This window comes from Ixodes scapularis, unplaced genomic scaffold (assembly GCF_016920785.2).
Source record: "Ixodes scapularis isolate PalLabHiFi unplaced genomic scaffold, ASM1692078v2 PGA_scaffold4__175_contigs__length_147842914, whole genome shotgun sequence".
Taxonomy (NCBI): domain Eukaryota; kingdom Metazoa; phylum Arthropoda; class Arachnida; order Ixodida; family Ixodidae; genus Ixodes; species Ixodes scapularis.
In genome coordinates this window covers 47,849,102-47,920,993 of record NW_024609879.1, presented here as the reverse complement: position 1 = coordinate 47,920,993, position 71,892 = coordinate 47,849,102, and the positions used below count along the sequence as shown (strand labels likewise).

Genomic DNA, 71,892 nt, shown 5'->3' with positions numbered 1-71,892 from the left:
GTACCCGAGGGAGCCCGGCCTCGGTTCTTCAAGCCGCGTCCGCTGCCGTTCGCCCTGAAGGACGGGGTCGCCCAGGAGCTGCAACGGCTGCAGCGAGAGGGATCCTGGTGCCCGTCAAGACTTCGGAGTGGGCTGCACCGATTGTTCCAGTCCTCAAGCGAGACGGCCGCGTCAGGATCTGCGGGGACTTCAAGGTCACCATCAACCTCGTCGCTACCGTCGAAAAGTACCCGCTGCCTCGTGTAGAAGATCTCTGGTCGGCTCTGTCCGGTGGACAGAAGTTCTCCAAGCTCGACCTTTGAGATGCCTACCAGCAGCTGGTGCTCCAGGATGCCGCCCGGAAGTATGTCACCATTTCAACAACCATGGGACTCTTCCAGTACACGCGCCTACCGTTCAGCGTAGCCTTAGCCCCAGTCATCGTCCACCCTCACAACCAGGCTGCGTGTCGTCTCTTCTCGGCGGGTGCTTCGGCCCCCTTCGTCCACGTTCTAGAAGGATCGTGACAAGCCGTCAATTTTATGTACGCGATCCCAGACTTCCTTCGCAGACACAGTGCTGTTAATTGAAGAAGCGTACCCTCTAAATCTTTTTTTCTTGGCTTGCCTTCGAATCCACCTCGCCTGGGCCTTTTTTCTTTTAAATTCAATAAGATTGTGTGTTGTAGGGTAGCGCCTAAATATAGCCCACGCTCGATTTTGTTCTTTTTTGGCCAATCGGCAATCTTGGTTCCACCAGGGCTTTGGTCTCCTGGGTTGATGCGACGACGTCATGGGGGTGAAGAGAATGGCAGCTTGTAAAATGTGCTGAGTGATATGTTCAGTGGCTCTATCGATATTTAGATCGTCGAGTGATGTGCATGCAAAAAGAGATGATTCTTTGAAAGTAGGCCAGTCGGCATTTTCGAATTTCCAACGAGGAGGACGTGTTGGGACTGTCATGGGAGGATGGTTAAATTCTAAGATGATGGGAAAGTGGTCACTTCCGTGAGGATTCGGGATGACCTTCCATGAAAGCAATGGGAATAATGATGGGTGACAAATAGATAGGTCAATGGAAGTGAAAGTGTGAGTTGCTGAGCTAAAATATGTAGGTTCATTTGTGTTTAGCAGGCACAATCCAGCAGAAAGCAAAAAACGTTCAACAAGGGCGCCTCTAGAATCCCGTCTGTCACTACACCACAGGGGATTGTGTGCATTAAAATCTCCTAAAAGTAAAAAAGGTAAAGGAAGTTGATTAACAAGGTCTTCTAGCTCCTCCATATGTAACTGATTATTGGGAGGTACATGCAAAGAACAGACTGTAATTATTCGATCTAACATAATGCGTGTAGCCACTGCCTCCAGTGAAGTCTGCAGGGTTACCTCGTTAGAAAGAACTGAATGTTGCACAACCACTGCAACACCTCCAGCTGCGTGAGCTGCATGTGTACGGTCCCTACGAAACACCTGAAAGTGTTTTAAAACATTAGTGTGGGTGGTCTTTAGGTGTGTTTCCTGTAGGTAACATGCAATGGGCCGGTGATCCTCTAAAAGATAGCTCACGTCATCGTAGTTAGGCAGGAGGCCTCTGCAGTTCTACTGAAGGAACAAAGACATTTATCTTCTATAAAGGAAACACCTCAATAAGTCTGTTATACAAAAATTGTAAAATGTAGTTTATGTGTCGTTTGGTGCCACAATCCATGGGATGGTTTTCTTTTTTACAGTGTCCTTAGGCCGTCCTCCAGCCTCGCAGGAGGCGGAGGAAACAGACCCTGATCTAGATAGAGGAAGGTCCTCATCGGAGAGCGGGATGCTCATATCCATTTTCTCATGCAACGAGACCTTGGGTCCTTTGTGTGGCAGAGGTGAATCTGACCGCCCGGGCTTTGAAGAGCTGCCAGAGGCACGGGGAGGCAGCCCCCGTCCCCGGCCAGAAGGGCCAGCTGGTGCCGGTGACGGCACGTCTGGCTCCTTGGAGGCAGAGCCGTATATGTAGAGAGTTTGGCCATTCGTTGGGAAGTATAGGAGACAAATGGAGAGGCGCCATTGGCCGAACGCGGGTTGGGCGTGTTCCAGGGCGTCTCTGATATCTACTTCCACAAGAAGTGCTCAGTGCCACATGCCCATGCCAAGCGGCACTATACACTGCTATAATGCATCAGTAACTTGTTTAATATTTTCGATTTTAGCTGCAGCTTCGGTTATTGCCAAGTCATTATAAAGATTCTGCTCCATTTATGGTTCCAAACAAAGATTGTTCTTTAGCGATTTGCGTTTCTGGTGAACATTGTGGATTGCTGAAATGTGCATGCCAGGGGAAGACTAGTTTATGACCCCAGGATTTTGGCATGGTTAAAAGTAATATTTTTAAGCTGCCAATTCCTTATATTCCAGGCATCCGTTTCGAGCCTGGGGTGTTGTAGGAAGTGTTCAAGCTTCTGGAAACAAAAGTGGCGCACCTGAAGCCTTAGGAGCGCAAATGCGTTCTCCTGCTCGATGAGATGGCCCTTGTTGAGAAGTTTGAGTACGATCCCAGTACCAGCTGCATCTGGGGTTACGTTAAAATGTCCGTGCGCCGAGCATTACCCTCGCAGCCACCACCTGCCAGCCAGCCCAGTCTCAGAACAGTGTCCGGGCCTGGAGCGCCATTCTTCAAGCCACCATCTGGCACCCACCCAAGCACCACTTCTGGACCAGGTCAGACAGCAGTGCCCGTGCCTCATGAACCACGCCCCGAGCCACCGTCTGCCACCCATGCTCTGGTGTTCATGATTGCTGGCATATCCTCCCGATGGAAGCAAGTCACCTGCTACCACTACACTGGTGAGTCATGCTTGCATGCCTTAATGAGTTGTGTTTAATTTTATACCGGGTGTTTCAGCGAAGGGTGAGAAAAATTCCTAAAATTTGTGTATTATAGGTAAAAGGATCATTTTCTCGGGACCAGATTACTCGTTGTGGCGGATGTCAGAAAATGTGCGACTCGTTAGTTCTGGGTGTACTGTATAACAGCGGTAGAACTGCTGCGCCAATTGTGCCAAGCTGCTCCAGAACGTATAACCTGCTACATGCTGCTCCAAAGGCTGCTTTCGTGCACTATTTGCGTCATGTCTGCACCGAAAGGGAGCTGTTCCCGAAAAGGAAACTGGAAGTGTCTGGCACGTGGCATTGTTGGCGATGCCATTGAAAATAAACAAAGTACAGTTTTCTTATGCCTAAGTATTATGTTTAAAGAGTAGGGTTGCACAAATATTTTACTCTACTAATAGTAGTTTCAAATAATATGTTATTTGATATTTGCTTCCAAATAAACTGCGATATTCATACTTTTCGAAGCGTTGATTGCGGGGTTAGCCCCCTTGAGTGGCTTCTCCTCAAGTGCAGGTGCACTGCGGAGAAGCAATGCAAAGAGCAAGTCGTCTGCTTCTTGCGCAAGGATCGCGGGGACGTCAGAATGACACCGAGCTCTGATTGGCTTTGATTGAAAGGATAGTGGGTAGACCTCAATGCTAGATGCCTTGACGTCTACCCACTATTTTTTTTTTCAATGAGCCAATAAGAGCTCGACATTCTGACATCATCGCGACCCCTGTGCAATAAGTAGACAAACTATCGCTCCGCATACCCGTGGAGTGGACACAGCGATCTCGCAACTCGCTTCTCTGCAGCGTAGCTCCACGCTTAGGTGAAAAACACACCTTCAAACTAGTATAAAGCATGTGCACACCTGGTGCAATAAAAAAAAAACACTTAAATTTGTGATTATTGATATTACATTGCAGTAAAATCTTCAAAATTTAACTGACTATTATGGAAGGGCATATATTAGGCAGCAATGTTCTAAAGACCTCCATTCATTATTTTTGCTTGTTTTCTTTTCTTTTTGAATCAGAATCAAAAGAAAATACTTCATATAACAAAGAGGATTTACAAATTTCCTCATTTAGGTATGGCTGGGCTCCTTTATAGGTTTAATTTTTTGTCAAATCTGTCGTTTACTTGCCATCCCAATGTAGGTACTGGACTTCCTGAGGCTGGTCTATAAATATAGCTAGATTAAATTTAACAGAGCTCATCATTGGGCTATTAGGAGCTTGGGAACAACCTTTGCGAGTTCAGCTGACTTCTCGTTTAAGCATGGTGTAACAGTAGTAAAAGGCAAGAAGAAAGGCGCAACACTTTAATATTCAATAAAACAATATTCAGCCAAAACCACTGTTCACTTTGAATTTGCTTCAAATGCAAAATTCATTATTTTCTTATGCATAACGAAGAGTTACCGGTTTTTGTGCGAACGGTGCTCACATCGATTGCAATGAATAGCTAGCGCTACTCGTGATCGGTTACAGTAGCTGTGTGCTCCGCTTACCTGCTTTGTGAACAGCAGCAGGTTGAATACGAGCAGGGCAGTGAACACAAAAGTGTCCGTTTGATGTCGAACTTTCAACAATTACGTCACCGTGATGCAAACCCTCTACAAAGCAGCAAAAACATTGGTACTCCTAATAGGTTAATTGAGACATCTACAAAATTGCTGGCATATGGTTATTCAATAAATAAATAAATAAATATCTGTACAGGCCAGGTCCCCTCTAGGTATAACACTTTAGTCTCCCAACATTCCAACAATTGCAATTTTTTTCCACGGGCTAACTCTCAAAGAAATTGTATAAAATTTTCTGACATGAAAGCTCAAAATTGTCTGCTCCAAAAGTGGGAATTTCTACTTTAAAACACGTTTTTCCCTGCTACAAGAGTTGCTCCAAATCACTGCTTGTCAGTTCCACCACTGGTATAACCAAGGGATTTCGCTAATCCTTTTTTAGGCGTGTTTGTGGATCGCCTTTAAAAAGCCTCTGTCAATAAGGAGACAAAAATGCATGTATTTACCCAGTTTATTCCAAAGCTAACTGTCCACGATACAAACTGCAGGGGTCCTAAACTGGACGGTGAAATGATGGGACCGTAACATTGACGACCGCCACAATTGGCCAGCGCCGTGTGTGACATCAGTGATGCTCTCGAGATCGGCGAGTGGTGATGTTCCAGTCCCTGTGTCCTGCCATCCAGCTTAGGGCCTCAGGTGTCTCTAATAATGAGACATAATTGTATGAGGATGGATCGGTCCCCAGAGAGTTTGTCTATAGGGTGCGGTGCCCATATTAATGAGGCATAAGTGGACATATGTGTTTGCATTTTCAAGAAACGATTGATCTAATAGGGGTTGGTTTGGTCTAAGCACCAGAAAGCATTGAGTTGTCACAACTATAGTCACTGACAGCTTGAGAAGTGCAGGGCGAGTCTCGAGGACCAGAGTATAGCTCTGCAGCTTAGTGCAGCCTTAGCCAATAGGCACGCCTAAGAATGAATCACAAGCATAATAGGCCACTCCCAGCATTTGTTACGTTCTCAGTAGCTATAGCTTGGAGTAAGTGAAATTTTTATTTGCCTTACAAACTTTCTCTGAGTGATTCTGCCTTTTGAGATATTTCAGTTTTTGTTCATGCTTTTGTTGCAGGCAACTCCTTCTGTGGAAAAGAAGCTGCCACCCAAGTCAAGATACTCATCGAGCGGTGCAACAGTGTTGGCTTGCAGGTTGTGGCTGTCACGAGTGACATGGGTAGTGGTAACCGCGCAATGTGGCTGCACTTCGACATCTACTCTGGCAGGTACAGCAAAACAACAAACAAGATCCCCCACTCGCAACAACCTAGGGAGAAAATTGTTTTTTTAGCTGATGTTCCCCACTTGATCAAGAACTTGAACGGGCACCTTGTGCGTGGGCAGACGATAGTCCTGCCAGCAGACGTTGTGACTGCCAACAACCTCACGTGCCCCACTGTGTCCCTTGACCCCATTCGCCAGCTGGTGGAGTTCCAGAAGGACCTGACATTCAAGCTGGTCTCTAAACTTCGCCCTGAGCTTCTGGACCCAAATCATTTTGAGAAAATGAAGGTGAGCATTTACAGCAAATATCAGGTCTTGTTTTTCTATTCTATAGGGGAACGAACACTTTGTTATGCTATGTTTGTGCTTTTACCAGAACCCATGGAGACCAATCCTGAAAACTTATGGAACGAGACGGCAAATGACGAAGCAGAGATAATGTTTGGAATAAAAAAAATGCGATCCACATAGATCTCATTTTTGCGTTCCGACGTTATCGGTGCCTCCTCATTCCCGGGCCTCTTCCGTATATCGCAATGATTGGCTCTTCTTGAGCATTGCAGATAAATACACGCGCAGAAATTGTTCGGAAATAGGTCGACCTATTTTTGAATAGATACGGTAAGTTACTGCACGTGATAAGGTTAAATGTGGTCAGGAAGAATACTATCTTCAGTATAAATTTCACGATTGGTTAGGCTTGTCGTTTCAACATGAGTACCTAAATGCATCAAAAACCTCAGATTATCGACAAGGTTGTACCATATTCAGTTTTAGTGGCACCATCTGCCCGAGGTGAAAAAAAAAACTATTCCTCCCTTGAGCCTCACCTCGTTGTGCCACTAAGTCAGTCGAACTTCCTTACGGGGAGGCAAGCTCTTCTCTCTCTCTCTCTCTTCCCCCCCTCGCTTATCTTTGCCCTTCCCCACATCACTTCTACTAACCTTAAAAGTCGGCATTTGAAATGCTAGCAGAGGTCATGTGCCTCATGTGCACTGGAGGCTCTGAAAGAGAATCCAACCAGATCCTTTCTATCCCCATTGTGCCTCACTGCGCACGTGACTCGGAAGACAGTGTACAAGTTGAGAGTGGTTTGGAGGTGTCCAAAACGTCAATTGTTTGACATTTTTTTTAACTTGCATGGTGGAAAATTTTTTTTTAGTTCTTTAATTTAGATGCGACAAGGAGCAACTGCCACAATCATTTGACTGAAGTCCAAACATTGTTGCATGGCCCCTTTAATAATAGAAGACTGTGACTGCTGTAGCATAGAGCTTTCTTGCAAGATAAGGCATGTTGGAAAACAGCTGGGGCACCACTCCCCTAAATGCCTTCAACAAAGTTAACGAGTGCTTCTTACATTGAAGTTGATATTTTCAGCACCTGTAGACTATCTAGGTGATAGTAAAGTCTGCTTTACTACTGTGCAGACGAAGTGCAGGTATTTATCAAAGAAAAGCACCGGTAAAGGAAAAATGTTTCTAAAATATTGGTCACATTGAGATGCCTCCCTCTATGTTCCATCTTTAGTTTTAGGGTAGATAAGACCCTAATAGATCACAATACATTTTGTTATGTCAAAACAACCAATGTAGCATGATTGTTTGTGAAATTGTTACTTCCCACAGCAGTTTATAGGAAGTGAGTGGTCAGTACCAGTAAAAACTGGTGTCTGCTGATTGCGGCAGGTGCATTTTTTTATCTATTTGTATTTTTTTTTATGTTTTTGCTTTAAGCAAAGCAACAGGAATTACCATATGGATGACTAAGTCTGCTGCTGCAATCAAAAAATGTTCACTGTCTGTTTCATTCCCACTAGAGAAAAAAAAATTGGCTCCATGCTTCTTTGCCAATAGATGTTTGTCATAAATTAGGAATTGTTATAACTTCCTAACTGTGCTTAAAATTGCAATCACGAAATGTGTTTTAGAACCTAAGACAAAATTTCACCAAGAAAAACTGTATGCAGAAAAATTACAATCATCTAGCTAAGAAAAGAATAATAAGAGGCCTAAGAAAAGCAATCCACTGGGCAACCTAAATGGAAGTTCAGTTAGTCTTCACATAGTACTTCTGCTGGGGAGGAGGTTACAACCTTTTTAGTTTTTCATAGCCTCAGTTGATTTTACAAAACGTTTTATGCACATGAGAAACTAAAGAAAAATTCATTCTGTTGTTTGTAGGGCAGCGCTGCCCTGCAGGTCCTGAGCCACTCCACGGCCACTGCCCTTCGTTTCCTGGGCCCGTTTGCTCGAACAGCTAACCGCGGCTAAAGTTAGCCGCAGTACCTAGGAGAGGGATTTTTTAGTCACGTGACTGGCTCGGTAGGGATACGGGGAGCTACGCATTGCCCCGTCGCGTCGTTCGACAAAATGGCTGCGGCGTACGCAGTTTCCGTGGTCGGGATCGCATTGGTGTTTGTCTTCAGAGCGATGATTTAGGTTCCGTGTTCTAAGTTAAGAGTGTACAAGTATCCTACGTGCGCCTTAAAGAAACTGACATTTCGAGGGGACTGCGACTGAAGTCGACGGCAGCAGCCCGTCGACAAACAGTGGCTCAGAGTCACCGATTTGTAGAAGTACAGTGGCCCGGAGTCGCCGACTGTCGAAGCTTCGCATCGGCTTCATTGAAGCACGGCAAGAATCATGCATCGCAGCGCCGAAATGTGGGATGCGTTCCAAGGAACACGATAGCCGAGTACGACAAGCGTTTTACGGTGAGCACCAAAACATTTCGCGATAGGGTTGTGATGAGGCCAGCCTCATACTCACGTTATGTTGAGCGCTGTGAAACTAACTTCAAGCAGGAGCAGGATCAGAATACGTTTATTGAAAGGAAGCATTACGGAGAGTTGCCTTTTGAGTAGCGATTGCGGTTTATTGAAAGTAGTCACGCCGGGAAAATTTCTGTTCAGGGTGTCCATTTTGTACAAAATCCTCGTATTCTGCTTACAGTGCGACTGCAGCTGCAGCATCAACCGTTCTGCAGATAAACGGCGGACAGAGGCTCAACGGTCCAATGGATTTTAGCAGTGATGAGTAGCAGAACTTTCTCTGGGTTTAGTGAAATGCTACGTTGTCCATAAAAGACCAGTGACCTGCCGATCGTTCAATTCACTCGCCCTCCAAGAAAGCCGGTACATGCAGTTTTTCCGAATCAACTCCGTTGTGCCGTCTGCGAAAGTTGTAGAACCGAGAAATAAACAATACTGAAGTTGTTGGAAATGCACTTGTTTGTTATTTCGCGTTGCTTCTGAAAAAATATTTTACGGTTAGCAGGAATAATGTTGCAATTGTGTAGATAAACAAACCAAGGTAGCAGACGATCATGCTCCTTCTGCAAACGAAAATGAACCGAGCGACTACCTCAAAGGGGACCGCGCCGCTGCGTCAAAAGAATTGGACCCTAGATGAAAAATTGGAATTAGTCCGGGAAGTTGAGGCTCGAAAATACCAAATCCTGGGAAAATTCGGCCCTACCGTGACTACTAAAACCAAAAGACGCGCCTGGGACCAAGTCGCCAATTCCATGACCCGCCGCCACCAAGTTCCGCGTTCAGTGAAACAGCTTCAAGAAGCATGGAGAAAATTACTTAAAAAGTGCCGAACTTTGTACAGATTGTACAAAGAACATGACCAACGGACAGGTAAGTTCCAATATTTGCGCTACAAAAACAGAAAAAAGGGCGATATTTGTAAAATCTTTATTGGAAACTTTGGGTGCACTGTACAAATTTATTAGAGAGTGATATATTAGCCCCTCAAATTTTTGGGGCAAATATCTCAACCGAAGACCCCATTCAATGCGCGACAACTAACATCTCGCTCAATATCATGAGAGGGCAAGCCCAAAGATTAATTAGCTCTTACTCGCACAAGTTTCAACACAGTGGCACTAACACAGAAATAGCCCCAAAGCACCTTGGATCCTGTTCCATGCAGTGGGCCTGCGTAATTTCTCAAAATTAATGTCCAAATTTTGCTTGCCAAAAACATTGTCTTTAGCACTGTAAACAATGTAGACACTATTGTTCAACTAAACACAGAAGAAAAATGTATGTAGGCAAGTAGCGTGGGAACAAGGGCAGGGGGGCTTCAGACCCCCTTCCCCCCCCCCCCCCCCTTGAAATTTCAGACAGCTGCGGTAAACAATGCTGCAAAAGGGGGCGGGGTTAAGCTCAGAGGCCCCGTCGCCCCTCCACGTTTCAAACACTTCCGACGCAACCGATTCAGGCGCAGAGTGGGCCAGGCTAGCCGGTAGCTGGCAACAGTGAGTTTGCTGTCAAACAAAAAAAAAAAAGAAATAAATTGCCCAACATCACATATTACCCGAGACCGGATAATAGGAACCTGAGGGTGAAAAAAAAACGAAGGTAAGAAAACAATCTTATCATTATTGGCAATTACATGTTTACGCGTTTTCTGTTCATTCGCACATTGATACTATGTTGAATAATGAACACCCTGTCTCCCCTCCCCCACCTTTAATTGTGCTTACATCCTAGAAAACAAAATAAGTATACTTCAATTCATAGGTGCTGGTCCCAACCCCCATCAGCTGACACCACTTGTCGAGACTGTTTTAAATGTGATCGGGGACGATTCCCCGACGATCTGTGGGATTGACGTCATCATCGGTGACACCGAAAAGTAGGTAACACTTTATAGGCCATGCTGTGTATGCTATGCTCCTGTTGATACTTTATACATTACAATACTAAAGTTGTAGGTATGAGCACGTGGCTTCGTCAATCACCTTACTTGTGCTAATTGAATGGCCCACCCTTACGCCTACAAGTTTGATATCGTTGCACACTGTATGTAGACTGTGACAATGGAGGCGATAGTACAGTGGAAGCTCTGCACCCAGTTACAGCTTACTAGCCCTGACAGCACAAGGATGCACAAGCAGCAGAAGAGAATGAGCACGCGCTGAAGGTGCATTCTTTTTCTGTTCTGCTCGTCACATTATGAGTACTTCCACAAGATGATAGTTATGAAACTGATGATAGGGATGTTCTGCTGTCACTGATGATAGGTATGAAACTGAGCACAGACACAAGGCATATCAAAAGTCACCAATTGTTGGCATGCTCCTAGAAAACATTGATGAGCATAGGGAACAGTTTGGATTGTCATAAAAGAATATATTGGTTTTCCATCTCAAAGTGGACATGTCAGTTGCATAACACTACTGCTGCGTGCCCTTACATAGAGACCAACTTCATGAAGCAAAACGACAATATTAGGAGCACGAGTCAAAACCTGTCCAGTAGAGAACAGAACACAGCACAAGGACACCACCTTCACATATTTAGCCATTTCTGCACTGCTGAAAAAGTGCCAATGAAACCATTTATTAGGGTAAATGCAGTAAAACTCACAGTTTGAAACTATTTGTACCACAAAATTACAAAGAAATATTTACATCATAATCAACAAAGCTATGGTAGTCTTTCTCTCAAGTTGAGATCACCTATTTTCTTCAAAGTCAGGTCACTCAATACCCAAATTTTTCCACTGTCAGTGGAAATGTTTTTGCATGATCTTCGTACATGCCTGCTAACGTAGCAAAAATCCATTCTTTTTTGGTAATGCTTATGAGATTAAGTTGAGAATGCACCAATGACTTATTCGATGCTGATCTGTGCCAACAAAATCTGAAAAAGTATCAATGTCCCAGTTAGCCGGACAGTGCTTGGGTACACAATAATCACATATGACGGCTGGTGTGAGTGTGCCACATCTACTTGTTTTAAATCTTGTACAAATGTCTATATGGCGACTCTACCAACCGCCAATGAAACGAAGTTGTGGGGTTAGGCACTCCAGTCTGTTGTACCACCAACATATGTGGTAAAATTATGACAAGTGTTACTGTCACATCTGGATTAATGTTGCCGCACGTTGCACTCAGTTCTCCCACACATATATGTACCCTGATCCAGGGTGACGTCAAAAATGTCATGCACTGCAGCCCTCATGCATCACTTGGAGAGATAGATGACGGAGAGAATCATGTCACGGAGGACGTACGTGCACGAGTATGGTGTCTAGTCACAATCCTTTGCTTCAATGCTCTGAGCAGCTCTCTGGAGCTGTAGCCCTTGCAGTTTGCTAAGTTATGCTGAAATTTACAAGTTCACTCCTGCCCAACAATAGCCGTCTGTGAGCTGCCATTTTTCTCACTGCGCATGCTCGGAACACGTCCCGAGCATTAGCTTTATGCAGGACAATATTGTACCTCGGGCTGCCATCCACAGCCAGTCAGTGACCTGGGTTTTTAAGTTTGCTGATAATCGTTGTAAAGGCTTATGCGTTAAAGGGATACCTCAACGAAATTAAAAATATACCCGTCGTGTTCAAAAATAGGTTGAATATGATCCACTGTATCCCTAAATGACAATCGCACGTTTGTATTTTGAACCTGGTGGCTATAGTTTTCGTTACAAACGGCCCACCCTGACAAGCGCTCGGAGAACAGCCAGCGGAGAGCATGTGACAACCAACGCAATCGTGACGTAGTTCGTCTCGGGACGAGCAAAGCTGCGACGAGGCTGACGTCGAGAGGATGGCCTAGTCGTTCCAGCCACCAAAGCGGCTGCTTTTGTACGAATTTTGAGTGAAGGGTTAATCTTTTATAATCTTGTAGGGGGGCAATAGCAACTTCTGGGACATACAAAAAGGATTCTTTGGAAGAGGAGAGTTCCTCCTTCCCCTCTTCTATTGTGGTAGCCGGAGGCGAGACAGTTACCGTCACTAGCTGTCAAGGTTCTTAGACTGGCATTACAAACGAGGCGTTAGCGACATCCACCTGGTGCTCTTTGCCAATCGCTTAATTCGTTTTAAAATTCCTTTTCGTGACTTTTTTAACAAGATATTGTTGTGTTCGATGTGATACTGCTCCTTCGAACACATATAGACCAAAAAATGAAACCCGAAATTTTGTTGTAGTATCCCTTTAACCTCAAACAATTTCCTGGTCATGCGTGTCACTACAGCAGCTGCACGGGAAGGGTGACGACGCCGCCACCCTCGTCATCTGGCAGCAGTACAGTTGAAGACGACGCAGCACAGAGAACACTGGCCTCTCCTGTTGTGCAGCACAACCAGCGCTGGACCCGTGAGGCTGCACAGCAGTACCAGAGAAGGGCCGAGCGACAGCAGGATCTGGAGCATGAGAATATACTCCTTGAGAGAAAGTACACAAATGGGGCCATACAGGCTGCAAACGCAACCCTCGCTGCAGCAGATGCTGCACGGAGTTTCTATGCTATAGGGGAGGAAGTGCTCAGGGAGCAAAGAGAACTCATTAGACTTGAAACCACCCGAGCACAGCTGCAAATTGAACTGATAAAAAGACAATTAGGACAAGATTAACTCATGTAATGAGCTACTTGCATTGTTTGTCGCTGTGTTGTATACATATTTTGCGTTTTTTCTGACCTACATACTTGTTTGCACGATTATAACGCTCACATTTTTTTTGCCAAAATGGGTGCCTAAAATTAGATGCACTTACAATTGAAACCAAAACTCAAAAGAAAAACGCAAGGCAGCTAGCCCAATCGCTTTTGTGACCGTTTGTTTACATTAGATATTTTGGTATCCGTATCGCGCGTTCTTTCGCCTTTATGTCATCACACTGACGGGAAACGATAACCACGGAGCGACACTGCGTAGCCTCGCAATCCCAGCGACCCAATGAGCTCGCGAAGTGTTGTATGAAAAAAAAAAGTGAAGGCCGTTTACAACTCTGTAACGCCGAATTAGAGCGCAGCTCTTGAGGAGGAGTAGGGAAGGGTACAAAGGGGGAGGGGGGTCACGTGACCCCCAGGTCACATGACCCCGCAGAGAAATTTTTCCGCTAGGTTTAGCGGACAAATTTTTCCGCTAGATTTAGGGGGGGATTTTTTCCGCTAGATTTAGCGGGGAAAATTTTCCGCTAGATTTAGCGGGGAAATTTTTTCACTAGATTTAGCGGAGAAGTTTTTCCGCTAGATTTAGCGGAGAAATTTACCCATCATGCACCGGCGGTTACGACGACGGCGACGGCGACGCCGCTCAAGCCGGAAACGAGTGCCTAAGAGCTGCACTTATGGGTGTTCAAAGTGCATTACTTTACCTGCGCGGTAGAATCGGCAGCAATTAAATTTTTCGATATCTGGGAGCTAAAATTGCCTGCATGTAAGTATCGGGGGCACGTTAGAATCGTGCAAACACGGTATGTTTGACACTTCATTTATTTTATGCATGCTATCTACAAGGGAAGCTTGCACACAATCTTTTCCATGTCGTTGACTATCCCTACACTAGACCAGCGTGGTTGTTCTGATCGCAATAATTTACGCTGTGGTTAAGTAAGCAACAGAATATCATACTGGCAGTATGGCACCCAGGCTTTCGACGCCCCAAAGGTGGCACATAATTTACATGGATACCTAAAATAAAAATATGGGTTAAGCTCAAAGGCAGATGTATAATTCCTTCTTTCCTATATCCCTTCACATGTTTCCCTTTCATAACGCGGCTCCCCGTCACAGCTCAAGAGAGGAGGTCGCCAGGACGATTAGCCTCCCGGCAGAAGACCAAGGTCGAGTTTCTGTGTTTTAAGAAAATGTTCGAGTAATCGATGAGTGGACCACAGACACTTTCTGACTTGCATCTGCAAATATTCCTTCTGCTTTTAAGATAAAGGCTTTTTCTGCCTGGATATGCTCCTGCGACCTATGGACTGTGTGCTGCTTATGTACGAAAAAGTTCATACTAAGAATATCCCGAAACTCAGGAACAGAAAAAGGGATCAAACACAACACTACATCATTTTGTTGCGTGTGTCACCTTTTGGGGCCCCGGGTCTTCAACTCTTATTACTTTGAATCGTCACCACTTACCTTGTTCTTTAAGTATTTATTTATTTATTTATTTATTTATTTATTTATTTATTTATTTATTTTATTTAAAGAGTACCCTCATCGCCTCGAGGGCATTATTGTAGGAGGGGTGGGAAATAACACACATACATAAAAACACAAAGTGATCACTTGTCCGCACAGAATAGATATACAACCGAGAAAAAAATACACTGTTATCCAACACAACAGTTTTTTGGAGCTGAAATCTACTTGCTGCTTGTACGTAGGCTCGCGATAATTCGAACTCGGATATTTCGCACTTCCAGTTAATTCAAACCGGTTTAAAAATTTTGGTTGTCCCGCTAAGCTTTTTTATGTATTTATAAGCCACTTCATTCGAATGGCGTTTTCGCTTAATTCATAGTTTTTTGCTCTCGCGGCCCTGTTGAGTGCGCTTCTTTCCGAGCACCGGTGCACCGCAGAGAAGCAATACCTGCGGAGCTTGCTTTTGCGAGTGTTGCTTCTCCGCAGTGCACCAGTGCTCGGAAAGAAGCGCAGTCAACGGGGCCGCGAGAACAAAAAACTATGAATTAGCGAAAACGGCACACATGAACGGAAAACGGCGTTCAAATTATGTGCTTCAAGACTAGCAATGATGACCAAGACGACAACGAGGACGAGGCACAGCTCACTGGCATCATGATTTCTGGCCTTGAAACACGTAATGTGAACGCCGTGCAGGCGAACTATATTAGTCTTGACGACGATGTGTGTGTTTGTCATGATGACTCATTAGAGGACATAGTACGGAAAGTAATGCCAGCACAGTGCAGCAGTGACAGTGAAGATGACGATGAAGAAATGGATGACCCACTACGAACTGTCACAGCCGCAGAGGCCTTTGAGCACATCGCTCAGCTCCGGAAGTTTCTGTCTGCAAAGGAAAAGTCCCGTAAAGAGCTACTTGCATTGGCTGGCATTGAAAATTTTGTTTTGAGATCTCATGTGCTGACTAAACAGTCCACAATTGACGACTTTTTTGCCGGATGAATAAACTTAGTCACAGTTCTTTCACAAATGTGTTATGCCTGTACTTGCTTATAGTTATGCATTAACTATAAGCAAGCTACTGTGCTATGTAGAGGAAACTGGCCAAAATCTGCTTTGTATATATCGCTATCCATGTAACAAATCATAATGTTCTCTAGTATCATATATATCCAACTAAAATATGTGACTTTCTGGAGTTTGAATTAATGAGAGTGTAGTATGTACAATAAAGCTCCTCTCTGGACAATGCCCTACTAAAAATAAATGTTTTGCAAATGATGTTATCATGCCAGCCAGGATGAAGAAAATATGAACTAACCCTAGGAGGTTTGTGAAAAATAAGAGAAAAGCTTTGCAGGTTGGAAAAACCTGTGAAAGGTGTTATGACTCAACACTCAGAAGCGTACACTATGTAAATCCTATGAGCTAGTAACCATGAGTATGCACTGAAAAATGAACATTCTATGGGGTACTATATATAATTTGTACTGATAGCTTTGAAATTGGTATAAATGAACATTGTTTCACTATACTCTCCTATTCATGCTCCTGTACCCATTAAATAGTATCAGTTTGTAGATATTGAATGGGAAAATAACTGTCTTCTTCAGTTGCCTCATTATAAACTGTGCACACATAGTCTGTTATAGGGCTGACTTCAGCACTTCCCATAAAGCATCCGTCGGTGTGGGAAATGTATTACAAAAAATAATGACAGTATAAAAAGAGAGCTCCAGAGAGTGCGAAGAAGTGCACAAATTTGAAGAAGCATCCCTCGTGTCATTAGTTAGAAGTTTGAAAAGTGCATTGTTATGAACTCCGGAAATCAAATTCAAAATCTATTAGTTTAAGAGAGCCCGTGTGTGCCTATGCTTGTAGCTCTGCGAGAGTGCAGGAGTTGATGGGGAGGAGACCAAAGCAGTAACAAGCAGTTGAGCTGCAGCGTGCGATTGCAGGAGTGTTGGACATTGCACTGCACTCCCGTTTGACCAATAGCTTCGGCAGGGATTTTTTTCGAGCACACTCTTTCCAACGAGCTAATTATAAGTGCCTCAAATGACACATTTCGAGCTTTGTAATAATAATGCGGGAAGTAAGAAAATTTTTTTTCATTACTTATTTCGTCGCTCATGCTGCAATTTACACGTACTGCTATGGAAGCAACAGGTATAAGGGGATGTCCATCAATCATTTTTTTACATTTCTATCATCCAAATTTCGAAACTCTATGTGGGATATCTGCAAGCACTACTAAAATTGATCTGTGCAAGAGTGATATATGCATTGCTGGAATGTCATTGTCATGTTGATAACACACTTTCAGCTTTGTCACATGTGTCACACTCCTTTATGGGTTATTTTGGGTAGAACTTATGATAATCTTACATCCAGTTAGATCATACAAAAAAAGCTTAAAATAAAATTAATCAATATCTCAAAGCTGTTGGCTTCTTCTAACTGTGCAGCACGGTTGAGCCCCTAACTGTTGCAGTTTCCAAAAATACAATTGATGTTTAAGTAGCAAAACAATAAATATTATTTCAAGCAATTATTTGATCTAGTTAGACAACTGTCTGACATAATTTTCTTATAATTATCTGCAAAGCCTGATAAACAAAAGGTGAAAGCAATAGCCACGATCATAACAAAGCATCTTGCATTAGAAATGGACAGCCAGAAGATACCTATCCAGACACTTACACTTAGCCGAAGAAATGGTTGACAATAAAGTCTCGGGCCTCGTTGCTCTCAGCACGGTTGGCTGCTACGGGCTCAACGGGAACCTCAGCGGGGATGGCGGCCACGGGTGTCCTGCAGGGGTACCTCTTGGCCAGGTTGTGGAGGGCACAGCACGCGACAATGATGTCGCAGCACCGTTCTGGAGCCATTCGGAGCTCAGCGTGAAGGCAATGGAACCTCCGCTTGAGTTGGCCGATTGTCCTGTACAGACCGCATGGATCAAAACCACATGTTATTCCTTCCCAGAAACCCAATAGCAAAATCGGACAACAGCGTGGAACGCAAATACTCAAGAGGATGACACGCAACAAGGACAAATTTACAGCTGAATTTGAATCGCAAATTGGCTGCCGTGGCCGATATCACACCTCCTAATTTTTCCAGCCCAAGCTCCAGCCCATTGCTCCAGGATATTGAAAGCTGGGCATTATGCATACCATTTTATTTTCCTTCCGAATTATTTTTACACTGCGTTCACATCCGGGGTCACCTGAGGTTGGCCTGTGCAATGTATTTTATAGAAAGCAACAAGCAAAGTGCAGCTTTATTCAAGCGCTATCCTCAAAGGGTTTCGTGGATATGCTTCCAACCAAACACCTGCATATGCACAGGCCAATATGTTAGAATGTTTTGCTACCTGATTGCTGCCAACGCTGTAAGAATTAACTTGTAACCAAGCTTTATACTGCAACAAATACAGTACCATCAAAATTTCATTCTACATGTTAATTGTGAGACAGAGTGAAAAGAGAAAGAGAGCCAGACTCTTGTCTTGTTGAGCCTTTCCCCTTCCACTCTCCAGGAATAGATGTTCGTGGTAGCGCAACCCATCTACTTTTGTCATTGATCAATAAGAATCCGTCTTGTAAGTCTGGGAGATGTAAGACGTAAAGCACTTGATATAACGCCTTATCCAAGTACTCCTACCCTTTGATTGTGCCGCTAGTGTTCCTATTAGTTAGTGGTCCACGCACCGCCATTTCTGACTCAAGTGGAAGCTCCTGGACGCATGCAGCAAAAGGTTTGGTAGAGGGTCTTATGGCACTTTCACAACGGAATCCCAAGCAAGATTTGCCTGAACATTTGAGATTGCAGCGACTCATCATCAGTCGTGAATGACGTGTAAGATGGTGTCTAGAGACTATTTGTGGAAACTTGTTATTGCATGCTCAACTTCAACATTGTCCAAAATGATGCCTTGGCACTACTCTTAAATCCATCGATGAGAGCAGAATAGGTCATGCTAGGCATGTACTCTTGGCCAATCGGTCAAGACGGTCAGCAACACACAATTGTTTGCGACTTACACCGATGTGCCGCTATTTTTGGATCACACGCATCTTAGCACGCACGAGCTTAGCTGTACTTGTACACTCAATATGAGTACATACATATCTAGCACGTTTAGTTAGTTTCCATTAAACAGCCCGAAACTGACATTTCAAAAAGTAGACATATGAAAGTGCCAAGGCACAGTGTTACTTCCACTGCTGTGTCTAGGAAAAAAAATCCATTGTCATTAATGCTTCTTTTTGTCCAATTAACAAAATATCAACTTCTGTCCGGGTCTTGCGTAGCACTGGCACCTGAGGTGAGTTTAGTGCTTTTCCCCATTATTGCCAGTCCTGGGGACCTAAGACATAACTGAGTTTCTGCATTTTCAGTCTCAAGCGATAAAACCCAATAAAGTGTGGTGAGGTAAGTTTCGAAAGTTTGATTTTAAACCTAAATGGTCAGTACTTTAGACCATTACAGGTGCATGTGACCGAGTAAACAGAGTATAGAAGCATGTGACCGAGTAGTCAACTATCTTATCTCCGTGCTTTCAAACTATTCTGTTGGAAGCACACTTTAGGAAGTATTTGGGTTTGTCATCGATGCAATTCGCGTTCCTTTGTCCATCAAGTTTGCTGTGGTCGTCTAGAGGGCGGATTTGGAGCGTTTTCATTGTTTGTCAAGCCATTTGGTCTTACTTTTGTTCTGGGAGGAATGGAATGTCATTCTGTTCCTATTGTAGGGAGCATAAGAAAAAAACCGAAGCTGTTTAAACAGCCTCTCTCAAGGTGCTATCTGGTTATAGGAAAGCAGCTTTAATAGTCCTCCACATGTGAAGAACAAAGAAGCGTGCCAAGAATTACGTTTGCAAATTTTGCGATTAAGAATTTGTCGTCACAGCACATGTATAACCAAGGTTACGTTTGCCATGTCCGCAAGTGTTTCCGCTTGACGAATAACTCAGATATGAACCTAATCTACTGCATTCTCGACAAACCTGCTTGAAAAAAAACGTAACTGGTCAATAGATATCGACCGGAAAAAGGCAGTAAGCTTTCGACTAAAAATATTCATCGATAAAAACTGAAAATTTCATACTCACAATAACAACCGAAAAAAGTATGCCGATTCCAGAAAAATAAAAACTGAAACCGCAGAACCCTAGGCAGCTATTATAAGTTGTATTGATTCGTAATCTCAGGATACTACTTTCATCTTGCTTACATAAAACCACGGTATCTTATGCTTCGTTAGATTAATATAAAAATTTGTATGAATATTTTTATGCCATAAAGAATAGCAATAGACGTAAGGAGCATGCACGTGTTGCACATATTACGTCAAGACAGCTAGTCGTCTTGAAATGTCTTGCATGAATATCTCTGTGCCCTTCACAATATATGGCCTAGATTTACCGTTCAACAATGCTTCTTGTCGTCGTGTGTGCCGTATTGTATGCGACCTCGGCTGCTGATGACGGCGACAGGAATGGCGTCATCAGCCATGGTTGACAGGAGTAGCCGCTGTCACCAAGCAGCAGGCCGTCGTACTCTCCACTGGCCAGCTTGACTGCCAAGGCGCTCTCCGTGAAGATCCGAGAGTCGTGGGTGCTTCCAGGCCACCTTGCAACCACGTTGCGAATCCGAGAAGAGGCGTCAACGACCACCTGTACGTTGATGGAATGGTATCCATGGCGGTTGACGTACGCCTCCTCGTGCACATGGGGTGCCTGGATCCGGACATGGGTACCGTCAACAGCACCCACGACCAAAGGAAAGCCGGCCATGTCGTAGAACTTGTGCTGCAAGGCTGCCCCCTCCGCAGCGTCAGGCCATCTGCGTCGTTGATCCCCTCAGCAATTAAACCACATATAGTAAACTTACAGCTACAATGCTTATGAATACCTTTTTAATGAGGAATGCTAAGGACTTTGGCTGTGCCCTTCAAGTTTGTGGTAGCAGTAAAGTGCCTCAGTAGCACCTGTTCAATAGTGAAGTTTGCATGTTTTCATAGGATCCCTTTTTATTTTTGTTCAGTTACCAAGACCTATAAAGTGACTGTGATTCGGTGCAAGTCCTTACCAAAAGTGCAAACGGGTCGCTTTCTGAGGTTTCTCAGAAAAATGGCGTGCCCGGGCCCTTTCCAATAGGGCAAGTAGGACGCTTACGGCCGTAATCAATTTTTTTTCTATTGAAAAGGGGGGGGGGGGGAGGGCTAGTTACTAGTAGGTAGAATATTACTGCCATAAAAAGGCAACCTACAAAACATCCCTATCACCAGCAATTCAGATATATTTTTAGTGTATTTACTTTACTTCAATACGGCTGGCAAACTACAATTAAAAGGAAAAAAAAAGGACCCTTACCGTATGAAGTCTTGTGCTCGACGAGCCAGCGCTACGGTGACTTGCCTCACAGCCCGTGAAGCACTTGACACATGCACGCGGATGTAGTCGCCTGCAGTGATCAGAAAGTTCCCAGTTGCGTAGAACTGCAAGGCGATGATCACTTGCTGCTCCGCAGAGAGGGCGCGGCTACGACGTGTACGGCGCTCCAAGTCCGGACGCAGTGTGTCGGCGAGAAACATTATGCCCGCTCTTCCAAATCGGAACCGTTGCTGCAGCCCATCCTCGTCGAAATCCTCAAAGGGGTTCAGGCGGTCCCGCAGCACACGCTGTCGCCTCATCATTGCCGCTGCGTACTGCGCGTCCGTGCGGTCTCTTCTGTGTCGGCGATTCCTTGCGTTGGACATTCTGCCCGGTAGCAAAGTCGGAAATCGGTCCGCAAATCTTATCAGTCAGTCCGTGGCCGGTCGGAGGGTTTGTCGGTGGGTCGGTCGGTCGAAGGGCAGAATACAGACAGGAAAACTCAGATGATAACCGAAAACGAGAAACGCGCGTTGCGTGCAACGAGGCGAAACTGGTTGTATAAACAAACGCCGTGCACGCGACACGGCACACACGGCGTTGCCAGACTTGGAAGCGACGGTCGACGCACTTGCTTTTTGCAAAACACGACAACAGAAAACTGCAAAGCACTTTGACTAGGTGTCTTGTCTACGCTTCCACACTTCGAAAGAAAGAATTTCGATGCAAAAAAGAAACTATCCTTTTTCTTTTCAACTGAGCAAACGTTTCTTGCAAGTTACAACTAGATTTAGCCGAAAACGGTTCCCATAAAGCAAACGTTGTATCATAAAAAAATAACGATTTATTTTTTTCAGCACAAGGTGGCGCAGGCTCCAGCCCAATAATAAAGGACGGATTTGTTTTATGTCCAGCCATTAAAGTTTCGTAGTAGGTACAACGTAGGTACAACTAGGTACTTTCGGTACCTACTAGGGACTTTGGCCAACGCTAACCGCGGTTAGCTCTTCGAGCAAACGGGCCCTGGTGGAGAACCACGGCTGGAGCCAGGACTTCCTCACCACAGCCTGGTTTTTCGAGCAGGTGAACAAATGGTTCGACCTCATGAGCAGCAGGCACCCAGTCCTTGCTATCAGCAAGCAAAACCTGGCGAGCTACAGAAGCGCAATCGAGTTTCTGACCAAGTTTCAGCAGCTTTTTCGCCAGCTGAAAATTGGGGATGGGGCATACAAGCCCGTACAGGCAGGGGTAGTGCTCTCAACGAAGTCAGTTCTAGACCTGCAGGAGATGCTCATCGAGAAGCAATCATTTTCTTTTGTTTTGACATCCCGGCTCACGCAAGACTGCCTGGAAAACTTGTTTTCGGTAGTGCGACAGGGCAATCCAATACCAACTCCCTTGGAGTTTAAGATGGCCCTAAAGTTGATAACCCTGTCGCAGTACCTCAAGGCTTCCAAAGCAGGCTCGTACGAACTGGACGACGCCTCGTTTTACCTGACTGACCTGGCAGACCTCACTGCAGTGCCAACTGCATGCAGTGATGTTTTGCCTGAGGAAATTGAGCTACAGATGTCTGATCCCGAGAACAATAGCTTTGTCTATTACTGTGGGTACATTGTGCACACAGGGATCAAGAACAATGTGACGTGCGACATCTGTGCTGCACCAGTTCAGGTGACCACAACGCCTGCACATAGCCTCCTTAGGCTCAAGAACTATGTCCCTAATGCGCTGACATGCCCCTCTGAGGCTGCAGGCACACTGTTTGCAAGGTGCGAAAGCGTGTTTCGCAGTCTCATGCACAATTTAGTAGGTGCACAAGGTATCCTGGACAGCCTGTCAGCAAGGATGTCTGCAGAGTGCCAGTCTGCTGTGCTGCCCGAGTGCCATGACATCAAAACTAAACTGATCAGGCGCTTCTGCCATGCACGGCTGCAACTTTTCCTTCGTGAAAAAAGTCGCAAGGCTGCAGCTAGGGCAACTGAGAACAGAGAATTTGGCAGCAAGTCAATGGCAGCACCTTGCAGGAGGAATTAGTGTTTTAGTGTCTCAGTGACATCAGTAGCCATTTTCTCCCTGTTGTCATTCATATCTTCTTTGCTTTCTTTCTTGCGTTTGGGATGGCGCTCATTCTAGCATTGTTCTTGTATTGAAATTGTTTTTATTATTTCGTGCCTGCTAAGCATGTTTGCAGCTCACACTGCTTTTTTTACATTCTGCATGTAAGCCTATGTGCAACTTCTCCTCTAATGTGAGATTGTCCTTTTACCCTGCTGTTATCATATTTGCTTCCTTGCTGGACACTTCCTTCAATCTGTGCACTGTTTCTGTGTGTGTCTTTTTTTTCTATTTATTGTGGACATTTTAGCCACCCCTTTGTTTATTGTGCCTGTGTATGTAAGCTTATGCCAAGACTGCCTTCTTATGTGCACGAGCTTGTTTCTTCCCCTTGTGTTCTTCTGTTTGCTTTTCCTTTTAGCACATCTTGAGTTCTGTACACTCCTTCTGTGTTTACGTTTTCTTTTTTTTGTTCCTGGCTAGTGATGCTTCCGGTCATTTTTTGTTTTGTTCCTTTCTCGCATGTAAGCTTTCAACATGCAAAACTTCTACGCTTCTGCGTGCCTGTCCTTTTGCTGCCAGTCCTTTCTGTTTAGCTGTTGACTTAATTTAACCCTCCAGTTTTGGTGTTTGTTTCAGAGGTGCGAGATGCGCCTCTCCTCCAATGGTCATCGCTCGAGGCTTTTAGGTTTGTCTCTTGTTCCTTTCATTGTACAGTATAACCTCGTTACAACTTATCTGGTTACAGCAGACACTTGGTTATAACATACCGATTTTGTTTGGTCTTCCTGCCTATGTCATTGGGCCAACTTCGCTTATTACAGTTTTTGTTATAACCAGTGATGGAAGTGCTGCGCCAATTGCGCCAAGGACGCAATCCTGCTACATGTAGCGCCAAATTGTCATTTTACCGAATTATTGCGCCATGCCTGCGCCGAGATGACATGTAACAATAAAAAATAAAAATTGAAGTCTTATCAGAGCGTGTGGCGGTACCGCGGTGTTTTCCGCGCCGCAACTGTTACACAAACCGAAACTGCGAGGGCGCATTATCATCATCATCATTGAAAGGAACAACGTTAGCAACATCTGAGACCAAAGCCGCAGAGGCTAAGCGAAGAACTATCCCACTGAACAGCCTATTTAAAAAAAAAAAAAAAGGCCGATCTTGTGGATGTTTTTAGTGTTGGACCGCCCTGTTCCTGTGCGCTAGCTACCAGCGAAGTCAAAGCTAGCGCGAGCCCAATGCTCAGTGCATTCCGGACTCGAGCGTGGGCTCGTGCAGTGTGGGCACCGTTACGGGCTCCATGCGCGCGCTTGTAGCTTCGGCTGCGCTAGCACCGAAGCTGAAACGAAGTATAGTTGAGTTGCATCAAACTCTGGATGTAGTGCTGGTAAAGCCTCACCGTCCTTTTCGGAGCACAAAGCACTGCGCGACTCGCGTGACTGCGGTGTCTGCTCCGCGAGTGTCGCTTCTCTGCAGCGCGTCGGTGCATGCCAAGGAGCGCACTCAACGGGTTAACTCGCCGTGATACGATCATGACTTCGCCAGCACATCGAAAATGAATCGGAATTTTTGAAGCGAATATCGAATACCGCAATATTTGAGCTGCTGCCCGAAAGACAACTCTAATCTGAACTAAAACATTCCACAACAGTGAGGGTCGTTAGATGCTGCTGCAGATACCTTAAAAGAAGTGCAGGCTGATAAAACTAAATATCCTGTACCATCAGAACTCAGTGTGACATATTTAATTTTATTTTTTTTTATCTGACGGGCAGATAAACTTTATTTAAAAAAATGTTTCTTTTTGTGTTTACCTTGTTGAATTTTATATATCCTGTCTTTAAAAGGCGACAGGCGCGTGTTCCAATAATAGAGATGGGCTTTATATAGCAACGCAGCAGTATTTCATTTTCAAGCAAAATGCCAACATATACCGGACCCTGCTCCAAAAGGGCCACTACCTGCTCCAAAACAACATTTTGCCTGCTACAAGGCCTGCTCCAAAAGGTCAAATGGCACTTCCATCACTGTATAACATGCATTCGGATATAACAGACCCTTCAACAGCAGTCAATATTTCGGACATTTCGCAGCTTTGGTTTAGTAGTGGTGGCATCTATTTTGTGAATTTTTGTCATTGTGCTCTGCATCTTGTGAGTGTAGTATGACCCATAGCGCACGATGATGATGATCACCAATATAGCTCAATGTAAAATTACTACCTCTCAAAGGTCAGAAGTGTCCAGAAGCCAGTTGTTTTCTAATATTCATTCCCATTTAGTCAGTCTCAGTGGTTAGAACAGACTCTAGTCATAATCCACCTCCGAGTCTGTAGTAACAGTATCTGGATTCTGCATACTCCTTTTGCATTGACTTTAGCTTTAATGTACCAGCGTTCCTCAATATCAGCATGTACCAGCTCACCAAGGGAAACATTTAAATCTGGCTTGTTGTATTGTGATGTGCAAGGCGGTGATGCATGCTTGGAGAGGCATAGACACTTGAGGCGTCTTACTTTCTTGCAGGTGTTAAACTTATTGTTTCTCGCGGTGTGCTGAGTTTTTGTGGGTTTATGCCAGGTGCTGCACCATTGGCATTTGATATTGCAATGTGTTCCCTTGATATTGCAATGCCCTTGATATTGCAATGTGTTCTGGACCTGTGGGTCCCTTCACTTGCTGTTCGCTGTAGAGTATGCTTTTCTGAACTCCTCAATTTCCCTGGACTCTTTCTTACTGCTTAACTGCTCCATCTGTTGGTGCTTAATTGTTTCTTAGGGTCGGACTACAGCCATCGTGCTTTGAAAAGCGAGCTTAGCGTTGAGGTGGAGTTTCTCGCTCCGCTTTCTGTCTAGAAGGTGCACAATGAAATGATCGCAGCAGGTGAGCTCCTCGCGAAGTGGTGTGTAGTCTCAGGAATCTGCCAGTCTGTGTAAGGCTGTAATGAGAGCCTTTGCTGTCTCATTTGGTTCTTGCTTTCTTATGTTGAGTTTCACTTTCCAAGACGACATTTACGCTCCAAGTAAAGTGGGCATTGAACTTCCTTCTCACTATGCAGTAGTCGTTGAATTCTGCTTCTGACAGGTTGAGCGACGTGAGAACATCTTTCGCTTCTTTACCCACGGCGTACAGGAATGTCTTTACCTTCGTCAAAGCATTTTTGAAATGGAGTCTAGAGGTGATCTGGTAGCATTCCCACTGGGTAATCCATCGCTTCGAGTCGTTTGGCTTCCAAAAATCCAACTTTGTAGTTTGACAGTGAATGGGTTGAAGAAGGAAGGCTCGCTGCTGGCCTGGGAGGCTGAAGGGCCGGAGCCATCGCTGATCCCATTCAAAGAGCAGGCTTAGTGGAAGGTTCTGCTTTTTTATATGAGGTTTCTTTGAACTGGAGTACTTTCGTCTTGGCCTCGGAGACGATAGAATCCTGTTGCAGAGCACAGTAGCTGCCTTCATGTCGCATTATCAAGAGGTGTGTGAAAAAGACTTGAAGCCTAGAGGAACTTGAAACACTTGTCTTTATGGCACTCATGCTCTGAACTTTTTTTTGTCTTCCTTTACATACATGTTCCCAATCGCATGCTTCTTTAAACAACAGATCCCAACCTCATCGCCAGTGTTGCATCCGTGGGTTCAAAGAACTTAGTATGTTACTATAACATGACTTTGTCATTACATCAGTTATATGGTTTACAACTACGCAGCAAATTTACATCGTGGCAATTGAGATAAAACTTGAGGCAGCCATTTCACAGGAAATCCGTCGGAGCTAGCTGTACCCAACAATGGCTGTGTCGTATGGATTGCTATGAAGAATAGCCACATTCATCTTGTTGGTCTTTATTTTCTCTGCATAATGAGATACCCTTGGAGACGGTTTCCATCTTTTTCCTGGATATCCTTCGTCAGAGAGTAATACTGAATGTGATATGTTACCCACATAACAGAGTGGCTTGTTTGATCGGTTTTTGGCTCAGCGCATTTTGAGGTTCATCTCCACTCTTTGTTACCACTTGGTTAAAGATCTAGTTTCATCAGTGACTTCCCAGTCATTACGGTAAAGGATCTTATTAACACTAATGAATAAGCCTGAAATCACCGTGCAAAGAAATTCCAGCTAAGGCTTGCGCTTCAATGTTTAAGTACCTCCATCACAGTCGAGGATCTGTTCCCAGAACACTAGCAGTACTTCCATAACACAGTTGTAGACCCTTAAGGAAAATGTAAATCAAGGGGTCTTTTCTGGATTTGACAATACTATGCATGATAGCCACAGGAGGGTAAATTTGAAAGTGTCACCTTTGTCACCAGCAAAAAAGTGTGATGGAAGCAGACCTCACAAAAAACAAAAAAAGGCTGGCATTGATGGGATGGAGAAACCTGCACAACCTAATGCGGTGCCATAATTTACCGGACAAATGGTGCTCATACAAGAAAGAAAAGACAGAAGCAAGAAAAAGCTATAAGCACAAGCAAAAAACGGAAAGGACCCAGTACTGCTTCCACCACTTTTCATGTCATTACTTGCTTCTGCTAATTTAAATCCCCGAGAGTAGCAAACCATTGTTCGTGATGATAAAGTTCTTACTCGACTATACTCTTCATGTTACATTTAATCGCAGCATTGTTTGTCTCACCTATGTGTTATCAAGAATGTCCACTAAGCAATATTTTAACATTTGTCTAATACACCAGATATTGGTAATCGGAGCTCTGTTGGTAATGAACCTATGTGAAGAGCTATACTGAATTTAAAAATGTATAAGCTTTTGCAACTGAAACACCTTTCTAGGCTCTGGATACCAATGATTTTTCTGTGGTTCCTTCCCATGCCCTTTAAAATAAGGTATGAGGTCACGAATTCAAAAAAATATTTTGCATTTTAAGGACATCATTCTAAAGTCAGGCCAAGCAGCTAAAAAATTGTTTGATCTAGCTTAGCAACTTGAGGGATACAATTTTATGCACCTCTACTTTGGTGGTTATATTCCAGCCCATTTTTATGCAAAACAGATATGTACTAGAAAGATTCTTGATTTTTAATGGTTTTAGAGCAGTTGGTTCTTATAAAGCACATGTTACGTATTACACTGGAAGAACAGTGAGTTACCACAAAAAACTTCAGTTTGTGAAGATTGAAGGAGGCTTCAGGTCAATTGATGGCCTTGAGTTAGGCATTGTCTGGACTAGTTTCATCATGTTCAGTGATGTGGCTTAGGAACTTTTTTTTTGAACGTTGAATTCACACTTCTCTGTCTTAAGAGTCATTCCTTTTGCTTGAATCTATTTCAGAGGTCGCCGCAGTCTGTCATAATGCTCTTGTTGAGTGCTGGCATTGATAAGAACATTGTCCATGTTCCATATATAACACCTTCAAGAGTGCCCAAAAACTTCAAAACCATCTTTTGCAAAAATTCTGAAGCGAGTAATATTTCCAAAGTGATTGTTTTAAAGTTGAACCTTCCAAAGGGTGTGATAAAAGTCGTTAAAGCTGGAGACTTCACCAAACTTGAATTACCAATATATGCAGGGGTGGAAGTGCTGCGCCAATTGCGCCACCCTGCGCCAATTTACTTCCCTGCGCCAGCCTGCTCCAAAACGCCAGTTTCAACTTTTTTTTTGTTTTTAGTGTTTTCTCTAAATTTAGCGGAAAACGGTTGGCCACGGGCCACCATGTGGTGTGTACTTTTGCTTAGGTGTCACTGCGGGTGACTCGTACCAACTCGACTGGGGCTCCGAACCATGTCTAACCTCAGGGCGAGGCGCCGATTTTAGTTCATCGAGATTCGAGAGTGCGATGTCGTTTTTTACTACAAAGAGCTTGATATACGAACACATCGGTTTGGTTTCGGGCATAGTTGGTTGGCGCGGTTGGAGCGCGCATGCAGTTGCCCGTGGTCCCGATTTGCCGTGATCGTGGGAGTTGGTGCCTCGGCACCGGTGGGCTACCTTGGCCACTAACATGAGCAGGAGTAAGTGGTCTTTACTAGCTTTACCTGTTATTTGGTAGCCTACCATATTTGGACGCTTATCCGTGAAGAATCGCGAGCACAGGCACATCCGTTCTCGAGCTCAATTTGTCTTATAAAAACGAAACCAAAACCATCATTGTGTGCGCGAATGTGCACGCTGTCGTGTGTTGTCTCCCGCCGTCAGACCACTAGCGAAAACAATACCCGCGATCTTAAGCGAGTTGGTTAATTGGCAGTGCTACACACTTTTTTGTTTCTTTCCTTTAGCGTGGAGGAGTGGGGGTGACATCAGAAATGCCGAACAACACTCCCGCGCTGCCGATTCCTGTCAAGAACGTACCTTAACTTGCTATAGCCACCCTACTCGTATAAGTTTCGGGTATAGGTGTATCTGGTTGGGGGGGGGTGGTAGGGTAGAGAGAAGTTGGTGGGCTTTTTGTCACGTAAGAAGGCAGCCTGCCCCGCAGGGATCGGCGCCTGATCAGTTACATCTCATTTTCAGTCTCGTTCAAACTGTCTTCTCTAAAGCACTTCTACTGAGTGCACAAGAACTCATAAGCAAGGGTGAGGCAGTTAAGGACACGCACAAGGTGGGGAGTGGACACCTCCTGCTAAGAGATGTGAACTCTAAACTGCCCAAAGTACTCGAGCGCATAAAAGAAATTGACTCTGCTCTTCAAACTGTGAAAAAAAAAAGTGAACTTCAGTTGTTTCTAAATTACACAGATTCAGCTTAGTCACAACCCCCTTTTTTTTAACATGGAGCCTGTGGGCTCTTCTAGTCAGTGTTTATGCTGCATATGTATTAGTGGCTGTGATATCTTAAAGACAATATATTTTTCCATCCAAAGTAATATAGATATAGCTTTGTATGTTAACTTGGGTGTAGGGATTACTGTGTTTTATGAACAGGGATTAAGAACATTTGTATTTAATGAAAACAGGTCAGCAAGGACTGCTTTATTCTGAGACATGTTGTGGTACCTTAATTTTTTTATGGAGACACGCAATGCACAGCATTTTATGGAGTACATAAGGTTGCGTTGCTCTTCTAGTCGATGCTTAAAGCTGCATATGTACGAGTGACTGTGGTAGTCTAAAGACATGAAATACACATTTTATTTTGCATCTGAATTTTTGTCAAATGTCAGTAGCCTTGTATTTTGTTACTAAACTTGATGTAGGGCTTTTTAAGTAGTGATTGAACATGTGTATTCTTTATTACAGCGAAGGTAGTTTATCTGACACCTTGCAGTGGTTTAGTTTTCTGGATACATGTTTACAATTGGTCTATTAAGTAGACGGTTTTGTACTGGCGTGGCTCAAGCTAGGCTTTTATTGTCGGGGCCTCCCATATAAAGTCTATCATGACTCTGCCTGCTGCCGGAATGGTTCTCAAAGCCTTTCCTTTGCATAAATTGCCAATATTCCATATTTCAATGCAATAGAAATAGAAAGGTGTGTATGTGTGTTGCTTGAAAATTATTCTGGGATGTGCATGCATATATTTTTGCTACATTTTCACATTTAGAAACAACAAATCATTTTTAGACATTTGTTTGACCTCCGTGACCTGCTGCAAAACCTACTTCGACGGCTACAAAACTTTGTTTTGCTGCTCTAAAGCGAGCGTTTTACTGCTCCAAAACTGCTCCAAAGTGGGACTTTTGCTGCTCCCAGCCCTGATACAAAAGGCTCTAGCCCGCTTCCACCCCTGTATATGGGATTTACATCATCTTCATAAAATACATTGTTTCAGCAAGCTGTCCAAGAATGCATTTTCCTTTTGGTAGAGGATGAACTTGTTCAGTTTGGTCAAGTCCACACAATCTCACACTTCTCCGTTAGGCTTGTTCACAATCACCATCTTGGAGCTTTTCAAGGAGCTCAACGGTTCCCATATTGGCCATCTCAAATTTCATCTTGGTTTTATCAAGAAGTGGAAGAGCCACTCTTCGAGGCTTCATCAGTGACTAGAGCTTAGGGTCAGGCCCTAGTTTGATTGTGTGCCAGGTTGCTTGGTTCAGAAAATAACTTTGGGTATCTTCTTTCTTGGTCGACTGCACTGCTGCGTAAGGCGTCAACTTGATAAAGACACTGAATGGTGCCTAGTTATACACTTGCATCTCTCAATAGAACGGGCTCTTCCAGTCCTACAATGTAAATATCAGTCCTGAAGTTGTTGTGCCTATAGCAAAGGGTCTCAATCATGATGCCATGAACAGTTAAGACCTTGTGACTTGAAGCCTGCAGGACCTTGGAATTTTGTAGTGGAACACTCTTGAAAAAGTTCTCGCATCCTGTCAGGAGTTTAGGAGATGCCAGCACCCGTGTCGGTTTTGGGTGTTCTAGGGACATCTCAGACGTTGATGATCTTGACTCTCCATTGCTGTCCTTGGATGCAATAGAGCACCGACTACGCCACTGTGCCAAGAAATGCAAATGCAGCCTCCGCCTCTGGAAATGCATATAGTAGCTTACTGTTTCTTTACAGCTTCTGACTGTTTGACCAGGCACATAGTTTTCTCCGGAGTGAGTTCCGGGTCTAGTTGCACACTTTCTGATAGCTGGTAGTTTTTGGACTCTGACTACAACATGGTCTCTAATCATCTCTTCGTGTAACACTCCAAGTTAGCAAGGCTTCACAAGGCTATGAAGTTCCATGATGAACTCTTGGATGCCTTCTGCTTCTCGCTGGATTCTTTCGTGAAAGTTAGCTTTTTTTTATAGGTAATGCAACAACAAGCTATAAAGTGTCGTTCGAATGTTGAAAGGTTTTTTATATATACTTTGCCACCTTGACTGAAGTTAAATTCAACTATAGGAAGATGTTGTCTGCTGTGTCCACCGTAAAGTAGATTAAGGCATTCACCTTTTCTGACTTAGGTTTAATGGAGAGGTCACTAAGGACACGGAACAGTTTGATTCTCCACTTCCATTGAGGCCATTCATCCAGACTTGTCAAGTCAAATTCCTCGGACGGTTGCCACTGAAAGGATTTGGCGCTTGCCATCGCTTATCACTCACCATTCTCAATTCAGGTCAGCTAGTTGAACTTCTGACACTGTGTTGTTTGCCATCACTGTCTCCGCTCCCGGCAGCTTCTTGTGAGTATATGCCATGTTTATTTACAAATGCATCATCCGAGTGCAAATGCCACATAAATTCACTCACCATCTTTGCTTTAAATAGTGACCTCATACCTTAGGCTGGTTTGTGCTTGGTTTCTGCGTATGTTCTCCAGTTAATAGGTGAGCTTCCCTCTGGAGTATGAAATACTTACCACTATGTATTACATGTTTTATATTTCTCAGATGGCAAATTATTGTTGTAATATATTGACGCATACAATCATGGACAATATGAGCTGAAACAGTACTTCATGCTTCTTTGGCATACCTTCCAGTTTTTCAGAGAGCTATTGTCTGATCTAGGACTCCAATGCGAAGCTCAGGTCCCATACTTCGGACTATTTGAAAAATTGAGAGATAATAGCCTTTGCAAGGACCACAGACGCAGGAAAAGGTTGGATCTGGTGTTTCAGCTCATTGTCTGTGGGGGTGTATTTGCTTATGCAGTAGACTTTGTGACATGACTGGAGTAATTAATATCTGCCTATTTTCTACCTCAGAAATGAAGAAAGATGTTTTTTTCAATTGATTGATTAGTACTTTAGGAAAAATTTTAAGTGTTGGAAATGTTCTGTAACAATGAAAATTTTGTCTGAATGGTAGAGGGCACATTAATGAAGTTATGCTGAAATGTCATATTGTTTCATAACCTTTAGAAACTACCTCTGCTAAATTACATAGGTAATAACTACTAGCTATATATCTTTATTTTTTTAATGAAGGCAGTAGCTGACTATTCCAGTTTCTTCTTAGGGTTTAAAACAATATATGAATTAGCATCTCAAAAGCTCCCGAAAACTTGTAGGCAAGCTCAGGATTAAGAACAATATAACCTGCATAAGATAAAAAAATCACATTAAAATTGTGACTTTTTTTTGGAAACCATTTTTAACCACTTTAAAATGTTTTATTGTGCCCGTCTTGTCATTTGCTGTGGAATTAACAGGAAACCCGAGCCTCATGGCGAGCAAGCACATAGTGTAGCAATGGTAAGTGATACTGATGAGTCAGCTTTTTTTTTTCCTTTTGTTTTTTTTTGGGATGTTGAGTAAGGCAGTCCTGCTCAGACAAAAACAGATCAAGGCTTAAAATTTGACAAATTTTACCTATTGTTGGACCATATAGTATGGCTACTATTGCAAACAGTATCAGTGTGAACAACCATCTATGCTTATTTGGTGCACCTTTAAAGGGACACTGACAGGGTATTTATGCTCGCCAAGGTTTTTATCTGTACATGACATATGAGAGGCCCTACCCAAAACACAATTTGCGGCGTAAACTCGTTTTCTTTCCGCCCAAAAACTGCCGATTAAGAAGTGGCCGCTTTAAGTCGCGCTCACTCTCTTTTTTGTGGTCTTGAGCTGTTTCTGGGGTTCAGACACAACCACTAAGGATAATCTAAGTCGTGGGTCATTGAAGGCACACACTCAATACTAAAAATAGACTGAAAATGTGACATTCATTTTTTGCGGCTTCTAAAAAATTGGCAAATACGTTGATTGAAAAAAAAGAAAAAAGTTGCACGGTCACATTATTTTTGGTATCTTTCTCCTCCTCTATATTTCTTATTCCTCCCCACTCCAGTTTCGGTTTCTAGCAGTTGCGTTTTTTCACGTTATAAAAATATATGTGACACTAACAAAATATTGATCAGGCGGTCTTCTGACACCATAATAAATTGCCTGGCAAAAAAATGAAAAAAAAAAAAAATTTGGGGGGTGTCAGGGTCCCTTTGAAGGCGTTCTGGTCTGCACTAGGGTTTGGAGTCAAGGTTCAGGTTTCTCTTTTAAATATTTTTCAAATTTAGAGAAAATGGGGAGTGTGAAGACTACATTCATAGCGGAAGACCACATTGAGTGTTGCCATTCATATAGTCTGGGGGTGCATAGTAAAAGGAATTTACGCAGGACCACTGCATTCTCACTGTGTGCAGTGACTATGCATACTCATTCATTCTTTTGGCAAGCATACATCCTTGTTTGCAATGCAACAGGAGAGCTGTAATGTAGGTTGAAATGGGAATGGCAGAAACTTCCAAACACATCATGGTAAGATGCTATGCTTTTCTTCTAACATCTGTTAACTTTTTAGGTGTTTGTGTTTTACCCTAATGTGTGGTGCATGCTTTGATAATTGCTGTAACTTTAAGAGGACGTCTGGGTTTCCACGCGGACAAAGGTGAGGTACCTATAAGCATGCAAAGATATGATAACGGTTTACTTGTTTAATTACCATTTATTTGCATTGTCAAAATGTGTGATTCCTTTAACCAGAAAAGACTGGACAACTACAACCACAGGGAGTCAAGCAGTTTAAATGTAGTGGCCAGGTCAGACATACATTTCACTATGTACACCACCGCATTGTGCACCAGTCTGTGGTTCTTGTTGGTCACAGCGCCGCTTATATAACTTCGATGCAGTCGTACTATGGATCCCCAATTGGCAAGCTCATATCCCAGCCAAACTGTCCTTGTTAGTGTTAGACGTAAACTCCCAAAATTTTGTCTAATTTCGGTTAGATGTGTACCCCTTGTTGAAATAAGCATTGTATACAGCCTCATTGTGTGGCTTTATGTCTAGTGTGAGAGCTAAATATGTATTCTTGAGGAAACAGTTTAAAAAAGGAAATTATCCTTTAGACCAACCTTCTATTCAGCGGTGTGTAGCCATTTAAAAAAAAACACTTGATTGTTTGTATTTTGCAATGAACTTGATACTTTCAGAGGAGTTGCACCTTCATGGCCACATTCCAACTCCTATAGTCACTGGCAAGGAAGACGGCGTCTCTTTCAAATGCCTCCAGCATGTGCTCATTACCTTCCGTCGTGCTCCAACTGCCCGTGCACGCTCGAGTCTCATGAGACGTCGAGGCATTATTGAAGGTAGGAAGCTTGTGCTGGAGACAGGACAACTGAGACTCCTCCTTGCTGTTCTCATCCTGTCATTAACTATAGTCTATCTCAGGTTTTGTCAGTTTGAAAATGCCCATTTTCATCCTAGCATTTGATCTATAGAAGGTATTCAAGCAACATCCTACATACTTGGAGTCTGCAGAGTAGAAACAACCACGACAAACCAAAGCTATGGCAGCTGTTGGTGGCACTTTAATGAGTAGCTAATATCAAGATAGTTCTTGTTTTATTTTTTTTTTATTTCAATACACTTCTATCCCTCGTTTTCTGCAGCACTTTCTCCTTTTTGTGAGTGACTTGTCAAATAAAACTGTGTATTACCACTTCTGTGTGTTTATTTTTGAACAGCACATTCTTCTTCGTTGAGAGAGGTTTGTTTTTGTGAAACTCAGATTCTTGACTCTCAACATTCCAGCTATAAACTTAATTGCAAATAATTAAGGGAGAGGAAGTTTAGAAATAAGACCTCAATCAAAATCAGACCTCTGATCTTTGATCAGTTTTCCAATAGCCAGAAGCACAATTTTCTTTCAAAACGTGGCAATGAAGACTTCTTTGCCATTATGAATGATGTCTTAGAAATTTGCCAGCCCATGTTTGTTTAAATGAGGAGGCCATACAACTTTCTGCGAGGAGCCAATTGAGAAGGTAATAATGGAAGGCTGGTGCAAGGAGGTGTACCGAATATGGATAACAGGAAAGGAAAGTGCAGATGCAATGGCAAGCACCATTGGACTGAGACTTGTTCACTCAGTGAGGACACAGCTGATCACCGCCAGGGATATGTCCCACCTGTGCCTCGCACTTGGCCCTCTTTAGTTGACACCGGAAAAATCATCAACACGGCTTTATCTACGGGCCTCCAGCACTAAAGCTTCAAGACTCATCTACTGTAAAATCCCAAGAGATGCCCCACCCTCAAAAGGTAACCCACTCTTATTCTTGGCTTGATCCGCTACTTTTTTTTTAACACCGAAAGACAGCCCATCTCTTGTAATCGTGGTGTTCGGAGTAATGAGGACCTCGCGTAAATTCGGCTAGTTGGCTATGGCGGGATATAAGCGGACATTGCTGACCGGTAAGTACAGTCATCTTTGCTGTATTTCCCCACCGCAATAAAAAGTTTGTCAGGGACACATAATCTTAAAATAGCATTTTTTAGGACTTATGGCACACTGAAAGTTGGCCCACTCCTTATTTTTATCCAATTTTCTCTCAATTTTAGGTTGGCTATCTCTCAAAATATTGTGGTAGTGAAATTTTTGTCTGCCATGTAATGACATAGGCTGAGTTCATGTAAAAGCTTTCATAGTCTAATGATATTTATTTAATTGTGCAAGCATTTCCGATTGAGGTTCAAAATAAACCTGTTGTGACCTGACGGACAACGGGAAATTGTTGAATACTGTTTTTATTGAAACAGCAAATAAAAAAAATTGCAGGAGGACACTTAAGCCTCGCCTTTAAGAGTGGAATGCGATAGCTAAACATAAACTCCCGTTCATTCCCAAGCCAAGCAAGCGTGTTTGTGACCTAGTCGGTAGCGTGTCTAGCTCGCAACTGAAGGTTCGTGGGTTTGAATCCCACCTAAAATTCTCCAAATGTTTTCTTTAAGTCAAGTGAAATTGCTTTATAAGGTGCTTTAAACTCGTTTTCTCTTTTGGTAGATACTTTATGAATTACGAAGTATAGGCATGGATTCGATAAGAGATCTCCTTACCACTTCCACAGAGCCGTCTTTCTCTGTCACAGATAGCACTGCCATCTGACTTTTATCATGGTAAATGTTCTTTTCCACTTCTCTCCCATCCACCTGAGAGACAAAGATAGAAATTAAGGGACTAAAATACCAGACGAAAAGATCGATGAACCGTCATTTGTTTCTGTTATTTTATGAATGAAGACCGGTCGTATGGCTTGGAGTTTGCTAATGTCATGCAGCCGTCATGAGCCTATTTTGTGAAAACGTTTGTACAATTTTAATGATAAATAAATTGTTCATGACAAGAAAGAGGACGGAAAAGAATATAAGTAGGTATCGAAGGTGAAAATTCAGTTGGAAAAGACTGTAAAGTCAGTAATATGGGTAATTGACCGGTGTTCAAAATAAAATTTAATATCAGCCAAAATAAAATATATTTAAGAGTTACTTATATCTCAATGCTCAATCCTAAAAAATGCACAAGGATGCAACAAGCATGAGCCTAAAATAGTTAAAATTAAATGTGGAGCTGTTTTCAGAGCTGTGCGATGTTTCCCATACGCTACAAAGCCCACACCTTATTCGCTTCCTGTGTCTGCAAATTTTGAAATTTAAGTATGACATATATGTTTTTTGCTCTGAAGTAGAATATCAAGGCAACGCCTTTCGGTATGGCATCAATACCGTGTCTCTTTTACATTTTAGTAGATGCATATGTAAGGATCACAAATGAACTAAAAAGTTGAACAAAGAAAACAACGACAGGCCCAGGTAACAATTTATGTTGTGGAGACAGTCGGCGCAACAAAGTTTCGCACCAGAAAACAGTTTTACTGCAGTCGCGCAACAATGTTGTAGCAGCAGTCATAACACTGCAGAAGTGTCCGCTGCTAAAGCACTGCGGCAACTGTGTCAGTCAACTGTTGATTGTTTCATGCTCGCAACAGTTACCGAAGCATTGCTTTTACCCAGCAAAATGTTGCTGTCCTGATGTCGCTAAACTGTTCCCGTGGCAGATTCAAAAACAGTTTGCGTTTACACTGCCAGAATGCAGTCGCCTAACATTGTTTTCCAAAAGTGTTCCAACCGTACGAGACAACCGTTTCGCGCTAGGTTGGATAGATGTGTCGAGGAATTGTTGCGGAAACACTGGACACCATTGTTGGTCGACTATAGCTCCAACCTATTCGGCAGACGTCGCGTGCCACAACGGGACTGCAGCTGTACATCAGTCTTTGCCAACTGTTGCCGCATGCATCTTCTCAACATTTGCACTGCATGACCAGGCAGCGCTCCTCGCGACAGTGCTTCCCCATGATAGGGGCAACAATGTCTTGCTTTGTTGCTAGAGCCTGTCATGCCACAGCTGCGTGGCATAGTTTTGCGGGCATTCCTCACTTGTCTCGCAACAATTAAAAAACAGTTGGGCAGCGTTTCGGCAACATTGCGGGCACCTTACAGTGGAACAGTAGTACAGCCAACGTTACTACAACGCAGTATACTTCCATGGAACATTCCGCAAAGAAGTTGCACCGATCCGTACAATGAAACCTATCCGAGGCGATCGCAACGCCGCCATTTCTCCCGCCTCGGCACTGTGCACAGCTGTTTGAACTGGCTCAGAGTATCGCATTCGATAGCGTCAACTATTAGGCCTGGTTCACACTCGCACCTAATCCGCTGCCGCCGAAGCGGAATCGGCCGCGGCAATGCACAGTGGACGCTACACCCGGCGGCCGAATTCTTACACATTCGCCCACCGATTCGCAAGTGTCTACTTCTATTTTGGCTTCAATCGGCAATATCGTAGCCGAAACAGATTGGGTAGAAGGGATATCAAGGTTGCCAACACCTGTCTCCCATTCTGACGTACCGTGAGTAAATACTGAAGTCAGCACGCACCCAGCATGGGACGCGCTACCTGAAATCTCTGGTGACTCGTGGTTGTATAAAAACAATAGTAATTATGCCGCGAAACCTTGTAAACTAATTTTTAAAAACCATCTTGTGCCTGCTATTTTGTATCAATCTCCAATAAAGGTTCCTACAAAAAAGGTCTATTTCCGTTTCTTTTTATGCAAAGAACTAGCTTTCTTAGGCTCATGGTGACCAGAGTCCAGATGCCCGCCTGTGAATGCTAGTAGAGGGCGCCACCGCCGCGTTGTTTTGGAGTTCTCCGGCCCCGCCAGCAGCGCTCGAGGGGGTGTAAATTTGGGTGAGCGATCGCTGTCCGGAGTTGGCCCACGGCGGGCAATTACGAGCGTGCCCGGCTCGGACCGCCCGCCTTTGTGCTCTGCGTGCCACACAAGGTCGTGGGTGTCACTGGTCTCGTCCATGTTTTGCGCTTGCTGTTTGAATTTCTTTTATCATTTTATCTTTGTATTCTATGTATTTTCTGCTCTTTTGTTTTTCTTGCTTCTGAGGTATTTCGCTCGATTTTTGAGGTCTCCACTTTTCAAGTCCTGCTTGAGGAAGAAGGTTCCCCTTCGAAACGTCGCGGTTTCTCCACAACTTATACACGTTGAATTAAACCTTCCAAGTCCGTTTGACCCTCGGTGGCTTCTACTTCTATAAAAATACGCCTACAGCCTACTTAGCCCCAAGATGTAATATATATACAGCATTTATATATATATATATATATATATATATATATATATGATGCGTGTGATCAGGGATCGAGACGGGCTCCGCTCAAGCGTCTCTGTTTATTAGAGAGTTTTAGTAGACCGTTTCATCTTCCGCTCCGCTCTGAGGGTGCCAAACTGCGCATGCGCGGCCCGCTTCGCCGGAATGGAAAGCGGAGGTCAAAAAGCGCGTTTTAGTAGAGCGTTTTTCTTTAGCGTAAGAGCGTTTTGAGCGGGTTCGAAAAATTTGCTTGCGTAGCCCCACAAGTGGATGTTTATAGTACTAGTAAGACAAAAAAACCTAAGCGTTAACACCAAGAGAGTAAAAGGGAGCGTGAATGTAGAGGTAGTAAAAACGAAGGCGACAATAATAAACACAAAAGAGTAGGCACACACCCGAAAAAAATATTAAGCTATAAAATATAAATATAATCGTTCCACCTTGTGTGCGAGTGAAGCCGAAGGTATAAGCATGATCATGTTGCACTAAACGGTACCTGCACTGCACGAGCGCGCGTGCTGGTCAAGGACGCTGAAAGGCCGTCAGTCGCTCTTGTAGCTTCTGCTCCACTCGAATTAAAAATGAAGCAGAGTTACTTATTCGAAGTAGAAAAATGAAAGAAAAGGACGAAGTTTGCGCATTGCGAGTACATTCTTTTGCGAAGTACGAGTACAGTGTTGCTCAAGGCTAGCAAGGCATCAGCACGTCCCCGCTGTTCTCAAGGAAGGAGACTTCTAACTAGATTAAGCTGGCGAGACATCGAATCTATGATTCGTATCCCTCGTGCCATCAAGCGCCGAAGCTTCCTTTACGAACGCGGTTTGCTGGATCTTTCCAACGTAGAAGAGAAACCCTTTCGGAGGCTATCCCGCTTAAAGAATGACCTGGCTGCTCTGCAAGCGGGCCTCCAAATACCAGCACAAGACAGCGAGACGCTTTCCATGGTTCTTCCTTGACTGGCCTATCCCAACCGTCTGTTCGTACTTGGGTGAGCGTTTGGACGGAACTTGTCGGTGTTCTGCATATTTGTGAACCTCATCGTCGGTCACATCAACGAGAGGTTCGGCCACCTGCTCAATGACATAAACAAACGTAGGTGGTTGACCCTGGCAAAACTGGAACTGTGCTCACAGGTAAGACCCTGCATGGTTTGTGTAAATTTCGCATTTCCATTGTTTCTAGCACAGCTGCTCTGGCTGGTGAAAAGTTAATTTTTTCTATACACCAAAGGTGTACATGGGCAGTGTCAGGACAAGTCACGACGTGCGCGTTCGTAATCTGTGAGTATTAGTAGGCCACCTTTATGAGCCCTCTGCTCTACTTTACGCTCTGCGAGAAGCATCGTCCCCACCGCGCATGCGTGGCCCGCTCTGAGTTGGAGCGTATAGTTAGCGGAGTGAGCGTGCGCTCCGCTTCACAAGTTGTAGAGCGGACTGCGCTCAGCGTCCTTAGCGTGATCGCTTAGATCTCAAGATGGCTGCACTTTCTCAATACGCGTCGATGTTTTTCACCGTGACCCGAGCTTGAAAGAGGTCGAATCAAGAAGTAAAGCGTACGCCCCGCGCGTGAAAAGTAAACCATTCGATTCGAGTTAACACGAAACAGCATAATCAAACGAAGTGAGCGAGTATCACTTTGCAACCAGCACGGCGTCGGTAAAGTCGTCGCGTTTTTGTGGACGTTCTATGGCTACGCAGTCAGATGTACGGGTGCGCGTGCTTGAACGCCTATTATACCTGTGCACGCGCCCTCCTGTCGAAAATGCCACTGAAAGCTGACAACGAGTACAGCGCTCGCAAGCTGCACCAAAGAAACCATTCCCTCTCAGCTTTATTTATTCACACTCGCTCGCAACTTTTGAATTGTTTAACTTTCCTCAGGAAATGTTCGCCTTGGATTTCCTTGGTAGATTTAGAAAATAATAGAAACTTGAATGCAGCCTTTCTAAAAGTGCAACCCATGTTGCCGCTAGTCTTCGAGGCCGCCTTATTTTGGCCAAGTGTCTAGGGAGCAAGAGGGCTACGTCATTGTTTGTCGCGGATGCGAGTCTAAATGTATTAGACACGAATGCTGCGTCAATACTGAATATGAGATCGGTTCTAGTCACACGTCTCGCACTAAAAGCGATGCCCAAAATATGGCGGCCGAATGCTACCCGGTGGTGTTTTGAAAAGAGTTACCAATAACGGTCGAAACAATATTCCACGTCAATTTATTGTCTGGTGAATACCAGACAGGCATAAACAATGCAAAATTCAGCCAACACAACCCTGGACTTCTAAGCAATAGTGGTAGATTAGAACAGTTTTCAGAAGTTTCGTTTTGAATTCCGGCTTAGCGGGCCTCGCATGCACAGTTTGACGGCCTCAAAGCTTAGCAGAATTTAGGAACAACGATACATATATATTAATTTACGATACCAAGTTTTTTACAACCCTACAATGGAAATACGCTTTATCTTAGATGAGTAATAACAAGTCCCATATCACATGTTTTGGTAGTGTTTAAATACTGCCGTGTTGTAAGAGTGTTTTTCTTTGTATTTTTTATTAGGCCGTCCAGGACAAGGGAACACCCCTGAACAACTGTTGGGATTCTGTTGACCGCACAGCATGCCCATATGCCGTCCATCAAAAAAATCAGAAGAAGACCACAAGAGGGTGCTCGTCGTGAAGCACCAGGCAGTGATGTGCGCAGACGGCATAATTTGACGGCTGGACAAAACCTACAAAGACCATGGGCATTTTTTTGTTTGTTTAATATTAGAATGCATAAAATTATCACAGTAAATCATATTTAAGCTTTTGTACTGAGCGAAATACCTGTCCAACTGGGCTGAAAGGCATCTAGAAATATTTTCATAAAAAACGTTTACTAACGACTCCCATTTTACTTCTCATATGTGCGTGTGAATATTGCGTCTAACCAAATTACAGTGTTACTGTTGAATTCAGCATTGTAAGAGTAGCCTATGTTGTGTGGCCTTCTATTGCAAGAAAAGACCGTAGCACAAGTGAGGCAGAAACTAGGCAGGAGCTCAAGCTGAAAAACGCACTTTCATAAACACACAAAAGAAATAAAAAAGTGTATAGTCAAGCAAAATGGTTTCATGTCACCCCCCCCCCCCCCCCCCCAAGGCGGATACATACACTGCGCTCCACTGTTAATACGAACACGAAAAAAATCGCTTTTATTTGCAGTTTATTTCTTTGACAGCTATTGAAAAAGCTGGAAATTTGTCGCTCAGATTAGTGCCCTAAACGAGCGCTTTATTCCACACCAATAGGCCAATGTCAGCCCCTCGAATTTAAGGTGAAAAATGAAAACAGGATATTGAATGCTCCCGCAAATAGCGTCGCGCAGTGTACATAAACACCAAGGCACCATATCACAGACCGAAGCATACGAAGAAGAAAAGACTCATTTCATTGGGAAAAAAAGTAGAGATATAAATGGAGCACTCGCTTTCGCTAATTTTCACTGTCTTGCTACCTAAAGTAACAAAACAAAATATCTGTCCGTTTGCCGACTGCTTTAGTCTTTGGTTTTTAACCTTTAATTTTTGGCTCTGGAGAGCCGCGGCACCGCGGAAAGCAGCAGGCCGTACCACCGAGGCCCGCGGTGCCGCGTCTAGGGAACATGGTAATGTGATGAGTATATACGTGCAAGATGACGACGACATGGGTTGTTGGTATTGGGGAGGGTGGCAGTCCGATTCGCAGAAGTCCAGACTTCGTGGAGGCGGGTTGGGCGGGTGAGCAGCGAGCTATGAGGATCTTGCACGCCGTTCGATCAGTGCATGAAGGAGCACCAGGAACATAATGGCGCTATTGCTCCCTGGGGTCCTTTGGGGTCAAAGAATCATGCTCCAAGGAGGTAGTCCAGCCGAAGTAGAAGCTGCCGCCTCCGAGGAACCGAGGCCTAGGGCTCAGATTGAAGCACCGCCGTCGTCCGGTGTGTCATCCTCTCAACGTCGTCGTCGTCATCTCGCATAGAAAAATCGAGCCCACCGGCTTAGACAAGGCAGCACCTGTTCCCACCGTTCAGGGGCCGTGAAAGGATTGCGGCCAGCGATTTCTCGAAGCAGCCAGAGGTTCTTGACCACCGTGAAACGTTTTCTGGGGGACGCCTTTTCAAACAAAGTCTGCGCAGCTTCTTAGTGCAGCGACATTCATAACGGTCAAGCGCGCTCCCAAGCATGATTTCAAATAGCGAGCACCCACCTTTCCAGAAAAGCACCATCTACTGAACCTTTACTGAGAGTGGAACGTGATTCTGAAAATGGCGACGATAGCGGAGCTGACGCTACACGCTCAAATCCCAGAGCGGGTCGCGCATGCGCGATGGCGACTCCGCTTTCCATAGAGCGGAGCGGGAAACCGAAAACGGTCTACTAAAACTCTATTGTCTGAGCGAACATCTCCGACAATGACAGTGACTTTTGACAGTAGGGACAAAAAAAAAAAAAAGTCGCTTCATAACTTGCTCAGGTATTCTTTTACTGGGCGTGTAATACTATTACTGTATTGTAAAAGAACTTGTTGTTGAACTAGTTGGTGTTGACTGTATTGAACCATGGTTAAAAGAGCCCGTGTTTGTCTTGTATCTTGTGTACGTCTTTTTTTAGCGCTTTTAACAGTGGTTCAATATTACTGTATTCTTTGAGCATAATAGCAAACACATGAACGCCACGCTTAAACGTGATCAGAAACTATTGATGTTTAAACTCTAAACGTTTTTAGTGACGAGCAGCTTAAATGTGGTCCATCGTGCACTGAGAAATGCCATGAAGTTAAAACCAGTACTTCAGAGCACGTTTTGTTCGTGGTCAAAACAATCTGTCCTCAAAACATGCTCACTTCAGCTCGTTCTTCAGAGTTTTATTCGGAAGCCTTCTATTCTAATTAGAACCCAAGTACAACTTGCTCACCTGGTCACACGAAAATAGTTTTACTTTTTCACTACCTTCGGACAAAATAAGAATCTATACCATACAAGTAGAGTATCGCAGAGTTACTTGGTGATTAATCGATAGAATCAAATAAAATATAAAATTTTAGACATTTAACAGGATGCAGGTGGTAAAGCAAAGCAAGATTGGGTTTGACAAAAAAAGAAAAGAAATTAGGCTTCTGTGCTGCGGTGCGTAAAGGCTGAGCTGCTGCTTTGTATCCTGGCTTCACAACTGCAGCATCTTTTTATATAACACAAATTTGAGTGCGAGACGCGCTCAGATATTGCAGCTTGAACCAACCATGTCCCATGTTTTATTTTAAAAGAATCATTGCTCGCTTATTTCGAATGACGTGATCTTGAATTTCTTTACTGTGAACGATTGCACTCTAAGTGATAGGAAACCGTTCAATTGAAGTTTATGCGAATCACATCTAAACATTAAGAAAACCCCGAAAAAACACAAGCTCTAGCGCTATAGCGTAAGCGAAAAGGATAAAAGTAGAAAAATTCAAACGTAGTCATTCCTGAATAATCAGTCCCAGACATGGTTGTTTTGTAAATATTTTGTGGTCCTCAATCATAGCTCAAATGCAGAGGTGTAGACTGGTCTCTGTTCTAGGCGGAAAGGGGCGGGGGGGGGGGGGGGAGGGGTGTAACCTTATCGGCTCCCTACCTCCCCCCCCCCCTTCTTGGCTACGCCTCTGCTCATTGGTGTGCGTTATACGCTAATATAAAATACGTTCTAATCTTTACACCACTTCGTCTCAATGTGAACCTGCGATACGAGGCTATTACGAGCCCAAGAATTACATTTGTCCTGGTCAATGTTATGACACTAAAAGGGGTAATTATATTTTCATCTGTGCCTCATATAATCGCTGTCTTTTTTATTGCGTTGTTGAAAAGACCATTATGCAAAATCATATCTTCCTCCAGGGAGACTCTTTTACGAAAACCATAGAGGCAGCAGATACCTTGAGGCCAAATCGCAATAAAAGATACATGCTGGCTCGAAATACCCTTGAAAATCTTGCGTATGCTATTAAAACCAAAAAGGTCAATGTTGTAGCAGACCTGATCGTCTTGATTACATCGTAAGTGCAATCAATTTACACATCGTTTATTTAAAGCAAGGGCTAATCTGAAGTGATTAGGCCAATCAAAGTTCACTTGACCTATGAGAAGAAATAGGGCTTGTTGCAATGCCTTGCTATGTTCTTTCACAAACGCTTTTTTTTTCATTGTGCCTTAAATGAATCAATCAAGCTATTAATAACGTACTTGACTGCCCTCCGCACTGTTCGGCCTTAAGATGGGTGCACGTAAGGGAAGCGAAACAAAAACTAGGGACGAAGTATCAACAATAGACTTTTCTTGGACGTTTTTTTAAATATTGAAGTCCACGTTAAAGTGTAACCTACATAAGCGGCATTCATGTGACTGGAAGGCTAAATTTATCCCGGATTCAGTGTTCTTAAGCGTGCCTCCTTATGCATTTGTTGGTTTATTTAACTACTACGCCGTATTCTTAAACGCTACTCGACTCGAAACTCGACTCGAAACTCGACTTGAGGGTGGTTTTGCTATTCATAAACAGATCTCCACTCGAAACTCCACTCGACTCCGAAATCTCCACTCGAAACTCCAAAATTTACTCGAGATCTCGAGTCTGCGCTGGAGCTACCTTGAACGGCCACTCGAGCCACTCGAGTGCGTTCAGTGTCATGGCGGCCGACGCATCGTTCGCCGACTTCGTCGACTTCGTGTTGAGAACGGACGAAGTCCTTCACGACAGCCGAGACCCCGACCAGGACGTCGATGTGCCGAGACGGCGTTGCCGGGACCGGCTCAACCCGTTGGAGCATTTCAACGACTGGGAGTTTCTGGTGCGATATCGTTTTACGAAATCGACAGTAGTAAGCCTTCTCCAGTGCCTGCCGCTGGAAGCAAACGAGAGCAGTCGCGGCCTGCCACTGTCCCCGATGCTCCAGCTCCTCGTTGCGCTGAGATTTTATGGCGCCGGGACTTTTCAAGTAGTTACGGGCGACCTCGTTAACGTGTCGCAGCCGGCGGTGTGCCGCGTAATCGAGCGTGTCTCCCGGGTCCTCGCCGAGACTCTCTTCCCCCGCCTCGTGGATTTCCCGGAGGGCGACTGCGACGAGGTCATGGGGGATTTCTACAACTTCGGGAAGTTCCCCAGTGTGACTGGGTGCATCGACTGCACCCACGTCAAAATAAAGGGACCTGGCGGTCCCAATGGGGAAGTCTTCAGGAACAGGAAGGGGTTCTTCTCCCTCAACGTGCAGGTAAGTTCACTTCTGTCTGTGCTGTTAGCGACAGCGAAGTAAGTTGAAAACAACGGCACGCCAAGACCCGGTGTGGCGCGTGAAAGCTCGGCGATATTGTGACTGATATAGACTAGAACTTGTAGAGAGATCTGCACTCTGCGACAGTGCAGAGTGGTGGTGGGCCAGCTAGAGAGGGTTCAAAACCAAGAATTATGTATTGTGTTTGGAAACATACATTTAATTGGGTGCCGAGGTGGCTTTTGTTATTTTATAGCAAACGCTCATGTTTTATAGCATTTTCCCCTTGAATTATACTTTTCGAACAAAATATTAGGGAGATTTTATCCCGTGCTCAAATTCTCTTCTATTATACCGCGTGAAAAACCTAGGAATTAAGCCACATTGAAGCTTACGTCACATAAAACTGCGAGAACTCAAATGCTAGTTAATTTCCAAAGCTTGCAGATGCACTTTGTCAAAAATATACTAATCATAGTAGAAATATCAGCTTGAGCACTTGTGTTCATATCATGGCAACCTGCTCATCCCTGTACTGCTCCTTCCTATCCAGAGGCCATCACAGGACCCCAGCTGCAGTTTTTTGACCTTGTTGCTAGATGGCCAGGCTCCGTGCATGACAGCAGGATATTCGATAACAGTCGTGCAAGGGTCCTGTACGAGAATCGGCGCATCCCTGGCCTGCTGCTCGGAGATGCAGGCTATGCCTGCATGTCATTTCTTCTGACGCCCCTGACCAGCCCGGGTGTAGCCAACAGCCCAAAGGGCAGGTATGTACTAATTTGTTGGAAGAAATAATGGCATGAAATTCAGAACAGCTAACAAGAAGTGATGCTGTAGCCACAGTGTTCCTATTGGTTACTATTAGTTCTGCAAATCTTTGTCACAGCTAGATTCATGACCTTTGGGCCTTTGTATGGCAAAAAAAGCTGCCATTATTCACTTCCTGTGAAAAAATTTTTGTTTCAAAAGTATGTAGCATACAACATTTTAGTTCTATTTTTATTTTCCTCGAGAACATTTGTTGTTCTTCCTCGTCACAGTTAGTCGGTGTCAATTGTTGCTTTTTGTCACTAGAATTGGACTAGGGCCAAGAACTTGAATTAAGACGGTAATGTAGAAAACACCAGCCAAAACCACTGTATGCAGAACAGTAGCCTCTGGTAAGCAATAGAAAATGCCAAAAATGCAGCTAGCATGGATGGGCCACACTGTACAGGTTACTGAACCATACTGATGGTTGCAGCAGTGGCGATTTTTACACCTGAAGACCTTTATCTTGCAATGTTGCTTCCATTACCAATGCTGCACCATATAGGTACCAAGCAGCTCACCTAAAAACAAGGAACTCGGTCGAACGGGCATTTGGAGTGTTCAAGCGACGCTTCCCATGCCTGGACATGCGGCTACAGTACAAGGCGGAACGGTCAGCCCTCATCATCACCGCCTGTGCTGCACCGCACAACCTGGCCCTACTGCGAAAAGAGCCATGCCCACCTGCTCTACCCTCTCCACCAGTACCCCGACGCCGGAGGCGGCTGCGTCCTCATGTACTGCCATCACCTCCAGACCCTGTCGACACAATCAATGGCTCGCTGAAACGCACACAGATCATCGCACTGTGTTTCCAATAGGGATATTCAACCAGTAGCACGTTTATAGTCAATGACAGGTCAAGGATAGTGTACAAGCTGGAGAGGAGGAAGCAGACAGAAGCTTGAGGTGGAGAGGAGAAACCTCCTCTCCACTTAAAGCTTCCGTCCTACTTCTCATCTCCAGCTTGTACTCTGTTCTTGACCCGTCACTGACTCGTGCAAATACTCGGACACGAATTCAGTAGTAAGCGCTCGAATAAATTGATTTTCAAATCCAATTCCGCGTATTTGGTCAATCTAACATATTCTGGGAAAGACTTGTGGCCAGCACAGAGCTAACGAAAGACCTACCCTTCCCTTCAATTGTAGTGTGCTGTTTCATTCAACTTCCGAATATGCAAAACACATTAGGTTCTATCGTTTCACTACAATGTAGCGCACATAAAATAAATAAGTAAATCCTCGGAATGCTTTTAAACTGAAAGAACCCAAGTTTAATTGTGATTTCCACACCCTTGTAGCTTGCAGCGCAGGGCTGCCAGCTGCTCCACCTTTATCACTCTCTCCAGCTGGAGCAGCTGGAACTCTGCCCGTCCGCGTCGTCGCTGCTCAAAAAGCTTGTTGCGGAGTATGCGCACCTCCATTAAATGTTGCGCCTCCTTCCGCCGATCTTCCCTCTCGAGGATGTCTACACGGGCCTCCTTTTCGGGGGCCATGATCCGCTCCAGTGCTGCGATGCGGTTTCCAGTTCTTCTGGATGCCCCACTTGGCAGCTCAGCACGGGGGCAGGTAATGCTCCTTGCCGGCGGAGTCACACAAGCAGCTCCAACGCTGCTGTCTTGGAGAGGTGAGGCGGACGGATCAGGAGCATCTGGGCGTGCAAAACACATTGGCACTGTGAGTGCTAGGGGAAGAGCAAGTACACAGGGGAAGAGGCCCAACAGCCACATGGGCCTTTCGTAGAAATGTTCAAAGCTAGGCTTTGGCAAATTAGTCAAACCTCGTTATATCGAACAGTGCAAGGACCGTGAAATAGTTCGATATAATCAAAATTCGATATACAAAGTCGCAAACAAAAAAAGCGTCTAAGTACAGCGCGATTTAATCAGTGAAAGGCTAACGGCAAAAAACGACTATACTTCGTTTCAGCTTCCGTTCGAGCGCAGCCAAAGGCTGACGGACGCTTCGCAACTTCGAGAAGAGCATTTTTACGCATCGCAAAGTAGTCCGCAAAAGTAATTCCTTTTAAACAACTGTTTTGTGCGTAAACGCTGCACAATATTCCAGATTGTACTGCTGAGAATGATTTGCAACTAAAGGAATTAAATATCTGAAGTTTAAGTTCTTATTAATATATGCAGATACATGTGGTTTGGTGAAAAAACGTACGTCCGCTGGCAACACGGCTGCAGCGCTCAGTTTTGATTTTGTTCCTGTAATTGCCGAATCATGTGCTTCGCTGCTTGTTTGTTGCTTTCCTCACCGAGTCTCTTCAAAACGTCCTTTCGCAAAGGCATGTCTGGGCGTCAGGCGCGAGAGGTCGTGATGAATGTCTACTTTTCAATTCTGCAGGAGACTCCGGCCGCGTCGTACCGCAAATGCTTTGTAAACAAGAAAAGCGTCCGGGCCACTACAATTCCCTGATACACAGCGAAATCAGGGCACCCCTTTACCTGCCGATCACATTGTACACCAAGAAGCTGGTAGAAAGGACTGTGGCTCGAGCCCTGGTATATCCAGACAATACAAGGAAACATCAACAGCCGGGTCGTCGGGCATCTTGCAATGTCTACTTACATCTAGAAACTATGCCGAAATGCCGAACAGGTGGAAAGCTCGGACACAGACGCCAGCGGCCAGCATACGTACTAACATCCCCTGCGACTAAATTTCAGAACGTGAAAGGTCACTTTTTAAACCTGTAGCAGACGATTTCGTTGATACACCCGTAGCAGACGAAATACTCGGCGAGCGCGGGCGGCGCGGACGACCAGCGGCGCGATACCAAGTGCAGGCGAGATCGCGTGACCAATTGCCGGCGTGTGATTGGCTCCGGCCACACGTAGCTTCGGCTGCGTTCGGACGGAAGTTGAAATGAAGTATAGTATTCACGTGAAGCGTTAAGGTGAACTATTTATTCCGACGAAAAAAACTGCCGCAGCGTAGATTGCTGCATGGAGCTGACCGCATGCCTTATTACGGCCGGCTCCACTGTCTCCAAGCAGTCCACCAGTGCCAGATCACTACCGTCGATTGCACTGCAGTAGCGGCGTAAAAGTGAGACTGTCTTCCCGACAATGTTGTAACAGGCTTTGAAGCGTTGCAGCCACCCGCTACTTGCGGCGACGTTTTGTGCTTGGTGGATGAACGCGAAGTCCTTTGCTTTCTGTTGAAGCATCGGCCTGACGCCGGAATGTTCCGAGCCCTTGCGTCCATAAACCACTTGTGAAGTGATCTTTCCACCTTTTTGAAGGCCGGTGTCCGAACACGGCGTGCGCTGGAGTGCTTGCTTTGTTCAGCCTTCGGTTTGATGTCACTTTTCGTCTTCAGCAGCGTGCTCAAAGTGCTTCGCAATATGTTGTATGCTTCGGCAATGCTGGACTTCTTTTCTCCTTTTTCAACGCGGCGGATGATTTCAAGCTTTGTCGCGAACGTCAGCGACGTACGTTTCTTTACGATTGTTGCCATCGCCACATGCGGTTGACGCAACGTCGGAGGAACGAACCCGGAGCCACGAAACTGCACAGGGCTTGAAAAGAGTGATGCTGGCGATAGGATTGAGCTGACTGGACTGAGTCCGAATGTCGCCGAATCTGGATGGCGTTCCCGGCACCACAGGCATAAAGCTTTATGCGGGCATGCGCTTGAATAAAAGTCGCAAACGCCTGCTGCGCCACCGCTATCCTACGATATGTTGCGGGAAAGCCCGTGTTCCAAAACTTACTCGATCTAACTCTAGGGTAAAGGTGGTTGTCGAAAACCTACCCGCGTCCAGCGTTTCTCTATTTTTGATGTCGCGTGACATAATCCGCCAGGGTAACTCGTATCCATTTGAGTAGGTTTGGAACGCAGCCTCAGTGTGTCGCGCTCGTGTATGCTATGCGCCGTTTAGTTGCTGCACTCGGAGTATCAAACTCGGAGCGTCGGAGTAGGAGGAGTAAAAGAGCACCGACTTAACGCGCCCACTGCCACAGATACGGTACGCCGCCAACGACGGTTTGGCGGGATGGCGGATGGCTGCGACTGCTGCTGGCGGCAGCTGCCACGACTCACTCGCTGTCGCGGAAGCGCAACGAGAAGGCACGTGATCTGTACCGAGTCTTCCCAAAATTCTCTGCCGTCGTGGCGCTGTACGCTTTGCAACAGGTCTATTAACCACTAGTTTTGGTTTCAATTCACAGTACTATCAGTACTATGTCACGACCCACTGCTCGCATTTTCAATTTTGGAACTTCGAAGATATGTACAATAGTGTAGATGTTGCCGAGCAATAAAAGAAAAAGGCTTCGGTGCCTTTTTTTCTGTTCCAGATTTGCTGTTAAAATGATACAAGTCGCAAATACAAGTAGACATGTTACGGCTCACGGTACCCATCCCCGACATGTTGGTGCAAATTTGTCCCAATCCAAAAGCCCCCAGTTACCTGGCACGTCGTTCCAGCAGGCGTGATTGTCATTGCCTTCAGTGCCTCGCACCATTGCTTCAAACATTGCAGCCGGAGGCAGCGACAGCACTGGCCGGTCTCTTGCCCTGTCGCTGTCGCAGAGATTTGTCACCACTGTCTCCATGTGGTCTGCCGCCGCTCCCACAAGAATGAGTGAGGGGCTCATCGGCCGGCTTGTTCGTGGCCCACCTCCTGTGACAGAAACCAAAGAATTTGAAGCTCAGATTGGAGAGAGTGAACAATGTATGGGACGAACAATTCAAAGAGCACACTGAATTTTCGAAACGCCTCCGTGCGAGATAAAAACAATTGTTAAGGGGACTAGAGCGAACCTAACGAAGAGAAAATCTAGCACAACCCAGTGGAGGCCCACCTGGAACCTTCTTATGGGCAATTGAATGCTGGGCACTTTGTTAGAATAGGCTTCCGGCAAGATGCGCGAACCTCATTTGTTTTCAGTGACGATTGTAAAAAAAAAAAATGTCAATAACGCCAAATGTTTTACAAAAAAATATGTCAAGAAAAAAGCAAAGAAGTAGGCCCACTTTGGATCGAACCTGGATCGGCTGCATGCGTATGAAGCGAACTTTGCTACGCTACAGCTTTGAACAACTCGTTTTGAAAATTCGTTTGATACGAGACCCGGAAAGGAGCACGACGTCGTGCACATAGCATTGTTCTGGTCGAAAAGACTTCTCTCCGATGTTTACTTTTCACACATCGGGAACGGTTTACCAAATATGCAAATTGTCGACTTACCCGTGGCGTGGATGTCTCTCGTCTCGTCGGACTTGGTTTTTTTGTATCTGGATTTTTCGTTCACCCAACGCTTCTTAAGTTGCTTAGCGCTTCGTGGGCGGACGTTTGGCTGGCTGTTATACTCGGTGCTGAGTTTCTCCCAAGCTTTAAGTTTAGCCTCCTTCGAGTAGTTATTTGTCTTCTTGTTTTCAAGAACTCGCGCATGTTTCGTTACGAGCGCTTGGAGGAGCGCCTTCTCCTCCGCAGTATAAATAAAACGAGCCCCTGCCCGCTCTTCGGCATCGGCCATTTCCGAGTCGTTGCCGTTGGGGTCCTCCATGATTTGTCGTGCGAGGCGGCGAGGCGACGAAGCAGGGCTGCACGGTAGACAAAGGGCGGCGAAAGCAAGAAAAAACGAGACGAAATCGACAAACCGTGAGATAGACGACTGTCGACGAGAGAACGACAAGACGCAGCTAGCGAATGCGCTTGTTGCCAGACAAGGTAACGACTTTGTCCGTTTTGCCGCTCAAACACGTCTAAACTTTACGCTGCCTTAATAAAACTTCGTAGTTCACTAATTCGATGTTTGTATGGTACACGTTTTTAGATAACACGAACGAATATATTTACTTTTCACGTGAAAATGGTGTTTTAAATAAAACCTTTGGCTATAATCTCGCTCCCAGACGTCCTCAAGCTTGTTGGAGTGGAGAACGGAATCTCGAGTTCGAGTACAGTTCGAGTGAGTGCCGATTCGCGTCTGTGAATACCAATGGCACTTCGAGTGGAGTCGCGCGTCCATACTCCACTCAAGTCGAGTCGAGTTTGGAGTCGAGTAGGGGAATGTTTATGAATACGGCGGTTAAATGTAAACATTTCGGCAGAACTCCGCCTAGTAAGTTTAGCAATATGAAAGGGGTAGATAATATTGAATATATTTCTGATATAACATAAGCTTATATATATATATATATATGTATATAAACGAATATGTGCAGATGAATGAACCGTACTTAATCCAATGAATTAAAGAATCGAAGTTTTCAGGAACCCGCCGAAAGCCAAAAATTGGCGGAGCCAGGATTTGAACTCTGGGCCTCCCAATGTCCGGTCGGGTGTGCTAACCACTACACCACTCCACCTTAGCTTTCTGGCGTTTCCTACCTGTCTTATTAATGCACAAGAAACGAAATGTGTCCAATCGGAGGTGTTCTGGAAACACACGCCGCCGCGTGGAACGCGGTACGACGCTTAGTGTCACGTGGTACGTGCTCGTTTATATACATATATATATATATATATACATATATACATATATATATATATACATATATATTTATATACATATATATATATATATACATATATATACATATATATATATGTATATATATATATATATATATATATATATATATATATATATATATATATATATATATATATATATATATATATGTATATATATTTCCATGTTTTCGGAGCTTTTTTGGTTTTTTTTTCATTTGGGGGTATTTTTTACGAGTTAATTTATTTTTACTGATTCGGTGTTTTTTGTGTAGATTTGTTATGACTTAAACCGAAGTACACAAAAACAGCGAATCTGCAGGGAAAATTAAACCCACAAAAAATTCTCCCGAATTCGAGAAAAAATAAACACCGAAAACACGGAACCTTAATTATATTGGATTTTGTTACATAGTAATATATTGTGTTATATAATGATATAGACTGTATAATATATAGGCTATATAAGCCATAAGCAATACTTTCTATCATACCATTCCAGCTAAATATACAACTAAATAGAAACAAGAGAAGATTATAAAATAATTAAAGACGTTTACAAGTCTCTGTAGTACCGAATTAGAGTGCAGCTCTTGAGGAGGAGGTGGGGAAGATCCGGAGAAGAGGATGTGCCCCTTTTTCCCTTCACACCCTCCCCCCTCCTTCTCTCCTAGTCCCCTCCCATCTAGTGAGAAATTTACCAATATTTTCACACTAAATTTAGCAGAAATGTAGCGAATTTTTTCTCTGAATTTAGCGGGGAAATTTGATTGGTCCTGAGGTCACGTGACGTCAATTTCCTCCCTAAATTTTGCGGTAAAATTTTTTCGATAATTTTAGTAAGTTTAACGCGATGTCACACGTGACATCACGTGTGACGTGACGAGGACGAAATGTTGCCGCTGAGTTTGGCGAGAACATTTTTCCGGCAAGAGGTAACGAACAAGTTTGCCTGCTTAATTTAGCGGAAAAGCTTTAAAGCTAAATTTTGTGGAAGACTTTTCCCGTTTTGAGTGGCGTCACGTGTGACGTCAGTATGGGGACCATCCCATAATGGGGAGCGTGGTTACGCCGACGGCGACGGCGACGTCGCTCAATCCGGAAACGGGCGCCTAAGGGCTGCGCTTCCCTAAAACGAAGTACAGCAATTTCAAACTTATTAGAGCGCAGCTCTTAGGGGCCCGTTCCCGGCTTGAGCGGCGTCGGCGTCGGCGTCGGCGTAACCAAGGTCACCCCAAGGTCACGCGACCCCATAAGGTCATCCCAAGGTCACGCGGCTCCCAAGGTCACCCTAAGGTCACGTGACCCCCAGAGGTCACGTGACCCCGCCCCCAGGGTCACGTGACCCCCAAGGTCACGTGACACCCAAAGTCACGTGACCCCCCGAGGTCACGTGACCCCCCCCCCCCGAGGCCACGTGACCACCCCCCAGGGTCACGTGACCCCCCCGCCGAGGTCACGTGACCTCCCCGATGACGTCATCGTCACCGATGACGTCACCGGCATCCACATCGTCATCATCACTGATGACGTCATCAGTGACGTCACTGATGACCTCACAGGCATCGTCATCGTCATCATCACTGATGACGTCATCAGTTACGTCACTGATGACGTCACCGGCATCCGCATCGTCATCGTCATCATCACTGATGACGTCATCAGTGACGTCACTGATGACGTCACCGGCATCCGCATCGTCATCGTCATCATCACGGACGACGTCATCAGTGACGTCACTGATGACATCATCGGCATCATCACGTGACCCCCAAGGTCACGTGACCCCCCTCCCAGGTCACTTCACCCCCCAGTACCCTTCCCTCCTCCTCCTCTAGAGCTGCGCTCTAATTCGGTGTTACAGGGAGTTGTAAACGGCTTTCACTTTTTCATGAATGCTCAAAGCAGTGAATGGTGTTAACTGAGTTTATAAACAGTTGATTGCTAATAATTGATACAACATAGGCATGAAGGTAGTTTCATTTAAAGAAGTCTTACGGAGGAATGAAGACAAGTCAGGCCACCTACTTCAAACTGATGGTCAATGTGCAGTGTATTATAAAGACGCGTTGCCCCTGGCTAAGAAGCCAGACTTTGTGACCCCAAGCATCCGTACTTCCAAACCCTGATTTTACAATTCTATGTTTATGTAAAAATGTCGCTCGATTTCGCTGGAGTCTAATATCCTAAACGCGGTGCGCCTGCGTTTCATTATAATACTCCAACCACATAAAAAAATTAAAGGGCAATTAGCCGCATGTCACTTGCGAATCGACAAAGTAAGATGATCTTCTGATCACTGGAATACAATTGAGCTGAATGTCGTCCATACTGTAGCCCACCATAACAAGGGGGCCCAGCAGAAATTCGGCAGAAACGTGACGTCCAAGGCAGAAAAGCAATGCTTTATTAATTTTTTTCTTAAAGAGACCGTAGTGTCACCAATATAACAGTTGGCAATTATAAGCCAGCATGTTTTCCTTAATCAAGGTTTAAAAACACAACTAGTGATGTGACTAGTCTCAAGCAGCATTAACGGCATTCCCATTCTAGACGCTTACTGTGGGCAGTTGGCAGATTAAGGATAAAATAATTAAAATGGCTATATGTTTTACTCGTATTAGCCGAAAAAATCAAAACTAAGAAAAAATGCTACCTCTAAGCACAATTTACGCAGGTCATCAAATGAATCGTTAATCCTCGGCATCTGGCGCTTATTAAGACGTTAAAGAGCAGGTTGCTTGTTCTATGTTCTTACGAATGGTGTAATCACTAAGAGGTTAAAAAACGCAGGCTTCAGGATTCTGATTTCCTGATTTGATGCCGCAATCTTATTTGCGGAGGGCGATAAAAGTATTTTCGAGAGTAGCCATGCCCGCGCCCAGGCACGGAACAAGAGAAGTAACGTGTTTTAATATAAAAAAGTGTTACTTTACCATGTTTAATTACCGTTTCTCATCTTCTTCTAGGCTGGATCTTGCAGAACATGAAAGTGGCAAGCTTTCCAACAGCGTCGTGGGTACGAATAGACGTTCAACGCCGATGTTGAATTCATAAAGAAAAAGACCGTAATTTTTTCTGCATACGCTTGAAAACAGACCTTTCTGTATAGACTGGCACCGTAACTTATACATCTCCAAGACTTGGAACCACCTTAAGAAATTACTCTATTTGTCTATTGAAAAATGCAGCTCTATGGATGCTTTCGAGCGCTCACCCCGTAATCAAGTTGATAGAAATACGAAAATGGTACAGACATTCCCGAAGTTAGTTGAATACACTCAGCATTAAATTAATAATACAAATATATTATTAAATGTTACAAAGAAGCAGCCATCTAGATAAGGGGAAAAATTAGAAAGCTAACAAATTGGTTACTATCTGTGTGCACAAACTCTACCTCTGCCGATAACGCCGTTATTGTGAGATCGATCTTCAAATATACTTTAGTCGGGACTCTTTCGGCGCATGCCCCGTGAAGTAACGTATGTCACGAAGGTACAACCGGTTTTAGTTTACAATAAAAACGATTTTGATTAGAAAGAAGACAGTGAATCCAACCTGGTCGGTGAGAACCACCGTGGTTGTTTTAGTGTTCCGTGAGATACTCGTCCGATTTAGGTACACCTTTAGAGCACAAAATCCAAAATGCCACTTTTCCGCAGTGTCCAAACCGATAATCTGACATTCACATAACTATCCGATCGGCGCTCGAACCTGCATCATCACGCCACCTTCACGATCGCTGATATTGTCACGGGTGGTGACCAAAAATAACAAATAAACAGGAAGAAATAAACGTTTAATGTGGCGAACTTGTGCCAAAAATAAAGGAGTACAAAAGATAATAATAGAGCGTCGTGGGCGTCGAAGTCGGCGTGGCAGCAGAGTCGAACGCTGGGGCGAGACTGACTCCGCTCGCCTTGCGGAATCCCTTATGTACCCTCGTGGGTTTCTGGATCGTTCGGCGTAGAAGGTTCGGTGTGTAGAACATTCTAACCTCGAATCAGCAAGACGGTTCTCGAATTCACTAGAACATCAAATTACACTGTCAACAAAAATGTGTAGTCGCGGCCAGGAATCGAACCCTGGCCTTCTGCGTGGGAGGCAAGCGCGATAACCGTTAGGCCACGCGCGCGCTGCCTAATTGTCCAGCTGCGCGCGCGGCATTACTCCCCCCTTTAAAAAGTGCATCGTTTCGATGCAACCCAAAACAAAACAAAGCACATAAAAAGAACGGCAAACTAAAGAGTCGCTTGAAACACATAAGATCCACAGTCCTATCGAGCGTAGTACGGCTTCAGGCGCACGACGTGGACGACTTCAGGTCGTGGTGGGCGGCGTGATGATGTTCTTGTTCCGTCGGGCATCACCTCGTAGTTCAGCTCGCCGAGGCGACGAAGTACCTTGTATGGTCCAAAGTACCGTTTCAGCAGCTCCTCACTGAGGCCGCGGCGACGGATGGGCGTCCACACCCACACCCTGTCTCCGGGCTGGAAGTGAACGTCCCTGCGACGAAGGTTGTAGCGGCCCGCGTCGACGCGTTGCCGGTCTTGAATCATGAGTCGGGCGAGCTGGCGGACTTCTTCGGCGCGTTGAGCAACCGCCTGGGCGTCGTCGCTCTCATTGTCAGATGGCTCATGGGGCAGCATTGCGTCCAGCGTGGTCGTTACCTTCCGACCATGTACCAGCTGGAAAGGGGTGAATCCAGTGGTCTCCTGAACCGCCGTATTGTAGGCGAACGTGACGTAGGGCAACACCTCGTCCCACGTCTTGTGCTCTACGTCGACGTACATAGAGATCATATCGGCGATTGTCTTGTTGAGTCGCTCGGTCAGCCCGTTGGTCTGCGGGTGGTATGGAGTGGTTCGACGATGGCCGGTGCCACTGAGACGAAGGATCTCTTGCGTCAGCTGGGCCATGAACGAAGATCCGCGATCTGTAATCAGAACTTCGGGAGCGCCGTGCCGGAGGACGATGGACTCGATGAAAAACTTGGCGACTTCCACAGCAGTCCCTGAAGGAAGAGCTTTCGTTTCGGCGTACCGCGTGAGATAATCTGTGGCGACGACGATCCAGCGGTTCCCCGACGTCGAAGGCGGAAAAGGACCAAGTAGATCCATTCCGATCTGCTGGAAGGGTGTAGTTGGAGGAGAAATGGGCTGCAGAAGTCCGGCCGGCCTCGTCGGCGGTTTCTTGCGTCGCTGGCACTCGTGGCATGATCGTGTGTATAGGTGGACGGTCTTGGGGAGCTTCGGCCAGTTATACTTTTCACGAATACGGGCCAGTGTCCGGCTGTAACCAAGGTGTCCGGATGTCGGGTGGTCGTGGCAGGCTTGGAAGATCTCCTCTCGAAGGTCACTCGGGATTACCAGCAACCACGGTGTGTTGTTGTCGCCGAAGTTCTCTTTGTAGAGTACACCTTGCCGGATGGCGAAGGTCGGCAGTACTCGTGAGAAGACACGTGGCACGGTACTCCTGCCCCCTTCCAGGTGCTCGATTAATGCGCGCAGCTCAGGATCGTCCCGTTGACGTCGTGCCATATCGTCGGTGTTCACTGCTCCTAGGAAGCACTCGTCGTCGTTGTCGTCGCTGCAGCCGGAAGGGGTTTCGACGGGGGCTCTGGACAGGCAGTCGGCGTCGCTGTGCTTGCGGCCTGACTTATAGACCACTGTCATGTTGAACTCTTGTAGTCGAAGACTCCATCGAGCGAGGCGTCCTGACGGGTCCTTCAGCTTCGCAAGCCAGCAGAGCGAGTGGTGGTCCGTGACTACACGGAACGGGCTCCCGTACAAGTACGGACGAAACTTCGTTACTGCCCAGACGACCGCAAGGCATTCTTTCTCAGTTGTGGAGTAATTTTTCTCCGCCTTGGACAATGTCCGACTTGCGTATACGGTGACTCGCTCGATGCCTTCTTGCACTTGGACTAGTACTGCGCCCAGTCCCGCGTTACTTGCGTCCGTGTGAATTTCTGTTTCCGCATCCTGGTCGAAATGTCCAAGAACAGGAGGAGTCTGGAGTCGTCGTTTCAGTTCGTCGAATGCCTGCTGTTGCTCCTCGGCCCATTCGAACTTCTCGGCGTCCTTCGTGAGATTCGTAAGTGGTGCGGAAATCCTTGCGAAATCCCGAACGAAGCGTCGATAATAGGCACAAAGCCCAAGGAATCTTCGCACGGCCTTCTTATCTGTCGGCGCTGGAAATGCCGCGACGGCGCGAGTCTTCTCGGGGTCTGGGCGGACGCCTTCGTTACTAACCACGTGGCCAAGGAACTTCAGTTCGTCATAGGCGAACCGGCACTTTGACGGCTTGAGTGTGAGTCCGGCGGTCTGAATGGCTTAAAGAACAGCTCGGAGTCGTCTCAAGTGCTCGTCGAAGTCAGCTGAAAATACTACGACGTCGTCAAGGTAGACGAGACAACTCTGCCACTTCAGCCCTGCCAGTACGGTGTCCATGACACGCTGGAAAGTTGCTGGAGCCGTGCACAGTCCGAAGGGCATCACCTTGAATTCGTACAGCCCATCTGGCGTGACGAAAGCTGTCTTCTCTCGGTCCCGTTCGTCGACTTCGATCTGCCAGTAGCCGCTCTTCAGGTCCATCGATGAGAAGTATCGAGAGTGGCGCAGCCGGTCTAACGTGTCGTCGATTCGGGGGAGTGGGTAGACGTCTTTCTTCGTCACCGCGTTCAGCTGCCGGTAGTCCACGCAGAACCGAAGCGTTCCGTCCTTCTTCTTAACCAGTACGACTGGAGAGGCCCACGGACTGCTTGATGGCTGGATTATGTCGTCGTTCAGCATCTCTTGAACTTGCTCCTGGATCACCTCCCTTTCTTTAACGGAGACTCTGTACGGTGATCTATGCACAGGGCGCGCGTCGTCCTCGGTAATGATGCGGTGCTTCGCAACGGCTGTTTGGCGTACGTTCGACGACGTCGCGAAGCAGTCACGGTATTCGGCGAGGAGGTTAATCAGCTGCCGTCGTTTCGGGTTCGGAAGCTTAGGGTCGATGTCGAGTTGCGCTGGCGACGTACCGTCTTGCTGAGGTGGTGAGGATTCATCAGTAATGGCGGCGATTTCGGCGGAGTTTCGGAGATCCTCGACGTGGCCAACGGCTGCATCTTTTGTGAGGTGTTGCGTTTCATTCCGGAAGTTCGTCACGAGGGCCACAGTCCGCCCATCCTGAAGTTCAGCTACTCCCCTTGCGACGCCTATGCCTCTTCCCAGGAGCAATTGGAGGCTTCCCTCGAGAAGAACTTCGCCACAGGAAGCTTCATCAATCCCGACAAGTACGAAAACACTCGACCGCGGTGGTAGGTTTACGTGGTTTGCGAGGACTCGGACCGTGGGTGACGTCGCTTGGGGTTCCTCCGCTGGTGGAGCAGGTTTTCGTAGCGTCAGCCGGTTTGTTCCGAGGTCGATGACGGCGCCATACTCGCAGAGAAAGTCCATTCCGAGGATAACGTCCCTCGAACAGTCTTGCAGAACGACGAACTTGACAGGGCACGTTTCACCGTGGATCTCGACGCGAGCAGTGCATCTCCCGACTGGTGTGATGAGATGTCCTCCGGCGGTTCGTATTTGGGGTCCTTCCCACGGCGTCATGACTTTTCGAAGGCGGCGGGAGAGCCTCCCACTCAAGACTGAGTAGTCTGCTCCGGTGTCCACGAGTGCCGATGCGTCGTGGCCGTCGATGACGACGTTTAGGTTGTTGGACACCGTTGCAGGGGCGTCGTAGCGATGCGTGGCGTCGGGAGTGTGGGAGCGCTCCGGCGTTCTTGGAGGCTCTTTACTCGGGTCGTCTTCGGCAACGGCACCTCCAGGCGTTGCCGCACTTAGTTTTCCCGACGATATAGGGGGGACAGGCTGTCACGGCGCGACCGACGGAAAGGCGACGCGGAACGTCGGGGGGATGGAGAACGGGAACCTCGTGGTGCGGTGGGCGCTGGTGACGGAGGGCGACGGAGGTATTCCTCGATGTCCCTTGGTCGTTCTCCAAATCGAGGTCGACGGTCGTTTGGAGCGAATCCTCGCAGGCCGAGCTGGCGGTAGGGGCACCTCCGGTAAACGTGGTCAGCCTCCCCGCAGTGGAAGCACACCGGGCGTCCGTCATCCGTGCGCCACACGTCGGTCTTTCGAAGTCCACGCTGCTCTTGGCGCGGCGCGTACTGCGGCGAAGAGACTTCTCGTTGGGGTGCAGATGGGTACTGCCGAGCAATAGGAGGCTGCTGACGACGAACAACGGCAGCATAGGTCACCGCTGGTGGTTCCGGTGCGGCGTCGGCGAGAACGTCTGGCTGGAGCGCTTGCTGGACCTCTTCTCGAACAATCTCGGCGATCGAGAGTGAAGCTGGACGTTCGGTGGCAGGTATCAGCTTCTTCAGTTCTTCACGGACGATGTCCCGGACTATTTCTCGGATCTCTTGAATATTGGGGCTGAGGGCGCAGCTTGACGGCGTGGGTGCTGCGACGGCAGGGGCTCGATGAAAGTGAGCGGCTCGTGCTTGCAGGGCCCGTTCAATGTTGGTCGCCTCTGTTACAAACGTCTCGACGGTGGTCGGCGGGTTGCGGACAAGGCCTCCGAAGATGTCATCTCGTACGCCTCGCATCAGGATCCGCAACTTCTTTTCGTCGGTGGCTTCAGGGTCGGCGCGAGTGACCAGGCGCAGGACATCCTCGACGAAACTGGTGATGGTCTCGTTTGCGCCCTGGGTTCTCATTCGAAGAAGGTCCTCGGCCCTCTCCCGTCGATACTGGTTAGTGAAAGTTCGCCTCAACTCATTCTTACAGGCGGTCCACGAGATCAATGATGTCTCCCGATTCTCGAACCAGTGCCTGGCCGTTCCTTCGAGCGCGAAGTAAAGGTTCTGCAGGCGCTGGTCCTCCGTCCATATCGGTTGTGCTGGGCCACCCGCTCGTATTGTTGAAGCCAGTCCTCGACGTCTTCGTGGGCGTCCCCGTGGAATGGCGTCGGAGTCCGGGGTGCGACTGGTAGGTAGATGAAGGCAGGAGCGGCCGGGGTCTGTGACTGCTGGCCGTCCATCGTCGGCTTCGTTGGCTGCTTGGTCCTGGGTGGCAGAAGTCCGTATTCCGGGTGTAGACCTTGGGTGCGGCGACTGGTCCGAGTTTCAGGTTCCGCGTCGGGTGGTCTTCTCACCGGGCTCGTAATGGGGCTTGCACTGCGGGCCCTGGGAGGGGAACGCTGCACGGGCATGCGCTACCCCGCACCTCCACCAAAATTTCACGGGTGGTGACCAAAAATAACAAATAAACAGGAAGAAATAAACGTTTAATGTGGCGAACTTGTGCCAAAAATAAAGGAGTACAAAAGATAATAATAGAGCGTCGCGGGCGTCGAAGTCGGCGTGGCAGCAGAGTCGAACGCTGGGGCGAGACTGACTCCGCTCGCCTTGCGGAATCCCTTATGTATCTCCCCTCGAGAAAAAAAAAATAAAGGAGTGCAAAAGATAATAATAGAGCGTCGCGGGCGTCGAAGTCGGCGTGGCAGCAGAGTCGAACGCTGGGGCGAGACTGACTCCGCTCGCCTTGCGGAATCCCTTATGTACCCTCGTGGGTTTCTGGATCGTTCGGCGTAGAAGGTTCGGTGTGTAGAACATTCTAACCTCGAATCAGCAAGACGGTTCTTGCATTCACTAGAACATCAAATTACACTGTCAACAAAAATGTGTAGTCGCGGCCAGGAATCGAACCCTGGCCTTCTGCGTGGGAAGCAAGCGCGATAACCGTTAGGCCACGCGCGCGCTGCCTGCTTGTCCAGCTGCGCGCGCGGCAATATTCCGCGAATCGTGATAATTACCGCGTTTCTTATTGCTAGAAAAATCGAGGTGCGGAAATTATCAATAAAAAGTTGAGACTGATGCACGAAAACCGAAGTCACTCTGGCGTCTCGCGCGTCATCGCCGCTGGTGTGACTTGGTGCCTCATTTTGTCGTCAGGTATATGTTTTTTTTTCAACTCTGCAATCTCTCTATAGCGTGAAGTCTGATCAATTTCTACGATCTATCGTGTGGCTCATCCGTCGTAAATAGACAATGCATCTGCAGTCTTAATGGCAATCTATACACCGTATATAGCTACACTTCAGGAGGCATATCAATGAGTTTTATGAGTTTTAAACATATAGGCTTTTATAGGCCTATTCTTCTCGGCCAGGGGCGCTACAGTCCACCAGACTCCACCACAAAAGAGGTGCATGCCTCTGGTACCATCCGGGATACGTGACCATTTAATTAAAGTGCCTGGTACGCGTCTTCGACTGGTGTGTTTACCACGTCAGAAAAAGCGGTCCCTCGGTTTCCGCCTGATAACGTCATAGAAGTGTCATGCTGTCGCCGGTCGTGATCCTGGCGGAGTCCCAACAGCTGTGGTGTAAGTGGCCGACACCTATTCTGCTGAATGTCGGGCTCCCCAGTGTGTCAGTAGGCGGAAGCTTTCGCAGCCAGAAGTTGGGACGCCATGACGACAGCGGCACTTGCGTTCGGTTGTGTTACTCGCAGCTTCTCGTTAACATGTCTATGACCAACCGCCAGGATCACGACATGCAACACCATGACACTTCGGCTTCTGTGACGTCATTTGTTGCTACGAAAGGACCACTTTTGACGTATGGCCAGCATAGGACGCTAGACACACCAGGCTGTGGAACAGAAAAGGAAAAACATTTTAGTCGAAGGAAGAGACACAAAAGGGAACGTCCCAAATTCAGCTATCTGGTTTATTAATAAGGCATCCTACACACTAAACATTTTCACGCCCTTATTGGTGTAAATGGCATGGGTCACAACTCACCCCCTTATTGGTGAACAAAAACGCCCTAGAAAAATGGTGTTATTTCTCACACCCTCAAAAACCGGTGTAATCCCTTACACCCTACACAGAAAGGAGTGATTCTGCTCTACACTTATTTATTAGGGTGTGATGGCAGCAGTACACCCTACCAAAAACGTGTACTGCAGCTAGAAGAGCATGGTGGGTAAACCCCGAGACTAGTGACAAAAAAATTGGGAAAACACAATACTGTCTCAAAATGTCTTGAGACGTGTTGTGTTGTCCCGATTTTTTGTCCTAGTCTTGGGTTTTTTTCACCATGATCCTTCACCAGCTCGCCTGCGCAGTAACTCTCACTTCATTCAGCTACAAGAAGTTATACTAAATGTGTAACACAGCACTTCATCAAAAAGTATTTACGAAGAAATGATTGCTAACAAATTGAAACATGTGGAACACTTTATTTTTTGAATCCAGAAAAAAACGTGCATGGACCTCATCTTCTTTCGCGAATTCGCGAGAAACCCATCTCAAACCTCAAATGCTGGCATTTGTGACCTAGTGTTAAGTTTTTGTGACAAAGCTACAAAATTCTTAGAGGCTTAAAATAAATGCACTCAAACTTTAAATAAGGCTTTCCTTCGCCTAAACCTACTTTAAAGCTTTCTAGCTCTGCTGACGTTGGCAAAACTCGACAGGCTGGCAGAGACGGAACGACCGGGAGTTGATTGAGGCGTAAGCAGCAGTTCATGCTTGTAAACAGTAAAATGGTCTATTGAGACGGAAGCAGGACTACTACCAGAAGCATGCTTGCAGAGTACTTACAAATAAAACACCGATCTCATGTAATCCGTGATAGTTGCATAATCCGGTTCGGGCACCACAGAAAAATTCGCAAACACAACGTCCAGGATGAAGGCGGTTGCTCACATTCAACGGAACTCTCGCCGTCGCCGATGAGCAGCTCTCTGTCGTGATAGATGCACAATCCGACTAGGGCAGCACAAAACTACGCAAACACAATGTCGAGGATGAAGGCGGTCGATCACAATCAGCGGAAGTCTCACGAGCGCCGACGAGCAGTTAGTTCTTTGTCGAAACGCGTCCAACAAACACAGCACAATAATTCTATGGACTCCGACGAAATTCACAAATATTACCAAAAAATTAGTATGAACGTATTCCGGCCGTTCAAGACGAAAAACCATGGCTGCGACTGCAACGCACGAAAAACAGAAGAACACTGACGCCTGACGGAAGCTTTTTAGAAACCGGACCTACGTGGCCCCTACACTCACCGTAATTTGGAATACGGCAAAGACTTCGGCCCCAGTGAGCCCATCAGCGCGTCGGAGCGAGTCACGTGACATATTATAGTCCAAGCGTCCCTGTCCCACGGAGAACGGTCACGTGTTACACACCACCCCTCTGATTTGCTAGAAGCGGCCTTCGCACTCGCTCACAGCCACACGAAGACACAAAAGAAGGTGTGGAGGCTTATCAGAAGACGAGGTCAAAGAGGGGTGGACAAAGCAGCTAATCTCCATCTGCGGCTTTGTATAAGCCACCTGGGCTGCCCAAGGAGGGTCGCAAAATGGGACACGTCAGGACTTGCTTCACGCAGTGGCGTGCGTGCTCTGATGCCGACCGCGAAATCACGAAATAAATAACACAAAACAAATTCGAACGCATGAAACAAGAGATGCAATTTCACCCGTACGAAAAAAGAAAAAAAAAGGAAAAAAAAAAGCGTCGGGAGGCTAGATATTTTGGTGTCAACTAAGGATCGCGTACTATAGCCGGGGTGTCATAAATTCGGCACTTTTGATTGTCTTGCGGAATTGTTTCGTTAGAACTACACACAAAAATAAAATCTCAGTGAAGGTGCTATAAGTAGTGCGAGGGCCAGTCAGGTGAGTTTGTAATACACGAAATGAGGGCGCCACGGCCCATAGTTTGTTCAGTGGTTCAGCGCAGGAGGTCTTTCTTTGGTTAAAAGTAAGCAGATTCCGTTTTGCTTCATCTTGTTTTTCTTTTCTTTTTTAACGTCGGATTTTAGGCGGTTAAGAAATAGACATACCTCGCCGGCATAGGCCATTCATGCGGGAATCTTGACGCTCAACCAAAAACGGCATCGCCTACGGTATGTCAGGATGGCGTCGCCGCGACCCATCCTTTTTTTCACAGATATTGGCTGGACCAAAATGGTAACGGCGCAATTTTTCATATTTGATCCTATATCGGCGCAATGCTGTGTGCTGTTTGGGTTGTATATTGACACGTCTTCGTTCATCTTTTGCGAGTGGAGATGTTTTGTTTTTAAGTCGAAGTTGAACTGATGAAACTGACGCACACGCGACACGTAATTTTCGGCTCCTCTCGGATGAAGAGTTCGATCGGAGTTGCAAAAACTATACTCCATCACTTCCTAACCATACGCGACTTCGTGTAGCGATTAATTATACTGGATGTTTATACCGCCGTACATCAGCAACAGTTTCAGCAAAGCAATAAGCATTAACGGATATGAAATCATGGGTGTATTAGACTGGCATCACCATAACGCCCCTTTCACACCGTGTTAATACAGGGCGTATAATTCGCCCATACACCCTTTTTACACGATTTCAGACGCCATCGCAATAAGCGAGGTCGTAAAAAGGGTGTGGAAGGGATGAAAAACATCAGCACACCCTTTTTACACCCACCGATATTCAAATATCGTGTAAATGAAGTGTAAGAAGGGTGTTTTTCCTAACTTACACCCTTTTTACACGATTATGGGTGTTATAATGTTTAGTGTGTATATATACCCTGAGAGTCACTCTCAGCCACATTCTACGCAGAGATCTTCTTTGTTGATATCATTTTCAAATACAAAGGACATACAGATTCACAAGAGACCAAGCGGTCAAACCCACAATACCATCATTGTCAACTACCTTCTACGCAGAGATATCCTTTGTTGTTTACATCTTTTGCACCCGAGTTTGAGGTGTTAAACGACATGATTAGCTGACGGGAATCGTCGTCCTAACTTCCAATCATGCACGATCCACGAAAGTAAACTAGCGTCTCTCGGCGTCCCTCGGCGTCTATTCATGTGCACCAGCAGAGCGTTTGAAAGGACGCAAGGAATTCCTTATGTCTTTACGTATCTTGCTAGAAGATTAACTTGAAAAGTCACGCAATCTTATATATGAGGTTCATGTCTCAAAAATGAACGCGTTTTTGTTGTATTTTTTATATTTCGTGTTTAATATTTTTAACGTAAAAGAATACCCCGTGTTAAAGCTGCTTGCCTTTCACATTCGTGATATAAGAGAGTGTGCTTAGTATCCAAAACTTTAAATGTCGAATGTGTTACCTGCAGGCTTTGCCCACCTCGGGGGAGTGTGCGAGGCTCATCTGCGTGTTGCCGAATCAGAAGACGTGCCGCATACACACAGCATGGTCCCTATTTTGTCGCACGAATTCGGGCACTCGTGAGTACTCGCCTTCAAATGGCCCGTGGCGCGTTTTCGTCTTGCGCCAGGGTTTACAAGTTACATTTTATCCTTCCATTCTGTAAACGTCATTTCGCGTGACTGGATCACAAACTGTACTACCATATTCAATCGTTGGTAATGTCGGTGACTTGTATTCAATTACCTTAATTGAAATATAGACATCAAATTTTAACACAACGCTATAGACGCGTTTTTAGTGTTTCTTGATCCCTGAATGGGCGTCCAAATTTGACGCACTCCAGCGGTTCTTCCGTTTCTCATCATCCGCGTTTTTGGCGCCACTGCGTTACCACTTGCACTGTTGTGCAAGTGGTAACTTTAACGTACCCCACGCCTACCACCTACTCCAAGATTTTTTTGTTGTTTTTTAATATTTATTTAGTAGTTTTAATCACCTGGTTTTTATTTAAAACCATATGTTTATTTTCACAAATTAAAAAAAGTAATCAATAACACTTAGTTGAATATTTGGCTGTTCATATTATGTCCCCTTGGCCGTGCAGTTCACCTTCGCAAAGTGCATTAGTTCACGTTTTACGATTTTGTTAATCTGTTCGATTCAAACACCCGGTATTTGCATGCAACTCTAACACTATTACGCCACATGAATATAAACATGGTGCCTGGATCATGATTTCATTTCACGAGCATGTCACTAGCAGATATCCTAAATTTAATTTTATCGTAAAACGTTTTTTGGCAAGGGGTTCGGCATTTCGTGAAGTCTGAATAGGTAAAAGCGTGGCCGCGAGGATCGACACTGATTGATTGACGGGTTGGAGACGAGGGTGAGGTGCTCGAAGCGAGTTGGTTAACGGGCAGGTCACGTGACCAAAAGGGTAGGCGTGGAGGAATGAGCTAAGCGGAGGGGGGGGGGGGGGGGGGGAGCTCGACCACCTGTGAGCACTGATGGAAAGGAGCTCTAGAGTATGGAAGGCTCTGGAAGATCGCCAAGTTTATCAGCCCCAAGAGCGCTGGTGTCACTTCATTCTAGGAACAACAATCAAGTGTATATATGATACCCGTTAAACGATCTGATAGAGAGCGCCATGAACCTGGGCGTGTAAAAACTCAAAGTGTCGCTAAACCTTTGTGATGCTAAAAGGTTTCACTTACAAAACACAATTGCCTAGAAAGTTTGCATAATTTTTCTCAATAGGCTTGGTATGGTGCATGACGGGGACAAAGCACAATATGGCACTCCTGGAAACAAACATCTTGTATGCAACCCAAAAGATGGCGTCACAATGGCGCCGGTTGCATACGGCAAGCGGATGGGACAGTGGTCCTCCTGCTCCTTGGACCAAATGCGTGGATTTCTCTGGTAAACATTTTATATTCTATCACTTTCGTGCTTCAGTGGGCCCTACCTGCCGGCGTCATCTAACATACGCTCATTTCTAAATTATATTGAAGAAACTTGACTTTAATATGATTCATCCTTTAAAGACCCTTGATATACCGAGTAGTTCCAATGCCTTACGGATTTATCACAAATTTGACTTGTTTGTACAATTTTCGCTGCCATTTAGAAACATTTTAAATAGGCTGGAAGCTATTCTTTTATTTATTAGCACTATTTACCTGAATTCCTTTCTTTTTTCAAAGTTCGAAGTGCACGATCACGTATTATGAGTACAAATGCAGCGTTTGTTGGAGTGTTCTCATTTAAGCTTTCGTAGATCAAAGTTTATTATCATGCGGCTGTAAAAAAAAAAAAAAAAAAGATTACTTTTTGTCAATTTTCTTTTTTTCAGTAGCACATCGGTCTTTAGGTTACTTTTACAAAGGATGCCAAATCCTTGCTTTTTTGGGGAAGTTCTTAGGGGCTTTGTTAAGAATATCTGGTATAACAACGTGGGCATTATCTTGAGTTTGGGTTTGCTCCCCAAGTGCTACTAAGAAACAGAAAATGATGCCTAATAAATATGTAGATTTATTAAATAAATATGCAACGACATTAACCTTGGACTGAATTGTCTAATAAGATCAGGTGTATTTATTCAATTCAAGAGGCACCTAGGTGAATTGTGAACGTGAACATGCATGACTTCTCGCAAAATGTTCAAAGAACAAGTTAAATGTACGAATACGCCAATAATTAGTCTATATTAGAAAATGATAACCTGTGGTTACGCAGAAGTGTAAATATTGATGCGAGTTAAAAAATGCTGCACGCGAAACCCAGTTTTTAAGCAGCCATATTGAACATGCGGGTCCTCGTTTTGTTCAGATTAAACATAGATGACAGCAACAATTAAACAGTCCCTCCGTCCTGAATATAAATTTCTTCGGAGACGTCTTAGTAGAAACCTTTATAATCAAGAAATGACAGTAAAAAAATAAATAGCAATTTTATATTACGCTGTGCTGCTTAGTTTTCATAACCAACAATATATTGCACGTTACTACTAAGTAACATATCGTAACATAGCAAGTTTCATGGGGAGGCTCTTCACTGTTTGAGGCGAGAACGTGAATGGTGGGGACAATACATATAGGGCTACATTTCAAGAGATAGAGTCCGGACTTGTACCTGTCCTAAATACTCTTGCGTTTGCTAGCACTTTTGTATCTTTAAATACATTAAATCCAAAGCATTTGCAACCGGTCTTCAAACATTGGGGCTCCCTATTGTTCGAAGACGGAGTACCAAAGTTGAGCCCAGCGTTGACGCATGAACGTTTAAGGAAACAAAATAAATTCGACCTCACTACTGCACAAAAATTACTATGATGTTTTCCTCGTGTCATCATATATCGCCCACTCGAATTTTACGCTGAAAGGAAATTAGGGTTTCGCAAACGCTGAGGTCGGCAAGCTACGACGGAGAATCTAACAAGCGCCTCCTACTCTTCGCTAAGCCTTTTTAGACGAGCTTTTACTGACGCCCAAGATCTGAGTGTGAACGGTGTGTCTGAAATTATCTCGGCTTACTTAGTCAGAAAGAAAACAAACACATAAATATTACGGCCATTAGCAACCGTCAAATGCACTTTGAATAATTTCGTTCGTTTGGCACATCGCATAAAGGTTCACGCCCGTCCGGCGCACTTCCGGCAAAAAGTGCTACATTCTTCACACAATTGCTCGACTCTTGCTTTCTTGAAACGGTTTTGTATGTGGGAATGTGCCTATATGATTGCAGAATAACTTTAAGTGCATACGCGATGTTGAGGTATTAGTGGAATGCAAGCGGGTGGGGACTTAAGTTTGTGCAGTGCTGCGGGTCAGTACAGATAAGAGATAAGAAGTGTGTTCAAATTGAGCTTTTCAATGGCGCCTCCGAGTTTCACCTCACGTACTCGGGCGTATTAGGGAAAGCAGTAGTTGCAAAAAATTATATTTCGTCTATGGACGCGCAACACAAACAAACTTCCTGAGCAGCTCTAAAGGTGCGAGCTCGATGTATGCAAACTTATTGGTCGTTAGAGCTTGTTGTCTCGTACAGAGGCAAGATACCCGAGATACGCAGCGTCGAGATTCCCAGCACTGACTCGTTCACATATATCTCGAAACGCTAGCAGAAAGGCTCGATCGTGTACAAAAATACAACAAGCACGTGTGAAGACAAGCTATACGTCTCGGGCTTGTGCTAAAGCCTAGGGGTCTGGCAATTTAGGTTAGTTTAGAGACCAAAAATGATGCTCTCGGGACCCGAAAATATGAGATCACGGCCGTTAATAGTGGACGCTCTGTATAAT

At 45.3% G+C, this 71,892-nt stretch overlaps 2 protein-coding genes and 1 long non-coding RNA gene across 3 annotated transcripts; 2 read left to right on the top strand and 1 right to left on the bottom strand.

Moving 5' to 3' along the window:
* Positions 1-12,545: 12,545 nt before the first annotated feature.
* LOC115331261 (putative nuclease HARBI1) lies at positions 12,546-21,947 on the bottom strand. The gene is made up of 4 exons (XM_040211253.3): positions 20,936-21,947; positions 19,986-20,405; positions 17,257-17,496; positions 12,546-12,820 (listed from the first exon to the last, which is right to left on the bottom strand). Exons 1-3 carry the CDS (start codon positions 21,319-21,321, stop codon positions 17,259-17,261), a joined length of 1,044 nt encoding a protein of 347 aa, XP_040067187.1. The 5' UTR covers positions 21,322-21,947; the 3' UTR covers positions 12,546-12,820; positions 17,257-17,258.
* Positions 21,948-44,418: 22,471 nt separating this feature from the next.
* Positions 44,419-69,516, top strand: LOC120840665 (zinc metalloproteinase/disintegrin-like). Its single transcript, XM_040211271.1, has 6 exons — positions 44,419-44,427; positions 44,922-45,146; positions 45,239-45,396; positions 56,865-56,914; positions 68,053-68,164; positions 69,348-69,516. Exons 1-6 carry the CDS (start codon positions 44,419-44,421, stop codon positions 69,514-69,516), a joined length of 723 nt encoding a protein of 240 aa, XP_040067205.1.
* Positions 46,576-48,058, top strand: LOC121837576. The gene is made up of 3 exons (XR_006078218.1): positions 46,576-46,608; positions 47,164-47,378; positions 47,927-48,058. It is a non-coding gene; the product is annotated as an uncharacterized LOC121837576 (long non-coding RNA).
* Positions 69,517-71,892: the final 2,376 nt, after the last annotated feature.

Bases quoted from the DNA above. Each gene is read 5' to 3' on its own strand.
- LOC115331261 (XM_040211253.3), bottom strand. From the start codon at position 21,321: ATGTCCAACGCAAGGAATCGCCGACACAGAAGAGACCGCACGGACGCG. The intron at 20,406-20,935 runs GTAAGGGTCCTT...TCAACGACGCAG, and splicing joins CGAGCACAAGACTTCATACG to ATGGCCTGACGCTGCGGAGG. The intron at 17,497-19,985 runs GTAAATCTAGGC...CGGTCTGTACAG, and splicing joins ACAAGAAGCATTGTTGAACG to GACAATCGGCCAACTCAAGC.
- LOC120840665 (XM_040211271.1), top strand. The intron at 45,397-56,864 runs GTAAGTGCAATC...ATCTTCTTCTAG, and splicing joins CTGATCGTCTTGATTACATC to GCTGGATCTTGCAGAACATG. The intron at 68,165-69,347 runs GTGAGTACTCGC...TTTTCTCAATAG, and splicing joins TCGCACGAATTCGGGCACTC to GCTTGGTATGGTGCATGACG.